Consider the following 72,089-nt stretch of genomic DNA (forward strand, 5'->3'; position numbering starts at 1 on the left):
ATAAGCCTAAGTTGCTGAATAAGCCTATTTAATAAGCCTAAGTTGCTGAATAAACCTATTTAATAAGTCTAAGTTGCTGAAATAAACCTATTTAAAAATGCTACTTAATAAGCTTAAGTTGCTGAAATAAACCTGTTTAATAAGGCTATTTAATAAGAATAAGTTGCTGAAATAAGCTTATTTAATAAGCCTAAGTTGCTGAAATAAGCCTATTTAATAAGGCTTTTAATAAGTCTAAGTTGCTGAAATAAACTTATTTAATAAGCCTAAGTTGTAAAAATAAGCCTATTTAATGAGGCTATTTAATAAGTCTATTTAATAAGCCTATTTAATAAGCCTATTTAATAAGCCTATTTAATAAGCCTATTTCATAAGTCTATTTAATAAGTCTATTTAATAAGTATTTAATGAGCCTATTTAATATGCCTATTTATTGAGCCTATTTAAAAAGCCTATTTATTGAGCCTATTTAATAAGCCTATTTATTGAGCCTATTTAATAAGCCTATTTAATAAGTCTATTTAATAAGCCTATTTAGTAAGCCTAATTAATAAGCCTATTTATTGAGCCTATTTAATAAGTCTATTTAATAAGCCTATTTAATAAGTATTTAATGTGCCTATTTAATAAGTCTATTTAATAAGCCTATTTAATAGGCCTATTTAATAAGTCTAAGTTGCTGAAATAAACCTATTTATTAAGCCTATTTAACAGGCCTATTTAATAAGTCTAAGTTGCTGAAATAAGCCTATGTAATAAGCCTAAGTTGCTGAATAAGCCTATTTAATAAGCCTAAGTTGCTGAAATAAGCCTATTTAATAAGTCTAAGTTGCTGAAATAAGGCTATTTAATAAGCCTAAGTTGCTAAAATAAGCCTATTTAATGAGGCTATTTAATAAGTCTATTTAATAAGCCTATTTAATAAGCCTATTTAATAAGCCTATTTAATAAGCCTATTTAATAAGCCTATTTAATAAGTCTATTTAATAAGTCTATTTAATAAGTATTTAATGAGCCTATTTAATATGCCTATTTATTGAGCCTATTTAAAAAGCCTATTTATTGAGCCTATTTAATAAGCCTATTTATTGAGCCTATTTAATAAGCCTATTTAATAAGTCTATTTAATAAGCCTATTTAGTAAGCCTATTTAATAAGCCTATTTATTGAGCCTATTTAATAAGTCTATTTAATAAGCCTATTTAATAAGCTTATTTAATAAGCCTATTTAATAAGTATTTAATGTGCCTATTTAATAAGCCTATTTAATAGGCCTATTTAATAAGTCTAAGTTGCTGAAATAAGCCTATTTAATAAGCCTATTTAATAGGCCTATTTAATAAGTCTAAGTTGCTGAAATAAGCCTATTTATAAGCCTAAGTTGCTGAATGAGCCTATTTAATAAGCCTAAGTTGCTGAAATAAGCCTATTTAATAAGCCTAAGTTGCTGAATAAGCCTATTTAATAAGCCTAAGTTGCTGAATAAACCTATTTAATAAGTCTAAGTTGCTGAAATAAGCCTATTTAATAAAGCTATTTAATAAGCCTAAGTTGCTGAATAAGCCTATTTAATAAGTCTAAATTGCTGAAATAAGGCTATTTAATACGCCTAAGTTGCTGAAATAAGGCTATTTAATAAGTTTAAGTTGCTGAAATAAGCCTATTTAATAAGCCTAAGTTGCTGAAATAAGCATATTTAATAAGGCTATTTAATGAGCCTAAGTTGCTGAAATAAGCCTATTTAAAAAGCCTAAGTTTCTGAACTAAGCCTATTTAAAAAAGTATATTTAATAAGTCTAAGTTGCTGAAATAAACCTATTTAAAAATGCTATTTAATAAGCCTAAGTTGCTGAAATAAGGCTATTTAATAAGTTTAAGTTGCTGAAATAAGCCTATTTAATAAGGCTATTTAATGAGCCTAAGTTGCTGAAATAAGCCTATTTAATAAGCCTAAGTTTCTGAACTAAGCCTATTTAAAAAGGTATATTTAATAAGTCTAAGTTGCTGAAATAAACCTATTTAAAAATGCTATTTAATAAGCCTAAGTTGCTGAAATAAACCTGTTTAATAAGGCTATTTAATAAGCATAAGTTGCTGAAATAAGCCTATTTAATAAGCCTAAGTTGCTGAAATAAGCATATTTAATAAGGCTATTTAATGAGCCTAAGTTGCTGAAATAAGCCTATTTAATAAGCCTAAGTTTCTGAACTAAGCCTATTTAAAAAGGTATATTTAATAAGTCTAAGTTGCTGAAATAAGGCTATTTAATAAGTCTAAGTTGCTGAAATAAGCCTTTTTAATCAGCATAAGTTGCTGAAATAAGCCTATTTAATAAGCTCAAGTTGCTGAAATAAGCCTACTTAATTAGGCTATTTAATAAGCCTAAGTTGCTGAAATAAGCCTATTTAATAAGCGTAAGTTGCTGAAATAAGGCTATTTAATAAGTCTAAGTTGCTGAAATAAGCCTATTTAATAAGCCTAAGTTGCTGAAATAAGCCCATTTAATAAGCCTATTTAATAAGCCTAAGTTGCTGAAATAAGCCTATTTAATAAGCCTATTTATTAAGCCTATTTAATAAGTATTTAATGTGCCTATTTAATAAGTCTATTTAATAAGCCTATTTAATAGGCCTATTTAATAAGTCTAAGTTGCTGAAATAAACCTATTTAATAAGCCTATTTAACAGGCCTATTTAATAAGTCTAAGTTGCTGAAATAAGCCTATTTAATAAGCCTAAGTTTCTGAATGAGCCTATTTAATAATCCTAAGTTGCTGAAATAAGCCTATTTAATAAGCCTAAGTTGCTGAATAAGCCTATTTAATAAGCCTAAGTTGCTGAAATAAGCATATTTAATAAGTCTAAGTTGCTGAAATAAGGCTATTTAATAAGCCTAAGTTGCTGAAATAAGCCTATTTAATAAGCCTAAGTTGTTGAAATAAGCCTATTTAATAAGCCTATTTAATAGGCCTATTTAATAAGTCTAAGTTGCTGAAATAAGCCTATTTAATAAGCCTAAGTTGCTGAATGAGCCTATTTAATAAGCCTAAGTTGCTGAAATAAGCCTATTTAATAAGCCTAAGTTGCTGAATAAGCCTATTTAATAAGCCTAAGTTGCTGAATAAACCTATTTAATAAGTCTAAGTTGCTGAAATAAGCCTATTTAATAAGGCTATTTAATAAGCCTAAGTTGCTGAAATAAGGCTATTTAATAAGCGTAAGTTGCTGAAATAAGGCTATTTAATAAGTCTAAGTTGCTGAAATAAGCCTATTTAATAAGCCTAAGTTGCTGAAATAAGCCCATTTAATAAGCCTATTTAATAAGCCTAAGTTGCTGAAATAAGCCTATTTAATAAGCCTATTTAATAAGCCTATTTAATAGGCCTATTTAATAAGTCTAAGTTGCTGAAATAAGCCTATTTAATAAGCCTATTTAATAGGCCTATTTAATAAGTCTAAGTTGCTGAAATAAGCCTATTTATAAGCCTAAGTTGCTGAATGAGCCTATTTAATAAGCCTAAGTTGCTGAAATAAGCCTATTTAATAAGCCTAAGTTGCTGAATAAGCCTATTTAATAAGCCTAAGTTGCTGAATAAACCTATTTAATAAGTCTAAGTTGCTGAAATAAGCCTATTTAATAAAGCTATTTAATAAGCCTAAGTTGCTGAATAAGCCTATTTAATAAGTCTAAATTGCTGAAATAAGGCTATTTAATACGCCTAAGTTGCTGAAATAAGGCTATTTAATAAGTTTAAGTTGCTGAAATAAGCCTATTTAATAAGCCTAAGTTGCTGAAATAAGCATATTTAATAAGGCTATTTAATGAGCCTAAGTTGCTGAAATAAGCCTATTTAATAAGCCTAAGTTTCTGAACTAAGCCTATTTAAAAAGGTATATTTAATAAGTCTAAGTTGCTGAAATAAACCTATTTAAAAATGCTATTTAATAAGCCTAAGTTGCTGAAATAAGGCTATTTAATAAGTTTAAGTTGCTGAAATAAGCCTATTTAATAAGGCTATTTAATGAGCCTAAGTTGCTGAAATAAGCCTATTTAATAAGCCTAAGTTTCTGAACTAAGCCTATTTAAAAATGCTATTTAATAAGCCTAAGTTGCTAAAATAAACCTGTTTAATAAGGCTATTTAATAAGCATAAGTTGCTGAAATAAGCCTATTTAATAAGCCTAAGTTGCTGAAATAAGCATATTTAATAAGGCTATTTAATGAGCCTAAGTTGCTGAAATAAGCCTATTTAATAAGCCTAAGTTTCTGAACTAAGCCTATTTAAAAAGGTATATTTAATAAGTCTAAGTTGCTGAAATAAACCTATTTAAAAATGCTATTTAATAAGCCTAAGTTGCTGAAATAAGGCTATTTAATAAGTTTAAGTTGCTGAAATAAGCCTATTTAATAAGGCTATTTAATGAGCCTAAGTTGCTGAAATAAGCCTATTTAATAAGCCTAAGTTTCTGAACTAAGCCTATTTAAAAAGGTATATTTAATAAGTCTAAGTTGCTGAAATAAACCTATTTAAAAATGCTATTTAATAAGCCTAAGTTGCTGAAATAAACCTGTTTAATAAGGCTATTTAATAAGCATAAGTTGCTGAAATAAGCCTATTTAATAAGCCTAAGTTGCTGAATAAACCTATTTAATAAGTCTAAGTTGCTGAAATAAGCCTATTTAATAAAGCTATTTAATAAGCCTAAGTTGCTGAAATAAACCTGTTTAATAAGGCTATTTAAAAGCATAAGTTGCTGAAATAAGCCTATTAAATAAGCCTAAGTTGCTGAAATAAGCCTATTAAATAAGCCTAAGTTGCTGAATAAGCCTATTTAATAAGCCTAAGTTGCTGAATAAACCTATTTAATAAGTCTAAGTTGCTGAAATAAACCTATTTAAAAATGCTACTTAATAAGCTTAAGTTGCTGAAATAAACCTGTTTAATAAGGCTATTTAATAAGAATAAGTTGCTGAAATAAGCTTATTTAATAAGCCTAAGTTGCTGAAATAAGCCTATTTAATAAGGCTTTTAATAAGTCTAAGTTGCTGAAATAAACTTATTTAATAAGCCTAAGTTGTAAAAATAAGCCTATTTAATGAGGCTATTTAATAAGTCTATTTAATAAGCCTATTTAATAAGCCTATTTAATAAGCCTATTTAATAAGCCTATTTCATAAGTCTATTTAATAAGTCTATTTAATAAGTATTTAATGAGCCTATTTAATATGCCTATTTATTGAGCCTATTTAAAAAGCCTATTTATTGAGCCTATTTAATAAGCCTATTTATTGAGCCTATTTAATAAGCCTATTTAATAAGTCTATTTAATAAGCCTATTTAGTAAGCCTAATTAATAAGCCTATTTATTGAGCCTATTTAATAAGTCTATTTAATAAGCCTATTTAATAAGTATTTAATGTGCCTATTTAATAAGTCTATTTAATAAGCCTATTTAATAGGCCTATTTAATAAGTCTAAGTTGCTGAAATAAACCTATTTATTAAGCCTATTTAACAGGCCTATTTAATAAGTCTATTTAATAAGCTTATTTAATAAGCCTATTTAATAAGCCTATTTAATAAGCCTATTTAATAAGCCTATTTAATAAGTCTATTTAATAAGTCTATTTAATAAGTATTTAATGAGCCTATTTAATATGCCTATTTATTGAGCCTATTTAAAAGCCTATTTATTGAGCCTATTTAATAAGCCTATTTATTGAGCCTATTTAATAAGCCTATTTAATAAGTCTATTTAATAAGCCTATTTAGTAAGCCTATTTAATAAGCCTATTTATTGAGCCTATTTAATAAGTCTATTTAATAAGCCTATTTAATAAGCTTATTTAATAAGCCTATTTAATAAGTATTTAATGTGCCTATTTAATAAGTCTATTTAATAAGCCTATTTAATAGGCCTATTTAATAAGTCTAAGTTGCTGAAATAAACCTATTTAATAAGCCTATTTAACAGGCCTATTTAATAAGTCTAAGTTGCTGAAATAAGCCTATGTAATAAGCCTAAGTTGCTGAATAAGCCTATTTAATAAGCCTAAGTTGCTGAAATAAGCCTATTTAATAAGTCTAAGTTGCTGAAATAAACCTATTTAAAAATGCTACTTAATAAGCCTAAGTTGCTGAAATAAACCTGTTTAATAAGGCTATTTAATAAGAATAAGTTGCTGAAATAAGCTTATTTAATAAGCCTAAGTTGCTGAAATAAGCCTATTTAATAAGGCTTTTAATAAGTCTAAGTTGCTGAAATAAACTTATTTAATAAGCCTAAGTTGCTAAAATAAGCCTATTTAATGAGGCTATTTAATAAGTCTATTTAATAAGCCTATTTAATAAGCCTATTTAATAAGCCTATTTAATAAGCCTATTTCATAAGTCTATTTAATACGTCTATTTAATAAGTATTTAATGAGCCTATTTAATATGCCTATTTATTGAGCCTATTTAAAAAGCCTATTTATTGAGCCTATTTAATAAGCCTATTTATTGAGCCTATTTAATAAGCCTATTTAATAAGTCTATTTAATAAGCCTATTTAGTAAGCCTAATTAATAAGCCTATTTATTGAGCCTATTTAATAAGTCTATTTAATAAGCCTATTTAATAAGTATTTAATGTGCCTATTTAATAAGTCTATTTAATAAGCCTATTTAATAGGCCTATTTAATAAGTCTAAGTTGCTGAAATAAACCTATTTATTAAGCCTATTTAACAGGCCTATTTAATAAGTCTAAGTTGCTGAAATAAGCCTATGTAATAAGCCTAAGTTGCTGAATAAGCCTATTTAATAAGCCTAAGTTGCTGAAATAAGCCTATTTAATAAGTCTAAGTTGCTGAAATAAGGCTATTTAATAAGCCTAAGTTGCTAAAATAAGCCTATTTAATGAGGCTATTTAATAAGTCTATTTAATAAGCCTATTTAATAAGCCTATTTAATAAGCCTATTTAATAAGCCTATTTAATAAGCCTATTTAATAAGTCTATTTAATAAGTCTATTTAATAAGTATTTAATGAGCCTATTTAATATGCCTATTTATTGAGCCTATTTAAAAAGCCTATTTATTGAGCCTATTTAATAAGCCTATTTATTGAGCCTATTTAATAAGCCTATTTAATAAGTCTATTTAATAAGCCTATTTAGTAAGCCTATTTAATAAGCCTATTTATTGAGCCTATTTAATAAGTCTATTTAATAAGCCTATTTAATAAGCTTATTTAATAAGCCTATTTAATAAGTATTTAATGTGCCTATTTAATAAGTCTATTTAATAAGCCTATTTAATAGGCCTATTTAATAAGTCTAAGTTGCTGAAATAAACCTATTTAATAAGCCTATTTAATAGGCCTATTTAATAAGTCTAAGTTGCTGAAATAAGCCTATGTAATAAGCCTAAGTTGCTGAATAAGCCTATTTAATAAGCCTAAGTTGCTGAAATAAGCCTATTTAATAAGTCTAAGTTGCTGAAATAAGGCTATTTAATAAGCCTAAGTTGCTGAAATAAGCCTATTTAATAAGCCTAAGTTGCTGAAATAAGGCTATTTAATAAGTCTAAGTTGCTGAAATAAGCCTATTTAATAAGCCTAAGTTGCTGAAATAAGTATTTTTAATAAGCATAAGTTGCTGAAATAAGCCTATTTAATGAGTCTAAGTTGCTGAAATAAGGCTATTTAATAAGTCTAAGTTGCTGAAATAAGCCTTTTTAATCAGCATAAGTTGCTGAAATAAGCCTATTTAATAAGCTCAAGTTGCTGAAATAAGCCTACTTAATTAGGCTATTTAATAAGCCTAAGTTGCTGAAATAAGCCTATTTAATAAGCGTAAGTTGCTGAAATAAGGCTATTTAATAAGTCTAAGTTGCTGAAATAAGCCTATTTAATAAGCCTAAGTTGCTGAAATAAGCCCATTTAATAAGCCTATTTAATAAGCCTAAGTTGCTGAAATAAGCCTATTTAATAAGCCTAAGTTGCTGAAATAAGCCCATTTAATAAGCCTATTTAATAAGCCTAAGTTGCTGAAATAAGCCTATTTAATAAGCCTATTTATTAAGCCTATTTAATAAGTATTTAATGTGCCTATTTAATAAGTCTATTTAATAAGCCTATTTAATAGGCCTATTTAATAAGCCTAAGTTGCTGAAATAAGCCTATTTAATAAGGCTTTTAATAAGTCTAAGTTGCTGAAATAAACTTATTTAATAAGCCTAAGTTGTAAAAATAAGCCTATTTAATGAGGCTATTTAATAAGTCTATTTAATAAGCCTATTTAATAAGCCTATTTAATAAGCCTATTTAATATGCCTATTTCATAAGTCTATTTAATAAGTCTATTTAATAAGTATTTAATGAGCCTATTTAATATGCCTATTTATTGAGCCTATTTAAAAAGCCTATTTATTGAGCCTATTTAATAAGCCTATTTATTGAGCCTATTTAATAAGCCTATTTAATAAGTCTATTTAATAAGCCTATTTAGTAAGCCTAATTAATAAGCCTATTTATTGAGCCTATTTAATAAGTCTATTTAATAAGCCTATTTAATAAGTATTTAATGTGCCTATTTAATAAGTCTATTTAATAAGCCTATTTAATAGGCCTATTTAATAAGTCTAAGTTGCTGAAATAAACCTATTTATTAAGCCTATTTAACAGGCCTATTTAATAAGTCTAAGTTGCTGAAATAAGCCTATGTAATAAGCCTAAGTTGCTGAATAAGCCTATTTAATAAGCCTAAGTTGCTGAAATAAGCCTATTTAATAAGTCTAAGTTGCTGAAATAAGGCTATTTAATAAGCCTAAGTTGCTAAAATAAGCCTATTTAATGAGGCTATTTAATAAGTCTATTTAATAAGTCTATTTAATAAGTCTATTTAATAAGTATTTAATGAGCCTATTTAATATGCCTATTTATTGAGCCTATTTAAAAAGCCTATTTATTGAGCCTATTTAATAAGCCTATTTATTGAGCCTATTTAATAAGCCTATTTAATAAGTCTATTTAATAAGCCTATTTAGTAAGCCTATTTAATAAGCCTATTTATTGAGCCTATTTAATAAGTCTATTTAATAAGCCTATTTAATAAGCTTATTTAATAAGCCTATTTAATAAGTATTTAATGTGCCTATTTAATAAGTCTATTTAATAAGCCTATTTAATAGGCCTATTTAATAAGTCTAAGTTGCTGAAATAAACCTATTTAATAAGCCTATTTAATAGGCCTATTTAATAAGTCTAAGTTGCTGAAATAAGCCTATGTAATAAGCCTAAGTTGCTGAATAAGCCTATTTAATAAGCCTAAGTTGCTGAAATAAGCCTATTTAATAAGTCTAAGTTGCTGAAATAAGGCTATTTAATAAGCCTAAGTTGCTGAAATAAGCCTATTTAATAAGCCTAAGTTGCTGAAATAAGGCTATTTAATAAGTCTAAGTTGCTGAAATAAGCCTATTTAATAAGCCTAAGTTGCTGAAATAAGTATTTTTAATAAGCATAAGTTGCTGAAATAAGCCTATTTAATGAGTCTAAGTTGCTGAAATAAGGCTATTTAATAAGTCTAAGTTGCTGAAATAAGCCTTTTTAATCAGCATAAGTTGCTGAAATAAGCCTATTTAATAAGCTCAAGTTGCTGAAATAAGCCTACTTAATTAGGCTATTTAATAAGCCTAAGTTGCTGAAATAAGCCTATTTAATAAGCGTAAGTTGCTGAAATAAGGCTATTTAATAAGTCTAAGTTGCTGAAATAAGCCTATTTAATAAGCCTAAGTTGCTGAAATAAGCCCATTTAATAAGCCTATTTAATAAGCCTAAGTTGCTGAAATAAGCCTATTTAATAAGCCTAAGTTGCTGAAATAAGCCCATTTAATAAGCCTATTTAATAAGCCTAAGTTGCTGAAATAAGCCTATTTAATAAGCCTATTTATTAAGCCTATTTAATAAGTATTTAATGTGCCTATTTAATAAGTCTATTTAATAAGCCTATTTAATAGGCCTATTTAATAAGCCTAAGTTGCTGAAATAAGCCTATTTAATAAGGCTTTTAATAAGTCTAAGTTGCTGAAATAAACTTATTTAATAAGCCTAAGTTGTAAAAATAAGCCTATTTAATGAGGCTATTTAATAAGTCTATTTAATAAGCCTATTTAATAAGCCTATTTAATAAGCCTATTTAATATGCCTATTTCATAAGTCTATTTAATAAGTCTATTTAATAAGGATTTAATGAGCCTATTTAATATGCCTATTTATTGAGCCTATTTAAAAAGCCTATTTATTGAGCCTATTTAATAAGCCTATTTATTGAGCCTATTTAATAAGCTTATTTAATAAGTCTATTTAATAAGCCTATTTAGTAAGCCTAATTAATAAGCCTATTTATTGAGCCTATTTAATAAGTCTATTTAATAAGCCTATTTAATAAGTATTTAATGTGCCTATTTAATAAGTCTATTTAATAAGCCTATTTAATAGGCCTATTTAATAAGTCTAAGTTGCTGAAATAAACCTATTTATTAAGCCTATTTAACAGGCCTATTTAATAAGTCTAAGTTGCTGAAATAAGCCTATGTAATAAGCCTAAGTTGCTGAATAAGCCTATTTAATAAGCCTAAGTTGCTGAAATAAGCCTATTTAATAAGTCTAAGTTGCTGAAATAAGGCTATTTAATAAGCCTAAGTTGCTAAAATAAGCCTATTTAATGAGGCTATTTAATAAGTCTATTTAATAAGCCTATTTAATAAGCCTATTTAATAAGCCTATTTAATAAGCCTATTTAATAAGCCTATTTAATAAGTCTATTTAATAAGTCTATTTAATAAGTATTTAATGAGCCTATTTAATATGCCTATTTATTGAGCCTATTTAAAAAGCCTATTTATTGAGCCTATTTAATAAGCCTATTTATTGAGCCTATTTAATAAGCCTATTTAATAAGTCTATTTAATAAGCCTATTTAGTAAGCCTATTTAATAAGCCTATTTATTGAGCCTATTTAATAAGTCTATTTAATAAGCCTATTTAATAAGCTTATTTAATAAGCCTATTTAATAAGTATTTAATGTGCCTATTTAATAAGTCTATTTAATAAGCCTATTTAATAGGCCTATTTAATAAGTCTAAGTTGCTGAAATAAACCTATTTAATAAGCCTATTTAACAGGCCTATTTAATAAGTCTAAGTTGCTGAAATAAGCCTATGTAATAAGCCTAAGTTGCTGAAATAAGCCTATTTAATAAGTCTAAGTTGCTGAAATAAACCTATTTAAAAATGCTACTTAATAAGCCTAAGTTGCTGAAATAAACCTGTTTAATAAGGCTATTTAATAAGAATAAGTTGCTGAAATAAGGTTATTTAATAAGCCTAAGTTGCTGAAATAAGCCTATTTAATAAGGCTTTTAATAAGTCTAAGTTGCTGAAATAAACTTATTTAATAAGCCTAAGTTGCTAAAATAAGCCTATTTAATGAGGCTATTTAATAAGTCTATTTAATAAGCCTATTTAATAAGCCTATTTAATAAGCCTATTTAATAAGCCTATTTCATAAGTCTATTTAATACGTCTATTTAATAAGTATTTAATGAGCCTATTTAATATGCCTATTTATTGAGCCTATTTAAAAAGCCTATTTATTGAGCCTATTTAATAAGCCTATTTATTGAGCCTATTTAATAAGCCTATTTAATAAGTCTATTTAATAAGCCTATTTAGTAAGCCTAATTAATAAGCCTATTTATTGAGCCTATTTAATAAGTCTATTTAATAAGCCTATTTAATAAGTATTTAATGTGCCTATTTAATAAGTCTATTTAATAAGCCTATTTAATAGGCCTATTTAATAAGTCTAAGTTGCTGAAATAAACCTATTTATTAAGCCTATTTAACAGGCCTATTTAATAAGTCTAAGTTGCTGAAATAAGCCTATGTAATAAGCCTAAGTTGCTGAATAAGCCTATTTAATAAGCCTAAGTTGCTGAAATAAGCCTATTTAATAAGTCTAAGTTGCTGAAATAAGGCTATTTAATAAGCCTAAGTTGCTAAAATAAGCCTATTTAATGAGGCTATTTAATAAGTCTATTTAATAAGCCTATTTAATAAGCCTATTTAATAAGCCTATTTAATAAGCCTATTTAATAAGCCTATTTAATAAGTCTATTTAATAAGTCTATTTAATAAGTATTTAATGAGCCTATTTAATATGCCTATTTATTGAGCCTATTTAAAAAGCCTATTTATTGAGCCTATTTAATAAGCCTATTTATTGAGCCTATTTAATAAGCCTATTTAATAAGTCTATTTAATAAGCCTATTTAGTAAGCCTATTTAATAAGCCTATTTATTGAGCCTATTTAATAAGTCTATTTAATAAGCCTATTTAATAAGCTTATTTAATAAGCCTATTTAATAAGTATTTAATGTGCCTATTTAATAAGTCTATTTAATAAGCCTATTTAATAGGCCTATTTAATAAGTCTAAGTTGCTGAAATAAACCTATTTAATAAGCCTATTTAATAGGCCTATTTAATAAGTCTAAGTTGCTGAAATAAGCCTATGTAATAAGCCTAAGTTGCTGAATAAGCCTATTTAATAAGCCTAAGTTGCTGAAATAAGCCTATTTAATAAGTCTAAGTTGCTGAAATAAGGCTATTTAATAAGCCTAAGTTGCTGAAATAAGCCTATTTAATAAGCCTAAGTTGCTGAAATAAGGCTATTTAATAAGTCTAAGTTGCTGAAATAAGCCTATTTAATAAGCCTAAGTTGCTGAAATAAGTATTTTTAATAAGCATAAGTTGCTGAAATAAGCCTATTTAATGAGTCTAAGTTGCTGAAATAAGGCTATTTAATAAGTCTAAGTTGCTGAAATAAGCCTTTTTAATCAGCATAAGTTGCTGAAATAAGCCTATTTAATAAGCTCAAGTTGCTGAAATAAGCCTACTTAATTAGGCTATTTAATAAGCCTAAGTTGCTGAAATAAGCCTATTTAATAAGCGTAAGTTGCTGAAATAAGGCTATTTAATAAGTCTAAGTTGCTGAAATAAGCCTATTTAATAAGCCTAAGTTGCTGAAATAAGCCCATTTAATAAGCCTATTTAATAAGCCTAAGTTGCTGAAATAAGCCTATTTAATAAGCCTATTTATTAAGCCTATTTAATAAGTATTTAATGTGCCTATTTAATAAGTCTATTTAATAAGCCTATTTAATAGGCCTATTTAATAAGTCTAAGTTGCTGAAATAAACCTATTTAATAAGCCTATTTAACAGGCCTATTTAATAAGTCTAAGTTGCTGAAATAAGCCTATTTAATAAGCCTAAGTTTCTGAATGAGCCTATTTAATAATCCTAAGTTGCTGAAATAAGCCTATTTAATAAGCCTAAGTTGCTGAATAAGCCTATTTAATAAGCCTAAGTTGCTGAAATAAGCATATTTAATAAGTCTAAGTTGCTGAAATAAGGCTATTTAATAAGCCTAAGTTGCTGAAATAAGCCTATTTAATACGCCTAAGTTGTTGAAATAAGCCTATTTAATAAGCCTATTTAATAGGCCTATTTAATAAGTCTAAGTTGCTGAAATAAGCCTATTTAATAAGCCTAAGTTGCTGAATGAGCCTATTTAATAAGCCTAAGTTGCTGAAATAAGCCTATTTAATAAGCCTAAGTTGCTGAATAAGCCTATTTAATAAGCCTAAGTTGCTGAATAAACCTATTTAATAAGTTTAAGTTGCTGAAATAAGCCTATTTAATAAGGCTATTTAATAAGCCTAAGTTGCTGAAATAAGGCTATTTAATAAGCGTAAGTTGCTGAAATAAGGCTATTTAATAAGTCTAAGTTGCTGAAATAAGCCTATTTAATAAGCCTAAGTTGCTGAAATAAGCCCATTTAATAAGCCTATTTAATAAGCCTAAGTTGCTGAAATAAGCCTATTTAATAAGCCTATTTAATAAGCCTATTTAATAGGCCTATTTAATAAGTCTAAGTTGCTGAAATAAGCCTATTTAATAAGCCTATTTAATAGGCCTATTTAATAAGTCTAAGTTGCTGAAATGAGCCTATTTATAAGCCTAAGTTGCTGAATGAGCCTATTTAATAAGCCTAAGTTGCTGAAATAAGCCTATTTAATAAGCCTAAGTTGCTGAATAAGCCTATTTAATAAGCCTAAGTTGCTGAATAAACCTATTTAATAAGTCTAAGTTGCTGAAATAAGCCTATTTAATAAAGCTATTTAATAAGCCTAAGTTGCTGAATAAGCCTATTTAATAAGTCTAAATTGCTGAAATAAGGCTATTTAATACGCCTAAGTTGCTGAAATAAGGCTATTTAATAAGTTTAAGTTGCTGAAATACGCCTATTTAATAAGCCTAAGTTGCTGAAATAAGCATATTTAATAAGGCTATTTAATGAGCCTAAGTTGCTGAAATAAGCCTATTTAATAAGCCTAAGTTTCTGAACTAAGCCTATTTAAAAAGGTATATTTAATAAGTCTAAGTTGCTGAAATAAACCTATTTAAAAATGCTATTTAATAAGCCTAAGTTGCTGAAATAAGGCTATTTAATAAGTTTAAGTTGCTGAAATAAGCCTATTTAATAAGGCTATTTAATGAGCCTAAGTTGCTGAAATAAGCCTATTTTATAAGCCTAAGTTTCTGAACTAAGCCTATTTAAAAAGGTATATTTAATAAGTCTAAGTTGCTGAAATAAACCTATTTAAAAATGCTATTTAATAAGCCTAAGTTGCTGAAATAAGCCTATTTAATAAGCCTAAGTTTCTGAACTAAGCCTATTTAAAAAGGTATATTTAATAAGTCTAAGTTGCTGAAATAAACCTATTTAAAAATGCTATTTAATAAGCCTAAGTTGCTGAAATAAGGCTATTTAATAAGTTTAAGTTGCTGAAATAAGCCTATTTAATAAGGCTATTTAATGAGCCTAAGTTGCTGAAATAAGCCTATTTAATAAGCCTAAGTTTCTGAACTAAGCCTATTTAAAAAGGTATATTTAATAAGTCTAAGTTGCTGAAATAAACCTATTTAAAAATGCTATTTAATAAGCCTAAGTTGCTGAAATAAACCTGTTTAATAAGGCTATTTAATAAGCATAAGTTGCTGAAATAAGCCTATTTAATAAGCCTAAGTTGCTGAATAAACCTATTTAATAAGTCTAAGTTGCTGAAATAAGCCTATTTAATAAAGCTATTTAATAAGCCTAAGTTGCTGAAATAAACCTGTTTAATAAGGCTATTTAAAAGCATAAGTTGCTGAAATAAGCCTATTAAATAAGCCTAAGTTGCTGAAATAAGCCTATTAAATAAGCCTAAGTTGCTGAATAAGCCTATTTAATAAGCCTAAGTTGCTGAATAAACCTATTTAATAAGTCTAAGTTGCTGAAATAAACCTATTTAAAAATGCTACTTAATAAGCTTAAGTTGCTGAAATAAACCTGTTTAATAAGGCTATTTAATAAGAATAAGTTGCTGAAATAAGCTTATTTAATAAGCCTAAGTTGCTGAAATAAGCCTATTTAATAAGGCTTTTAATAAGTCTAAGTTGCTGAAATAAACTTATTTAATAAGCCCAAGTTGCTAAAATAAGCCTATTTAATGAGGCTATTTAATAAGTCTATTTAATAAGCCTATTTAATAAGCCTATTTAATAAGCCTATTTAATAAGCCTATTTCATAAGTCTATTTAATAAGCCTATTTAATAAGTATTTAATGAGCCTATTTAATATGCCTATTTATTGAGCCTATTTAAAAAGCCTATTTAATAAGCCTATTTAATAAGCCTATTTAATAAGTCTATTTAATAAGTCTATTTAATAAGTATTTAATGAGCCTATTTAATATGCCTATTTATTGAGCCTATTTAAAAAGCCTATTTATTGAGCCTATTTAATAAGCCTATTTATTGAGCCTATTTAATAAGCCTATTTAATAAGTCTATTTAATAAGCCTATTTAGTAAGCCTATTTAATAAGCCTATTTATTGAGCCTATTTAATAAGTCTATTTAATAAGCCTATTTAATAAGCTTATTTAATAAGCCTATTTAATAAGTATTTTATGTGCCTATTTAATAAGTCTATTTAATAAGCCTATTTAATAGGCCTATTTAATAAGTCTAAGTTGCTGAAATAAACCTATTTAATAAGCCTATTTAACGGGCCTATTTAATAAGTCTAAGTTGCTGAAATAAGCCTATGTAATAAGCCTAAGTTGCTGAATAAGCCTATTTAATAAGCCTAAGTTGCTGAAATAAGCCTATTTAATAAGTCTAAGTTGCTGAAATAAGGCTATTTAATAAGCCTAAGTTGCTGAAATAAGCCTATTTAATAAGCCTAAGTTGCTGAAATAAGGCTATTTAATAAGTCTAAGTTGCTGAAATAAGCCTATTTAATAAGCCTAAGTTGCTGAAATAAGCCCATTTAATAAGCCTATTTAATAAGCCTAAGTTGCTGAAATAAGCCTATTTAATAAGCCTATTTAATAAGCCTATTTAATAGGCCTATTTAATAAGTCTAAGTTGCTGAAATAAGCCTATTTAATAAGCCTATTTAATAGGCCTATTTAATAAGTCTAAGTTGCTGAAATAAGCCTATTTATAAGCCTAAGTTGCTGAATGAGCCTATTTAATAAGCCTAAGTTGCTGAAATAAGCCTATTTAATAAGCCTAAGTTGCTGAATAAGCCTATTTAATAAGCCTAAGTTGCTGAATAAACCTATTTAATAAGTCTAAGTTGCTGAAATAAGCCTATTTAATAAAGCTATTTAATAAGCCTAAGTTGCTGAATAAGCCTATTTAATAAGTCTAAATTGCTGAAATAAGGCTATTTAATACGCCTAAGTTGCTGAAATAAGGCTATTTAATAAGTTTAAGTTGCTGAAATACGCCTATTTAATAAGCCTAAGTTGCTGAAATAAGCATATTTAATAAGGCTATTTAATGAGCCTAAGTTGCTGAAATAAGCCTATTTAATAAGCCTAAGTTTCTGAACTAAGCCTATTTAAAAAGGTATATTTAATAAGTCTAAGTTGCTGAAATAAACCTATTTAAAAATGCTATTTAATAAGCCTAAGTTGCTGAAATAAGGCTATTTAATAAGTTTAAGTTGCTGAAATAAGCCTATTTAATAAGGCTATTTAATGAGCCTAAGTTGCTGAAATAAGCCTATTTAATAAGCCTAAGTTTCTGAACTAAGCCTATTTAAAAAGGTATATTTAATAAGTCTAAGTTGCTGAAATAAACCTATTTAAAAATGCTATTTAATAAGCCTAAGTTGCTGAAATAAGCCTATTTAATAAGCCTAAGTTTCTGAACTAAGCCTATTTAAAAAGGTATATTTAATAAGTCTAAGTTGCTGAAATAAACCTATTTAAAAATGCTATTTAATAAGCCTAAGTTGCTGAAATAAGGCTATTTAATAAGTTTAAGTTGCTGAAATAAGCCTATTTAATAAGGCTATTTAATGAGCCTAAGTTGCTGAAATAAGCCTATTTAATAAGCCTAAGTTTCTGAACTAAGCCTATTTAAAAAGGTATATTTAATAAGTCTAAGTTGCTGAAATAAACCTATTTAAAAATGCTATTTAATAAGCCTAAGTTGCTGAAATAAACCTGTTTAATAAGGCTATTTAATAAGCATAAGTTGCTGAAATAAGCCTATTTAATAAGCCTAAGTTGCTGAATAAACCTATTTAATAAGTCTAAGTTGCTGAAATAAGCCTATTTAATAAAGCTATTTAATAAGCCTAAGTTGCTGAAATAAACCTGTTTAATAAGGCTATTTAAAAGCATAAGTTGCTGAAATAAGCCTATTAAATAAGCCTAAGTTGCTGAAATAAGCCTATTAAATAAGCCTAAGTTGCTGAATAAGCCTATTTAATAAGCCTAAGTTGCTGAATAAACCTATTTAATAAGTCTAAGTTGCTGAAATAAACCTATTTAAAAATGCTACTTAATAAGCTTAAGTTGCTGAAATAAACCTGTTTAATAAGGCTATTTAATAAGAATAAGTTGCTGAAATAAGCTTATTTAATAAGCCTAAGTTGCTGAAATAAGCCTATTTAATAAGGCTTTTAATAAGTCTAAGTTGCTGAAATAAACTTATTTAATAAGCCCAAGTTGCTAAAATAAGCCTATTTAATGAGGCTATTTAATAAGTCTATTTAATAAGCCTATTTAATAAGCCTATTTAATAAGCCTATTTAATAAGCCTATTTCATAAGTCTATTTAATAAGCCTATTTAATAAGTATTTAATGAGCCTATTTAATATGCCTATTTATTGAGCCTATTTAAAAAGCCTATTTAATAAGCCTATTTAATAAGCCTATTTAATAAGTCTATTTAATAAGTCTATTTAATAAGTATTTAATGAGCCTATTTAATATGCCTATTTATTGAGCCTATTTAAAAAGCCTATTTATTGAGCCTATTTAATAAGCCTATTTATTGAGCCTATTTAATAAGCCTATTTAATAAGTCTATTTAATAAGCCTATTTAGTAAGCCTATTTAATAAGCCTATTTATTGAGCCTATTTAATAAGTCTATTTAATAAGCCTATTTAATAAGCTTATTTAATAAGCCTATTTAATAAGTATTTTATGTGCCTATTTAATAAGTCTATTTAATAAGCCTATTTAATAGGCCTATTTAATAAGTCTAAGTTGCTGAAATAAACCTATTTAATAAGCCTATTTAACGGGCCTATTTAATAAGTCTAAGTTGCTGAAATAAGCCTATGTAATAAGCCTAAGTTGCTGAATAAGCCTATTTAATAAGCCTAAGTTGCTGAAATAAGCCTATTTAATAAGTCTAAGTTGCTGAAATAAGGCTATTTAATAAGCCTAAGTTGCTGAAATAAGCCTATTTAATAAGCCTAAGTTGCTGAAATAAGGCTATTTAATAAGTCTAAGTTGCTGAAATAAGCCTATTTAATAAGCCTAAGTTGCTGAAATAAGTATTTTTAATAAGCATAAGTTGCTGAAATAAGCCTATTTAATGAGTCTAAGTTGCTGAAATAAGGCTATTTAATAAGTCTAAGTTGCTGAAATAAGCCTTTTTAATCAGCATAAGTTGCTGAAATAAGCCTATTTAATAAGCTCAAGTTGCTGAAATAAGCCTACTTAATTAGGCTATTTAATAAGCCTAAGTTGCTGAAATAAGCCTATTTAATAAGCGTAAGTTGCTGAAATAAGGCTATTTAATAAGTCTAAGTTGCTGAAATAAGCCTATTTAATAAGCCTAAGTTGCTGAAATAAGCCCATTTAATAAGCCTATTTAATAAGCCTAAGTTGCTGAAATAAGCCTATTTAATAAGCCTATTTATTAAGCCTATTTAATAAGTATTTAATGTGCCTATTTAATAAGTCTATTTAATAAGCCTATTTAATAGGCCTATTTAATAAGTCTAAGTTGCTGAAATAAACCTATTTAATAAGCCTATTTAACAGGCCTATTTAATAAGTCTAAGTTGCTGAAATAAGCCTATTTAATAAGCCTAAGTTTCTGAATGAGCCTATTTAATAATCCTAAGTTGCTGAAATAAGCCTATTTAATAAGCCTAAGTTGCTGAATAAGCCTATTTAATAAGCCTAAGTTGCTGAAATAAGCATATTTAATAAGTCTAAGTTGCTGAAATAAGGCTATTTAATAAGCCTAAGTTGCTGAAATAAGCCTATTTAATAAGCCTAAGTTGTTGAAATAAGCCTATTTAATAAGCCTATTTAATAGGCCTATTTAATAAGTCTAAGTTGCTGAAATAAGCCTATTTAATAAGCCTAAGTTGCTGAATGAGCCTATTTAATAAGCCTAAGTTGCTGAAATAAGCCTATTTAATAAGCCTAAGTTGCTGAATAAGCCTATTTAATAAGCCTAAGTTGCTGAATAAACCTATTTAATAAGTCTAAGTTGCTGAAATAAGCCTATTTAATAAGGCTATTTAATAAGCCTAAGTTGCTGAAATAAGGCTATTTAATAAGCGTAAGTTGCTGAAATAAGGCTATTTAATAAGTCTAAGTTGCTGAAATAAGCCTATTTAATAAGCCTAAGTTGCTGAAATAAGCCCATTTAATAAGCCTATTTAATAAGCCTAAGTTGCTGAAATAAGCCTATTTAATAAGCCTATTTAATAAGCCTATTTAATAGGCCTATTTAATAAGTCTAAGTTGCTGAAATAAGCCTATTTAATAAGCCTATTTAATAGGCCTATTTAATAAGTCTAAGTTGCTGAAATAAGCCTATTTATAAGCCTAAGTTGCTGAATGAGCCTATTTAATAAGCCTAAGTTGCTGAAATAAGCCTATTTAATAAGCCTAAGTTGCTGAATAAGCCTATTTAATAAGCCTAAGTTGCTGAATAAACCTATTTAATAAGTCTAAGTTGCTGAAATAAGCCTATTTAATAAAGCTATTTAATAAGCCTAAGTTGCTGAATAAGCCTATTTAATAAGTCTAAATTGCTGAAATAAGGCTATTTAATACGCCTAAGTTGCTGAAATAAGGCTATTTAATAAGTTTAAGTTGCTGAAATAAGCCTATTTAATAAGCCTAAGTTGCTGAAATAAGCATATTTAATAAGGCTATTTAATGAGCCTAAGTTGCTGAAATAAGCCTATTTAATAAGCCTAAGTTTCTGAACTAAGCCTATTTAAAAAGGTATATTTAATAAGTCTAAGTTGCTGAAATAAACCTATTTAAAAATGCTATTTAATAAGCCTAAGTTGCTGAAATAAACCTGTTTAATAAGGCTATTTAATAAGCATAAGTTGCTGAAATAAGCTTATTTAATAAGCCTAAGTTGCTGAAATAAGCCTATTTAATAAGTCTAAGTTGCTGAAATAAACCTATTTAATAAGCCTAAGTTGCTAAAATAAGCCTATTCAATGAGGCTATTTAATGAGTCTATTTAATAAGCCTATTTAATAAGCCTATTTTATAAGCCTATTTAATAAGCCTATTTAATACACCTATTTAATAAACATATTTAATAAGTATTTAATGAGCCTATTTAATAAGTCTATTTAATAAGCCTTTTTAATAAGCCTATTTAATAAGTCTATTTAATAAGCCTATTTAATAAGTCTATTTAATAAGTCTATTTAATAAGCCTATTTAATAAGTATATAATGAGCCTATTTAATAAGCCTATTTATTGAGCCTATTTAATAAGCCTATTTATTGAGCCTATTTAATAAGCCTATTTATTGAGCCTATTTAATAAGCCTATTTATTGAGCCTATTTAATAAGACTATTTAATAAGTCTATTTAATAAGCCTATTTAATAAGCCTATTTAATAAGCCTATTTATTGAGCCTATTTAATAAGACTATTTAATAAGCCTATTTATTGAGCCTATTTAATAAGTCTATTTAATAAGCATATTTAATAAGACTAATTAATAAGTATTTAATGAGCCTATTTAATAAGTCTATTTAATAAGCCTATTTAATAGGCCTATTTAATAAGTCTAAGTTGCTGAAATAAGCCTATTTAATAAGCCTATTTAATAGGCCTATTTAATAAGTCTAAGTTGCTGAAATAAGCCTATTTAATAAGCCTAAGTTTCTGAATGAGCCTATTTAATAAGCCTAAGTTGCTGAAATAAGCCTATTTAATAAGCCTAAGTTGCTGAATAAGCCTATTTAATAAGCCTAAGTTGCTGAAATAAGCCTATTTAATAAGTTTAAGTTGCTGAAATAAGGCTATTTAATAAGCCTAAGTTGCTGAAATAAGCCTATTTAATAAGCCTAAGTTGCTGAAATAAAGCTATTTAATAAGTCTAAGTTGCTGAAATAAGCCTATTTAATAAGCCTAAGTTGCTGAAATAAGTATATTTAATAAGCATAAGTTGCTGAAATAAACCTATTTAATGAGTCTAAGTTGCTGAAATAAGGCTATTTAATAAGTCTAAGTTGCTGAAATAAGCCTTTTTAATCAGCGTAAGTTGCTGAAATAAGTCTATTTAATAATCCCAAGTTGCTGAAATAAGCCTACTTAATTAGGCTATTTAATAAGCCTAAGTTGCTGAAATAAGCCTATTTAATAAGCGTAAGTTGCTGAAATAAGGCTATTTAATAAGTCTAAGTTGCTGAAATAAGCCTATTTAATAAGCCTAAGTTGCTGAAATAAGCCCATTTAATAAGCCTATTTAATAAGCCTAAGTTGCTGAAATAAGCCTATTTAATAAGCCTATTTAATAAGCCTATTTAATAGGCCTATTTAATAAGTCTAAGTTGCTGAAATAAGCCTATTTAATAAGCCTATTTAATAGGCCTATTTAATAAGTCTAAGTTGCTGAAATAAGCCTATTTATAAGCCTAAGTTGCTGAATGAGCCTATTTAATAAGCATAAGTTGCTGAAATAAGCCTATTTAATAAGCCTAAGTTGCTGAATAAGCCTATTTAATAAGCCTAAGTTGCTGAATAAACATATTTAATAAGTCTAAGTTGCTGAAATAAGTCTATTTAATAATCCCAAGTTGCTGAAATAAGCCTACTTAATTAGGCTATTTAATAAGCCTAAGTTGCTGAAATAAGCCTATTTAATAAGCGTAAGTTGCTGAAATAAGGCTATTTAATAAGTCTAAGTTGCTGAAATAAGCCTATTTAATAAGCCTAAGTTGCTGAAATAAGTATATTTAATAAGCATAAGTTGCTGAAATAAACCTATTTAATGAGTCTAAGTTGCTGAAATAAGGCTATTTAATAAGTCTAAGTTGCTGAAATAAGCCTTTTTAATCAGCGTAAGTTGCTGAAATAAGTCTATTTAATAATCCCAAGTTGCTGAAATAAGCCTACTTAATTAGGCTATTTAATAAGCCTAAGTTGCTGAAATAAGCCTATTTAATAAGCGTAAGTTGCTGAAATAAGGCTATTTAATAAGTCTAAGTTGCTGAAATAAGCCTATTTAATAAGCCTAAGTTGCTGAAATAAGCCCATTTAATAAGCCTAAGTTGCTGAAATAAGCATATTTAATAAGGCTATTTAATGAGCCTAAGTTGCTGAAATAAGCCTATTTAATAAGCCTAAGTTTCTGAACTAAGCCTATTTAAAAAGGTATATTTAATAAGTCTAAGTTGCTGAAATAAACCTATTTAAAAATGCTATTTAATAAGCCTAAGTTGCTGAAATAAGGCTATTTAATAAGTTTAAGTTGCTGAAATAAGCCTATTTAATAAGGCTATTTAATGAGCCTAAGTTGCTGAAATAAGCCTATTTAATAAGCCTAAGTTTCTGAACTAAGCCTATTTAAAAAGGTATATTTAATAAGTCTAAGTTGCTGAAATAAACCTATTTAAAAATGCTATTTAATAAGCCTAAGTTGCTGAAATAAACCTGTTTAATAAGGCTATTTAATAAGCATAAGTTGCTGAAATAAGCTTATTTAATAAGCCTAAGTTGCTGAAATAAGCCTATTTAATAAGTCTAAGTTGCTGAAATAAACCTATTTAATAAGCCTAAGTTGCTAAAATAAGCCTATTCAATGAGGCTATTTAATGAGTCTATTTAATAAGCCTATTTAATAAGCCTATTTTATAAGCCTATTTAATAAGCCTATTTAATACACCTATTTAATAAACATATTTAATAAGTATTTAATGAGCCTATTTAATAAGTCTATTTAATAAGCCTTTTTAATAAGCCTATTTAATAAGTCTATTTAATAAGCCTATTTAATAAGTCTATTTAATAAGTCTATTTAATAAGCCTATTTAATAAGTATATAATGAGCCTATTTAATAAGCCTATGTATTGAGCCTATTTAATAAGCCTATTTATTGAGCCTATTTAATAAGCCTATTTATTGAGCCTATTTAATAAGCCTATTTATTGAGCCTATTTAATAAGACTATTTAATAAGTCTATTTAATAAGCCTATTTAATAAGCCTATTTAATAAGCCTATTTATTGAGCCTATTTAATAAGACTATTTAATAAGCCTATTTATTGAGCCTATTTAATAAGTCTATTTAATAAGCATATTTAATAAGACTAATTAATAAGTATTTAATGAGCCTATTTAATAAGTCTATTTAATAAGCCTATTTAATAGGCCTATTTAATAAGTCTAAGTTGCTGAAATAAGCCTATTTAATAAGCCTATTTAATAGGCCTATTTAATAAGTCTAAGTTGCTGAAATAAGCCTATTTAATAAGCCTAAGTTTCTGAATGAGCCTATTTAATAAGCCTAAGTTGCTGAAATAAGCCTATTTAATAAGCCTAAGTTGCTGAATAAGCCTATTTAATAAGCCTAAGTTGCTGAAATAAGCCTATTTAATAAGTTTAAGTTGCTGAAATAAGGCTATTTAATAAGCCTAAGTTGCTGAAATAAGCCTATTTAATAAGCCTAAGTTGCTGAAATAAAGCTATTTAATAAGTCTAAGTTGCTGAAATAAGCCTATTTAATAAGCCTAAGTTGCTGAAATAAGTATATTTAATAAGCATAAGTTGCTGAAATAAACCTATTTAATGAGTCTAAGTTGCTGAAATAAGGCTATTTAATAAGTCTAAGTTGCTGAAATAAGCCTTTTTAATCAGCGTAAGTTGCTGAAATAAGTCTATTTAATAATCCCAAGTTGCTGAAATAAGCCTACTTAATTAGGCTATTTAATAAGCCTAAGTTGCTGAAATAAGCCTATTTAATAAGCGTAAGTTGCTGAAATAAGGCTATTTAATAAGTCTAAGTTGCTGAAATAAGCCTATTTAATAAGCCTAAGTTGCTGAAATAAGCCCATTTAATAAGCCTATTTAATAAGACTAAGTTGCTGAAATAAGCCTATTTAATAAGCCTATTTAATAAGCCTATTTAATAGGCCTATTTAATAAGTCTAAGTTGCTGAAATAAGCCTATTTAATAAGCCTATTTAATAGGCCTATTTAATAAGTCTAAGTTGCTGAAATAAGCCTATTTATAAGCCTAAGTTGCTGAATGAGCCTATTTAATAAGCATAAGTTGCTGAAATAAGCCTATTTAATAAGCCTAAGTTGCTGAATAAGCCTATTTAATAAGCCTAAGTTGCTGAATAAACCTATTTAATAAGTCTAAGTTGCTGAAATAAGTCTATTTAATAATCCCAAGTTGCTGAAATAAGCCTACTTAATTAGGCTATTTAATAAGCCTAAGTTGCTGAAATAAGCCTATTTAATAAGCGTAAGTTGCTGAAATAAGGCTATTTAATAAGTCTAAGTTGCTGAAATAAGCCTATTTAATAAGCCTAAGTTGCTGAAATAAGTATATTTAATAAGCATAAGTTGCTGAAATAAACCTATTTAATGAGTCTAAGTTGCTGAAATAAGGCTATTTAATAAGTCTAAGTTGCTGAAATAAGCCTTTTTAATCAGCGTAAGTTGCTGAAATAAGTCTATTTAATAATCCCAAGTTGCTGAAATAAGCCTACTTAATTAGGCTATTTAATAAGCCTAAGTTGCTGAAATAAGCCTATTTAATAAGCGTAAGTTGCTGAAATAAGGCTATTTAATAAGTCTAAGTTGCTGAAATAAGCCTATTTAATAAGCCTAAGTTGCTGAAATAAGCCCATTTAATAAGCCTACTTAATAAGCCTAAGTTGCTGAAATAAGCCTATTTAATAAGCCTATTTAATAAGCCTATTAAATAGGCCTATTTAATAAGTCTAAGTTGCTGAAATTAGCCTATTTAATAAGCCTATTTAATAGGCCTATTTAATAAGTCTAAGTTGCTGAAATAAGCCTATTTATAAGCCTAAGTTGCTGAATGAGCCTATTTAATAAGCATAAGTTGCTGAAATAAGCCTATTTAATAAGCCTAAGTTGCTGAATAAGCCTATTTAATAAGCCTAAGTTGCTGAATAAACCTATTTAATAAGTCTAAGTTGCTGAAATAAGTCTATTTAATAATCCTAAGTTGCTGAAATAAGCCTACTTAATTAGGCTATTTAATAAGCCTAAGTTGCTGAAATAAGCCTATTTAATAAGCGTAAGTTGCTGAAATAAGGCTATTTAATAAGTCTAAGTTGCTGAAATAAGCCTATTTAATAAGCCTATTTAATAAGCCTATTTAATAGGCCTATTTAATAAGTCTAAGTTGCTGAAATAAGCCTATTTAATAAGCCTATTTAATAGGCCTATTTAATAAGTCTAAGTTGCTGAAATAAGCCTATTTATAAGCCTAAGTTGCTGAATGAGCCTATTTAATAAGCCTAAGCTGCTGAAATAAGCCTATTTAATAAGCCTAAGTTGCTGAATAAGCCTATTTAATAAGCCTAAGTTGCTGAATAAACCTATTTAATAAGTCTAAGTTGCTGAAATAAGCCTATTTAATAAAGCTATTTAATAAGCCTAAGTTGCTGAATAAGCCTATTTAATAAGTCTAAATTGCTGAAATAAGGCTATTTAATAAGCCTAAGTTGCTGAAATAAGGCTATTTAATAAGTTTAAGTTGCTGAAATAAGCCTATTTAATAAGCCTAAGTTGCTGAAATAAGCATATTTAATAAGGCTATTTAATGAGCCTAAGTTGCTGAAATAAGCCTATTTAATAAGCCTAAGTTTCTGAACTAAGCCTATTTAAAAAGGTATATTTAATAAGTCTAAGTTGCTGAAATAAGCCTATTTAATAAGCCTAAGTTGCTGAAATAAGGCTATTTAATAAGTCTAAGTTGCTGAAATAAGCGTATTTAATAAGCCTAAGTTGCTGAATGAAGTATTTTTAATAAGCATAAGTTGCTGAAATAAGCCTATTTAATGAGTCTAAGTTGCTGAAATAAGGCTATTTAATAAGTCTAAGTTGCTGAAATAAGCCTTTTTAATCAGCATAAGTTGCTGAAATAAGCCTATTTAATAAGCTCAAGTTGCTGAAATAAGCCTACTTAATTAGGCTATTTAATAAGCCTAAGTTGCTGAAATAAGCCTATTTAATAAGCGTAAGTTGCTGAAATAAGGCTATTTAATAAGTCTAAGTTGCTGAAATAAGCCTATTTAATAAGCCTAAGTTGCTGAATAAGCCTATTTAATAAGCCTAAGTTGCTGAAATAAGCCTATTTAATAAGTTTAAGTTGCTGAAATAAGGCTATTTAATAAGCCTAAGTTGCTGAAATAAGCCTATTTAATAAGCCTAAGTTGCTGAAATAAAGCTATTTAATAAGTCTAAGTTGCTGAAATAAGCCTATTTAATAAGCCTAAGTTGCTGAAATAAGTATATTTAATAAGCATAAGTTGCTGAAATAAACCTATTTAATGAGTCTAAGTTGCTGAAATAAGGCTATTTAATAAGTCTAAGTTGCTGAAATAAGCCTTTTTAATCAGCGTAAGTTGCTGAAATAAGTCTATTTAATAATCCCAAGTTGCTGAAATAAGCCTACTTAATTAGGCTATTTAATAAGCCTAAGTTGCTGAAATAAGCCTATTTAATAAGCGTAAGTTGCTGAAATAAGGCTATTTAATAAGTCTAAGTTGCTGAAATAAGCCTATTTAATAAGCCTAAGTTGCTGAAATAAGCCCATTTAATAAGCCTATTTAATAAGCCTAAGTTGCTGAAATAAGCCTATTTAATAAGCCTATTTAATAAGCCTATTTAATAGGCCTATTTAATAAGTCTAAGTTGCTGAAATAAGCCTATTTAATAAGCCTATTTAATAGGCCTATTTAATAAGTCTAAGTTGCTGAAATAAGCCTATTTATAAGCCTAAGTTGCTGAATGAGCCTATTTAATAAGCATAAGTTGCTGAAATAAGCCTATTTAATAAGCCTAAGTTGCTGAATAAGCCTATTTAATAAGCCTAAGTTGCTGAATAAACCTATTTAATAAGTCTAAGTTGCTGAAATAAGTCTATTTAATAATCCCAAGTTGCTGAAATAAGCCTACTTAATTAGGCTATTTAATAAGCCTAAGTTGCTGAAATAAGCCTATTTAATAAGCGTAAGTTGCTGAAATAAGCCTATTTAATAAGCCTATTTAATAAGCCTATTTAATAGGCCTATTTAATAAGTCTAAGTTGCTGAAATAAGCCTATTTAATAAGCCTATTTAATAGGCCTATTTAATAAGTCTAAGTTGCTGAAATAAGCCTATTTATAAGCCTAAGTTGCTGAATGAGCCTATTTAATAAGCCTAAGTTGCTGAAATAAGCCTATTTAATAAGCCTAAGTTGCTGAATAAGCCTATTTAATAAGCCTAAGTTGCTGAATAAACCTATTTAATAAGTCTAAGTTGCTGAAATAAGCCTATTTAATAAAGCTATTTAATAAGCCTAAGTTGCTGAATAAGCCTATTTAATAAGTCTAAATTGCTGAAATAAGGCTATTTAATAAGCCTAAGTTGCTGAAATAAGGCTATTTAATAAGTTTAAGTTGCTGAAATAAGCCTATTTAATAAGCCTAAGTTGCTGAAATAAGCATATTTAATAAGGCTATTTAATGAGCCTAAGTTGCTGAAATAAGCCTATTTAATAAGCCTAAGTTTCTGAACTAAGCCTATTTAAAAAAGTATATTTAATAAGTCTAAGTTGCTGAAATAAGCCTATTTAATAAGCCTAAGTTGCTGAAATAAGTATTTTTAATAAGCATAAGTTGCTGAAATAAGCCTATTTAATGAGTCTAAGTTGCTGAAATAAGGCTATTTAATAAGTCTAAGTTGCTGAAATAAGCCTTTTTAATCAGCATAAGTTGCTGAAATAAGCCTATTTAATAAGCGTAAGTTGCTGAAATAAGGCTATTTAATAAGTCTAAGTTGCTGAAATAATCCTATTTATAAGCCTAAGTTGCTGAATGAGCCTATTTAATAAGCCTAAGTTGCTGAAATAAGCCTATTTAATAAGCCTAAGTTGCTGAATAAGCCTATTTAATAAGCCTAAGTTGCTGAATAAACCTATTTAATAAGTCTAAGTTGCTGAAATAAGTCTATTTAATAATCCTAAGTTGCTGAAATAAGCCTACTTAATTAGGCTATTTAATAAGCCTAAGTTGCTGAAATAAGCCTATTTAATAAGCGTAAGTTGCTGAAATAAGGCTATTTAATAAGTCTAAGTTGCTGAAATAAGCCTATTTAATAAGCCTATTTAATAAGCCTTTTTAATAGGCCTATTTAATAAGTCTAAGTTGCTGAAATAAGCCTATTTAATAAGCCTATTTAATAGGCCTATTTAATAAGTCTAAGTTGCTGAAATAAGCCTATTTATAAGCCTAAGTTGCTGAATGAGCCTATTTAATAAGCCTAAGCTGCTGAAATAAGCCTATTTAATAAGCCTAAGTTGCTGAATAAGCCTATTTAATAAGCCTAAGTTGCTGAATAAACCTATTTAATAAGTCTAAGTTGCTGAAATAAGCCTATTTAATAAAGCTATTTAATAAGCCTAAGTTGCTGAATAAGCCTATTTAATAAGTCTAAATTGCTGAAATAAGGCTATTTAATAAGCCTAAGTTGCTGAAATAAGGCTATTTAATAAGTTTAAGTTGCTGAAATAAGCCTATTTAATAAGCCTAAGTTGCTGAAATAAGCATATTTAATAAGGCTATTTAATGAGCCTAAGTTGCTGAAATAAGCCTATTTAATAAGCTTAAGTTTCTGAACTAAGCCTATTTAAAAAGGTATATTTAATAAGTCTAAGTTGCTGAAATAAGCCTATTTAATAAGCCTAAGTTGCTGAAATAAGGCTATTTAATAAGTCTAAGTTGCTGAAATAAGCGTATTTAATAAGCCTAAGTTGCTGAATGAAGTATTTTTAATAAGCATAAGTTGCTGAAATAAGCCTATTTAATGAGTCTAAGTTGCTGAAATAAGGCTATTTAATAAGTCTAAGTTGCTGAAATAAGCCTTTTTAATCAGCATAAGTTGCTGAAATAAGCCTATTTAATAAGCTCAAGTTGCTGAAATAAGCCTACTTAATTAGGCTATTTAATAAGCCTAAGTTGCTGAAATAAGCCTATTTAATAAGCGTAAGTTGCTGAAATAAGGCTATTTAATAAGTCTAAGTTGCTGAAATAAGCCTATTTAATAAGCCTAAGTTGCTGAAATAAGGCTATTTAATAAGTTTAAGTTGCTGAAATAAGCCTATTTAATAAGCCTAAGTTGCTGAAATAAGCATATTTAATAAGGCTATTTAATGAGCCTAAGTTGCTGAAATAAGCCTATTTAATAAGCTTAAGTTTCTGAACTAAGCCTATTTAAAAAGGTATATTTAATAAGTCTAAGTTGCTGAAATAAGCCTATTTAATAAGCCTAAGTTGCTGAAATAAGGCTATTTAATAAGTCTAAGTTGCTGAAATAAGCGTATTTAATAAGCCTAAGTTGCTGAATGAAGTATTTTTAATAAGCATAAGTTGCTGAAATAAGCCTATTTAATGAGTCTAAGTTGCTGAAATAAGGCTATTTAATAAGTCTAAGTTGCTGAAATAAGCCTTTTTAATCAGCATAAGTTGCTGAAATAAGCCTATTTAATAAGCTCAAGTTGCTGAAATAAGCCTACTTAATTAGGCTATTTAATAAGCCTAAGTTGCTGAAATAAGCCTATTTAATAAGCGTAAGTTGCTGAAATAAGGCTATTTAATAAGTCTAAGTTGCTGAAATAAGCCTATTTAATAAGCCTAAGTTGCTGAATAAGCCTATTTAATAAGCCTAAGTTGCTGAAATAAGCCTATTTAATAAGTTTAAGTTGCTGAAATAAGGCTATTTAATAAGCCTAAGTTGCTGAAATAAGCCTATTTAATAAGCCTAAGTTGCTGAAATAAAGCTATTTAATAAGTCTAAGTTGCTGAAATAAGCCTATTTAATAAGCCTAAGTTGCTGAAATAAGTATATTTAATAAGCATAAGTTGCTGAAATAAACCTATTTAATGAGTCTAAGTTGCTGAAATAAGGCTATTTAAAAAGTCTAAGTTGCTGAAATAAGCCTTTTTAATCAGCGTAAGTTGCTGAAATAAGTCTATTTAATAATCCCAAGTTGCTGAAATAAGCCTACTTAATTAGGCTATTTAATAAGCCTAAGTTGCTGAAATAAGCCTATTTAATAAGCGTAAGTTGCTGAAATAAGGCTATTTAATAAGTCTAAGTTGCTGAAATAAGCCTATTTAATAAGCCTAAGTTGCTGAAATAAGCCCATTTAATAAGCCTATTTAATAAGCCTATTTAATAGGCCTATTTAATAAGTCTAAGTTGCTGAAATAAGCCTATTTAATAAGCCTATTTAATAGGCCTATTTAATAAGTCTAAGTTGCTGAAATAAGCCTATTTATAAGCCTAAGTTGCTGAATGAGCCTATTTAATAAGCATAAGTTGCTGAAATAAGCCTATTTAATAAGCCTAAGTTGCTGAATAAGCCTATTTAATAAGCCTAAGTTGCTGAATAAACCTATTTAATAAGTCTAAGTTGCTGAAATAAGTCTATTTAATAATCCCAAGTTGCTGAAATAAGCCTACTTAATTAGGCTATTTAATAAGCCTAAGTTGCTGAAATAAGCCTATTTAATAAGCGTAAGTTGCTGAAATAAGCCTATTTAATAAGCCTATTTAATAAGCCTATTTAATAGGCCTATTTAATAAGTCTAAGTTGCTGAAATAAGCCTATTTAATAAGCCTATTTAATAGGCCTATTTAATAAGTCTAAGTTGCTGAAATAAGCCTATTTATAAGCCTAAGTTGCTGAATGAGCCTATTTAATAAGCCTAAGTTGCTGAAATAAGCCTATTTAATAAGCCTAAGTTGCTGAATAAGCCTATTTAATAAGCCTAAGTTGCTGAATAAACCTATTTAATAAGTCTAAGTTGCTGAAATAAGCCTATTTAATAAAGCTATTTAATAAGCCTAAGTTGCTGAATAAGCCTATTTAATAAGTCTAAATTGCTGAAATAAGGCTATTTAATAAGCCTAAGTTGCTGAAATAAGGCTATTTAATAAGTTTAAGTTGCTGAAATAAGCCTATTTAATAAGCCTAAGTTGCTGAAATAAGCATATTTAATAAGGCTATTTAATGAGCCTAAGTTGCTGAAATAAGCCTATTTAATAAGCCTAAGTTTCTGAACTAAGCCTATTTAAAAAAGTATATTTAATAAGTCTAAGTTGCTGAAATAAGCCTATTTAATAAGCCTAAGTTGCTGAAATAAGTATTTTTAATAAGCATAAGTTGCTGAAATAAGCCTATTTAATGAGTCTAAGTTGCTGAAATAAGGCTATTTAATAAGTCTAAGTTGCTGAAATAAGCCTTTTTAATCAGCATAAGTTGCTGAAATAAGCCTATTTAATAAGCGTAAGTTGCTGAAATAAGGCTATTTAATAAGTCTAAGTTGCTGAAATAATCCTATTTATAAGCCTAAGTTGCTGAATGAGCCTATTTAATAAGCCTAAGTTGCTGAAATAAGCCTATTTAATAAGCCTAAGTTGCTGAATAAGCCTATTTAATAAGCCTAAGTTGCTGAATAAACCTATTTAATAAGTCTAAGTTGCTGAAATAAGCCTATTTAATAAAGCTATTTAATAAGCCTAAGTTGCTGAATAAGCCTATTTAATATGTCTAAATTGCTGAAATAAGGCTATTTAATAAGCCTAAGTTGCTGAAATAAGGCTATTTAATAAGCATAAGTTGCTGAAATAAGCTTATTTAATAAGCCTAAGTTGCTGAAATAAGCCTATTTAATAAGGCTATTTAATAAGCATAAGTTGCTGAAATAAGTATATTTAATAAGCATAAGTTGCTGAAATAAACCTATTTAATGAGTCTAAGTTGCTGAAATAAGGCTATTTAATAAGTCTAAGTTGCTGAAATAAGCCTTTTTAATCAGCGTAAGTTGCTGAAATAAGCCTATTTAATAAGCCCAAGTTGCTGAAATAAGCATACTTAATTAGGCTATTTAATAAGCCTAAGTTGCTGAAATAAGCCTATTTAATAAGCGTAAGTTGCTGAAATAAGGCTATTTAATAAGTCTAAGTTGCTGAAATAAGCCTATTTAATAAGCCTAAGTTGCTGAAATAAGCCTATTTAATAAGCGTAAGTTGCTGAAATAAGGCTATTTAATAAGTCTAAGTTGCTGAAATAAGCCTATTTAATAAGCCTATTTAATAAGCCTATTTAATAGGCCTATTTAATAAGTCTAAGTTGCTGAAATAAGCCTATTTAATAAGCCTATTTAATAGGCCTATTTAATAAGTCTAAGTTGCTGAAATAAGCCTATTTATAAGCCTAAGTTGCTGAATGAGCCTATTTAATAAGCCTAAGTTGCTGAAATAAGCCTATTTAATAAGCCTAAGTTGCTGAATAAGCCTATTTAATAAGCCTAAGTTGCTGAATAAACCTATTTAATAAGTCTAAGTTGCTGAAATAAGCCTATTTAATAAAGCTATTTAATAAGCCTAAGTTGCTGAATAAGCCTATTTAATAAGTCTAAATTGCTGAAATAAGGCTATTTAATAAGCCTAAGTTGCTGAAATAAGGCTATTTAATAAGTATAAGTTGCTGAAATAAGCCTATTTAATAAGCCTAAGTTGCTGAAATGAGCATATTTAATAAGGATATTTAATGAGCCTAAGTTGCTGAAATAAGCCTATTTAATAAGCCTAAGTTTCTGAACTAAGCCTATTTAAAAAGGTATATTTAATAAGTCTAAGTTGCTGAAATAAACCTATTTAAAAATGCTATTTAATAAGCCTAAGTTGCTGAAATAAACCTGTTTAATAAGGCTATTTAATAAGCATAAGTTGCTGAAATAAGCCTATTTAATAAGCCTAAGTTTCTGAACTAAGCCTATTTAAAAAGGTATATTTAATAAGTCTAAGTTGCTGAAATAAACCTATTTAATAAGTTTAAGTTGCTGAAATATGGCTATTTAATAAGCCTAAGTTGCTGAAATAAGCCTATTTAATAAGCCTAAGTTGCTGAAATAAAGCTATTTAATAAGTCTAAGTTGCTGAAATAAGCCTATTTAATAAGCCTAAGTTGCTGAAATAAGTATATTTAATAAGCATAAGTTGCTGAAATAAACCTATTTAATGAGTCTAAGTTGCTGAAATAAGGCTATTTAATAAGTCTAAGTTGCTGAAATAAGCCTACTTAATTAGGCTATTTAATAAGCCTAAGTTGCTGAAATAAGCCTATTTAATAAGCGTAAGTTGCTGAAATAAGGCTATTTAATAAGTCTAAGTTGCTGAAATAAGCCTATTTAATAAGCCTAAGTTGCTGAAATAAGCCCATTTAATAAGCCTATTTAATAAGCCTAAGTTGCTGAAATAAGCCTATTTAATAAGCCTATTTAATAAGCCTATTTAATAGGCCTATTTAATAAGTCTAAGTTGCTGAAATAAGCCTATTTAATAAGCCTATTTAATAGGCCTATTTAATAAGTCTAAGTTGCTGAAATAAGCCTATTTATAAGCCTAAGTTGCTGAATGAGCCTATTTAATAAGCATAAGTTGCTGAAATAAGCCTATTTAATAAGCCTAAGTTGCTGAATAAGCCTATTTAATAAGCCTAAGTTGCTGAATAAACCTATTTAATAAGTCTAAGTTGCTGAAATAAGTCTATTTAATAATCCCAAGTTGCTGAAATAAGCCTACTTAATTAGGCTATTTAATAAGCCTAAGTTGCTGAAATAAGCCTATTTAATAAGCGTAAGTTGCTGAAATAAGCCTATTTAATAAGCCTATTTAATAAGCCTATTTAATAGGCCTATTTAATAAGTCTAAGTTGCTGAAATAAGCCTATTTAATAAGCCTATTTAATAGGCCTATTTAATAAGTCTAAGTTGCTGAAATAAGCCTATTTATAAGCCTAAGTTGCTGAATGAGCCTATTTAATAAGCCTAAGTTGCTGAAATAAGCCTATTTAATAAGCCTAAGTTGCTGAATAAGCCTATTTAATAAGCCTAAGTTGCTGAATAAACCTATTTAATAAGTCTAAGTTGCTGAAATAAGCCTATTTAATAAAGCTATTTAATAAGCCTAAGTTGCTGAATAAGCCTATTTAATAAGTCTAAATTGCTGAAATAAGGCTATTTAATAAGCCTAAGTTGCTGAAATAAGGCTATTTAATAAGTTTAAGTTGCTGAAATAAGCCTATTTAATAAGCCTAAGTTGCTGAAATAAGCATATTTAATAAGGCTATTTAATGAGCCTAAGTTGCTGAAATAAGCCTATTTAATAAGCCTAAGTTTCTGAACTAAGCCTATTTAAAAAAGTATATTTAATAAGTCTAAGTTGCTGAAATAAGCCTATTTAATAAGCCTAAGTTGCTGAAATAAGGCTATTTAATAAGTCTAAGTTGCTGAAATAAGCCTATTTAATAAGCCTAAGTTGCTGAAATAAGTATTTTTAATAAGCATAAGTTGCTGAAATAAGCCTATTTAATGAGTCTAAGTTGCTGAAATAAGGCTATTTAATAAGTCTAAGTTGCTGAAATAAGCCTTTTTAATCAGCATAAGTTGCTGAAATAAGCCTATTTAATAAGCGTAAGTTGCTGAAATAAGGCTATTTAATAAGTCTAAGTTGCTGAAATAATCCTATTTATAAGCCTAAGTTGCTGAATGAGCCTATTTAATAAGCCTAAGTTGCTGAAATAAGCCTATTTAATAAGCCTAAGTTGCTGAATAAGCCTATTTAATAAGCCTAAGTTGCTGAATAAACCTATTTAATAAGTCTAAGTTGCTGAAATAAGCCTATTTAATAAAGCTATTTAATAAGCCTAAGTTGCTGAATAAGCCTATTTAATATGTCTAAATTGCTGAAATAAGGCTATTTAATAAGCCTAAGTTGCTGAAATAAGGCTATTTAATAAGCATAAGTTGCTGAAATGAGCTTATTTAATAAGCCTAAGTTGCTGAAATAAGCCTATTTAATAAGGCTATTTAATAAGCATAAGTTGCTGAAATAAGTATATTTAATAAGCATAAGTTGCTGAAATAAACCTATTTAATGAGTCTAAGTTGCTGAAATAAGGCTATTTAATAAGTCTAAGTTGCTGAAATAAGCCTTTTTAATCAGCGTAAGTTGCTGAAATAAGCCTATTTAATAAGCCCAAGTTGCTGAAATAAGCCTACTTAATTAGGCTATTTAATAAGCCTAAGTTGCTGAAATAAGCCTATTTAATAAGCGTAAGTTGCTGAAATAAGGCTATTTAATAAGTCTAAGTTGCTGAAATAAGCCTATTTAATAAGCCTAAGTTGCTGAAATAAGCCTATTTAATAAGCGTAAGTTGCTGAAATAAGGCTATTTAATAAGTCTAAGTTGCTGAAATAAGCCTATTTAATAAGCCTATTTAATAAGCCTATTTAATAGGCCTATTTAATAAGTCTAAGTTGCTGAAATAAGCCTATTTAATAAGCCTATTTAATAGGCCTATTTAATAAGTCTAAGTTGCTGAAATAAGCCTATTTATAAGCCTAAGTTGCTGAATGAGCCTATTTAATAAGCCTAAGTTGCTGAAATAAGCCTATTTAATAAGCCTAAGTTGCTGAATAAGCCTATTTAATAAGCCTAAGTTGCTGAATAAACCTATTTAATAAGTCTAAGTTGCTGAAATAAGCCTATTTAATAAAGCTATTTAATAAGCCTAAGTTGCTGAATAAGCCTATTTAATAAGTCTAAATTGCTGAAATAAGGCTATTTAATAAGCCTAAGTTGCTGAAATAAGGCTATTTAATAAGTATAAGTTGCTGAAATAAGCCTATTTAATAAGCCTAAGTTGCTGAAATAAGCATATTTAATAAGGCTATTTAATGAGCCTAAGTTGCTGAAATAAGCCTATTTAATAAGCCTAAGTTTCTGAACTAAGCCTATTTAAAAAGGTATATTTAATAAGTCTAAGTTGCTGAAATAAACCTATTTAAAAATGCTATTTAATAAGCCTAAGTTGCTGAAATAAACCTGTTTAATAAGGCTATTTAATAAGCATAAGTTGCTGAAATAAGCCTATTTAATAAGCCTAAGTTTCTGAACTAAGCCTATTTAAAAAGGTATATTTAATAAGTCTAAGTTGCTGAAATAAACCTATTTAAAAATGCTATTTAATAAGCCTAAGTTGCTGAAATAAACCTGTTTAATAAGGCTATTTAATAAGCATAAGTTGCTGAAATAAGTATATTTAATAAGCATAAGTTGCTGAAATAAACCTATTTAATGAGTCTAAGTTGCTGAAATAAGGCTATTTAATAAGTCTAAGTTGCTGAAATAAGCCTTTTTAATCAGCGTAAGTTGCTGAAATAAGGCTATTTAATAAGTCTAAGTTGCTGAAATAAGCCTATTTAATAAGCCTAAGTTGCTGAAATAAGCCCATTTAATAAGCCTATTTAATAAGCCTAAGTTGCTGAAATAAGCCTATTTAATAAGCCTTTTTAATAATCCTATTTAATAGGCCTATTTAATAAGTCTAAGTTGCTGAAATAAGCCTATTTAATAAGCCTATTTAATAGGCCTCTTTAATAAGTCTAAGTTGCTGAAATAAGCCTATTTAATAAGCCTAAGTTGCTGAATGAGCCTATTTAATAAGCCTAAGTTGCTGAAATAAGCCTATTTTATAAGCCTAAGTTGCTGAAATAAGCCTATTTAATAAGGCTATTTAATGAGCCTAAGTTGCTGAAATAAGCCTATTTAATAAGCCTAAGTTTCTGAACTAAGCCTATTTAAAAAGGTATATTTAATAAGTCTAAGATGCTGAAATAAACCTATTTAAAAATGCTATTTAATAAGCCTAAGTTGGTGAAATAAACCTGTTTAATAAGGCTATTTAAAAGCATAAGTTGCTGAAATAAGCTTATTTAATAAGCCTAAGTTGCTGAAATAAGCGTATTAAATAAGCCTAAGTTGCTGAATAAGCCTATTTAATAAGCCTAAGTTGCTGAATAAACCTATTTAATAAGTCTAGGTTGCTGAAATAAACCTATTTAAAAATGCTACTTAATAAGCCTAAGTTGCTGAAATAAACCTGTTTAATAAGGCTATTTAATAAGAATAAGTTGCTGAAATAAGCTTATTTAATAAGCCTAAGTTGCTGAAATAAGCCTATTTAATAAGGCTTTTTAATAAGTCTAAGTTGCTGAAATAAACTTATTTAATAAGCCTAAGTTGCTAAAATAAGCCTATTTAATGAGGCTATTTAATAAGTCTATTTAATAAGCCTATTTAATAAGCCTATTTAATAAGTCTATTTAATAAGTCTATTTAATAAGTATTTAATGAGCCTATTTAATATGCCTATTTATTGAGCCTATTTAAAAAGCCTATTTATTGAGCCTATTTAATAAGCCTATTTATTGAGCCTATTTAATAAGCCTATTTAATAAGTCTATTTAATAAGCCTATTTAGTAAGCCTATTTAATAAGCCTATTTATTGAGCCTATTTAATAAGTCTATTTAATATGCCTATTTAAAAAGCCTTTTTAATAAGCCTATTTAATAAGTATTTAATGTGCCTATTTAATAAGTCTATTTAATAAGCCTATTTAATAGGCCTATTTAATAAGTCTAAGTTGCTGAAATAAACCTATTTAATAAGCCTATTTAACAGGCCTATTTAATAAGTCTAAGTTGCTGAAATAAGCCTATTTAATAAGCCTAAGTTTCTGAATGAGCCTATTTAATAATCCTAAGTTGCTGAAATAAGCCTATTTAATAAGCCTAAGTTGCTGAATAAGCCTATTTAATAAGCCTAAGTTGCTGAAATAAGCATATTTAATAAGTCTAAGTTGCTGAAATAAGGCTATTTAATAAGCCTAAGTTGCTGAAATAAGCCTATTTAATAAGCCTAAGTTGTTGAAATAAGCCTATTTAATAAGCCTATTTAATAGGCCTATTTAATAAGTCTAAGTTGCTGAAATAAGCCTATTTAATAAGCCTAAGTTGCTGAATGAGCCTATTTAATAAGCCTAAGTTGCTGAAATAAGCCTATTTAATAAGCCTAAGTTGCTGAATAAACCTATTTAATAAGTCTAAGTTGCTGAAATAAGCCTATTTAATAAGGCTATTTAATAAGCCTAAGTTGCTGAAATAAGGCAAATTAATAAGCGTAAGTTGCTGAAATAAGGCTATTTAATAAGTCTAAGTTGCTGAAATAAGCCTATTTAATAAGCCTAAGTTGCTGAAATAAGCCCATTTAATAAGCCTATTTAATAAGCCTAAGTTGCTGAAATAAGCCTATTTAATAAGCCTATTTAATAAGCCTATTTAATAGGCCTATTTAATAAGTCTAAGTTGCTGAAATAAGCCTATTTAATAAGCCTATTTAATAGGCCTATTTAATAAGTCTAAGTTGCTGAAATAAGCCTATTTAATAAGCCTATTTAATAGGCCTATTTAATAAGTCTAAGTTGCTGAAATAAGCCTATTTATAAGCCTAAGTTGCTGAATGAGCCTATTTAATAAGCCTAAGTTGCTGAAATAAGCCTATTTAATAAGCCTAAGTTGCTGAATAAGCCTATTTAATAAGCCTAAGTTGCTGAATAAACCTATTTAATAAGTCTAAGTTGCTGAAATAAGCCTATTTAATAAAGCTATTTAATAAGCCTAAGTTGCTGAATAAGCCTATTTAATAAGTCTAAATTGCTGAAATAAGGCTATTTAATAAGCCTAAGTTGCTGAAATAAGGCTATTTAATAAGTATAAGTTGCTGAAATAAGCCTATTTAATAAGCCTAAGTTGCTGAAATAAGCATATTTAATAAGGCTATTTAATGAGCCTAAGTTGCTGAAATAAGCCTATTTAATAAGCCTAAGTTTCTGAACTAAGCCTATTTAAAAAGGTATATTTAATAAGTCTAAGTTGCTGAAATAAACCTATTTAAAAATGCTATTTAATAAGCCTAAGTTGCTGAAATAAACCTGTTTAATAAGGCTATTTAATAAGCATAAGTTGCTGAAATAAGCCTATTTAATAAGCCTAAGTTTCTGAACTAAGCCTATTTAAAAAGGTATATTTAATAAGTCTAAGTTGCTGAAATAAACCTATTTAAAAATGCTATTTAATAAGCCTAAGTTGCTGAAATAAACCTGTTTAATAAGGCTATTTAATAAGCATAAGTTGCTGAAATAAGTATATTTAATAAGCATAAGTTGCTGAAATAAACCTATTTAATGAGTCTAAGTTGCTGAAATAAGGCTATTTAATAAGTCTAAGTTGCTGAAATAAGCCTTTTTAATCAGCGTAAGTTGCTGAAATAAGGCTATTTAATAAGTCTAAGTTGCTGAAATAAGCCTATTTAATAAGCCTAAGTTGCTGAAATAAGCCCATTTAATAAGCCTATTTAATAAGCCTAAGTTGCTGAAATAAGCCTATTTAATAAGCCTTTTTAATAATCCTATTTAATAGGCCTATTTAATAAGTCTAAGTTGCTGAAATAAGCCTATTTAATAAGCCTATTTAATAGGCCTCTTTAATAAGTCTAAGTTGCTGAAATAAGCCTATTTAATAAGCCTAAGTTGCTGAATGAGCCTATTTAATAAGCCTAAGTTGCTGAAATAAGCCTATTTTATAAGCCTAAGTTGCTGAAATAAGCCTATTTAATAAGGCTATTTAATGAGCCTAAGTTGCTGAAATAAGCCTATTTAATAAGCCTAAGTTTCTGAACTAAGCCTATTTAAAAAGGTATATTTAATAAGTCTAAGATGCTGAAATAAACCTATTTAAAAATGCTATTTAATAAGCCTAAGTTGGTGAAATAAACCTGTTTAATAAGGCTATTTAAAAGCATAAGTTGCTGAAATAAGCTTATTTAATAAGCCTAAGTTGCTGAAATAAGCCTATTAAATAAGCCTAAGTTGCTGAATAAGCCTATTTAATAAGCCTAAGTTGCTGAATAAACCTATTTAATAAGTCTAGGTTGCTGAAATAAACCTATTTAAAAATGCTACTTAATAAGCCTAAGTTGCTGAAATAAACCTGTTTAATAAGGCTATTTAATAAGAATAAGTTGCTGAAATAAGCTTATTTAATAAGCCTAAGTTGCTGAAATAAGCCTATTTAATAAGGCTTTTTAATAAGTCTAAGTTGCTGAAATAAACTTATTTAATAAGCCTAAGTTGCTAAAATAAGCCTATTTAATGAGGCTATTTAATAAGTCTATTTAATAAGCCTATTTAATAAGCCTATTTAATAAGTCTATTTAATAAGTCTATTTAATAAGTATTTAATGAGCCTATTTAATATGCCTATTTATTGAGCCTATTTAAAAAGCCTATTTATTGAGCCTATTATATAAGCCTATTTATTGAGCCTATTTAATAAGCCTATTTAATAAGTCTATTTAATAAGCCTATTTAGTAAGCCTATTTAATAAGCCTATTTATTGAGCCTATTTAATAAGTCTATTTAATATGCCTATTTAAAAAGCTTATTTAATAAGCCTATTTAATAAGTATTTAATGTGCCTATTTAATAAGTCTATTTAATAAGCCTATTTAATAGGCCTATTTAATAAGTCTAAGTTGCTGAAATAAACCTATTTAATAAGCCTATTTAACAGGCCTATTTAATAAGTCTAAGTTGCTGAAATAAGCCTATTTAATAAGCCTAAGTTTCTGAATGAGCCTATTTAATAATCCTAAGTTGCTGAAATAAGCCTATTTAATAAGCCTAAGTTGCTGAATAAGCCTATTTAATAAGCCTAAGTTGCTGAAATAAGCATATTTAATAAGTCTAAGTTGCTGAAATAAGGCTATTTAATAAGCCTAAGTTGCTGAAATAAGCCTATTTAATAAGCCTAAGTTGTTGAAATAAGCCTATTTAATAAGCCTATTTAATAGGCCTATTTAATAAGTCTAAGTTGCTGAAATAAGCCTATTTAATAAGCCTAAGTTGCTGAATGAGCCTATTTAATAAGCCTAAGTTGCTGAAATAAGCCTATTTAATAAGCCTAAGTTGCTGAATAAACCTATTTAATAAGTCTAAGTTGCTGAAATAAGCCTATTTAATAAGGCTATTTAATAAGCCTAAGTTGCTGAAATAAGGCAAATTAATAAGCGTAAGTTGCTGAAATAAGGCTATTTAATAAGTCTAAGTTGCTGAAATAAGCCTATTTAATAAGCCTAAGTTGCTGAAATAAGCCCATTTAATAAGCCTGTTTAATAAGCCTAAGTTGCTGAAATAAGCCTATTTAATAAGCCTATTTAATAAGCCTATTTAATAGGCCTATTTAATAAGTCTAAGTTGCTGAAATAAGCCTATTTAATAAGCCTATTTAATAGGCCTATTTAATAAGTCTAAGTTGCTGAAATAAGCCTATTTATAAGCCTAAGTTGCTGAATGAGCCTATTTAATAAGCCTAAGTTGCTGAAATAAGCCTATTTAATAAGCCTAAGTTGCTGAATAAGCCTATTTAATAAGACTAAGTTGCTGAATAAACCTATTTAATAAGTCTAAGTTGCTGAAATAAGCCTATTTAATAAAGCTATTTAATAAGCCTAAGTTGCTGAAATAAACCTGTATAATAAGGCTATTTAAAAGCATAAGTTGCTGAAATAAGCCTATTAAATAAGCCTAAGTTGCTGAAATAAGCCTATTAAATAAGCCTAAGTTGCTGAATAAGCCTATTTAATAAGCCTAAGTTGCTGAATAAACCTATTTAATAAGTCTAAGTTGCTGAAATAAACCTATTTAAAAATGCTACTTAATAAGCCTAAGTTGCTGAAATAAACCTGTTTAATAAGGCTATTTAATAAGAATAAGTTGCTGAAATAAGCTTATTTAATAAGCCTAAGTTGCTGAAATAAGCCTATTTAATAAGGATTTTTAATAAGTCTAAGTTGCTGAAATAAACTTATTTAATAAGCCTAAGTTGCTAAAATAAGCCTATTTAATGAGGCTACTTAATATGCCTATTTATTGAGCCTATTTAAAAAGCCTATTTATTGAGCCTATTTAATAAGCCTATTTATTGAGCCTATTTAATAAGCCTATTTAGTAAGTCTATTTAATAAGCCTATTTAGTAAGCCTATTTAATAAGCCTATTTATTGAGCCTATTTAATAAGTCTATTTAATAAGCCTATTTAATAAGCTTATTTAATAGCCTATTTAATAAGTATTTAATGTGCCTATTTAATAAGTCTATTTAATAAGCCTATTTAATAGGCCTATTTAATAAGTCTAAGTTGCTGAAATAAACCTATTTAATAAGCCTATTTAACAGGCCTATTTAATAAGTCTAAGTTGCTGAAATAAGCCTATGTAATAAGCCTAAGTTGCTGAATAAGCCTATTTAATAAGCCTAAGTTGCTGAAATAAGCCTATTTAATAAGTCTAAGTTGCTGAAATAAGGCTATTTAATAAGCCTAAGTTGCTGAAATAAGCATATTTAATAAGCCTAAGTTGCTGAAATAAGGCTATTTAATAAGTCTAAGTTGCTGAAATAAGCCTATTTAATAAGCCTAAGTTGCTGAAATAAGTATTTTTAATAAGCATAAGTTGCTGAAATAAGCCTATTTAATGAGTCTAAGTTTCTGAAATAAGCCTATTTAATAAGCTCAAGTTGCTGAAATAAGCCTACTTAATTAGGCTATTTAATAAGCCTAAGTTGCTGAAATAAGCCTATTTAATAAGCGTAAGTTGCTGAAATAAGGCTATTTAATAAGTCTAAGTTGCTGAAATAAGCCTATTTAATAAGCCTAAGTTGCTGAAATAAGCCCATTTAATAAGCCTATTTAATAAGCCTAAGTTGCTGAAATAAGCCTATTTAATAAGCCTATTTATTAAGCCTATTTAATAAGTATTTAATGTGCCTATTTAATAAGTCTATTTAATAAGCCTATTTAATAGGCCTATTTAATAAGTCTAAGTTGCTGAAATAAACCTATTTAATAAGCCTATTTAACAGGCCTATTTAATAAGTCTAAGTTGCTGAAATAAGCCTATTTAATAAGCCTAAGTTTCTGAATGAGCCTATTTAATAATCCTAAGTTGCTGAAATAAGCCTATTTAATAAGCCTAAGTTGCTGAATAAGCCTATTTAATAAGCCTAAGTTGCTGAAATAAGCATATTTAATAAGTCTAAGTTGCTGAAATAAGGCTATTTAATAAGCCTAAGTTGCTGAAATAAGCCTATTTAATAAGCCTAAGTTGTTGAAATAAGCCTATTTAATAAGCCTATTTAATAGGCCTATTTAATAAGTCTAAGTTGCTGAAATAAGCCTATTTAATAAGCCTAAGTTGCTGAATGAGCCTATTTAATAAGCCTAAGTTGCTGAAATAAGCCTATTTAATAAACATAAGTTGCTGAATAAGCCTATTTAATAAGCCTAAGTTGCTGAATAAACCTATTTAATAAGTCTAAGTTGCTGAAATAAGCCTATTTAATAAGGCTATTTAATAAGCCTAAGTTGCTGAAATAAGGCTATTTAATAAGCGTAAGTTGCTGAAATAAGGCTATTTAATAAGTCTAAGTTGCTGAAATAAGCCTATTTAATAAGCCTAAGTTGCTGAAATAAGCCCATTTAATAAGCCTATTTAATAAGCCTAAGTTGCTGAAATAAGCCTATTTAATAAGCCTATTTAATAAGCCTATTTAATAGGCCTATTTAATAAGTCTAAGTTGCTGAAATAAGCCTATTTAATAAGCGTATTTAATAGGCCTATTTAATAAGTCTAAGTTGCTGAAATAAGCCTATTTATAAGCCTAAGTTGCTGAATGAGCCTATTTAATAAGCCTAAGTTGCTGAAATAAGCCTATTTAATAAGCCTAAGTTGCTGAATAAGCCTATTTAATAAGCCTAAGTTGCTGAATAAGCCTATTTAATAAGTCTAAATTGCTGAAATAAGGCTATTTAATAAGCCTAAGTTGCTGAAATAAGGCTATTTAATAAGTTTAAGTTGCTGAAATAAGCCTATTTAATAAGCCTAAGTTGCTGAAATAAGCATATTTAATAAGGCTATTTAATGAGCCTAAGTTGCTGAAATAAGCCTATTTAATAATCCTAAGTTTCTGAACTAAGCCTATTTAAAAAGGTATATTTAATAAGTCTAAGTTGCTGAAATAAACCTATTTAAAAATGCTATTTAATAAGCCTAAGTTGCTGAAATAAGGCTATTTAATAAGTTTAAGTTGCTGAAATAAGCCTATTTAATAAGGCTATTTAATGAGCCTAAGTTGCTGAAATAAGCCTATTTAATAAGCCTAAGTTTCTGAACTAAGCCTATTTAAAAAGGTATATTTAATAAGTCTAAGTTGCTGAAATAAACCTATTTAAAAATGCTATTTAATAAGCCTAAGTTGCTGAAATAAACCTGTTTAATTAGGCTATTTAATAAGCATAAGTTGCTGAAATAAGCTTATTTAATAAGCCTAAGTTGCTGAAATAAGCCTATTTAATAAGTCTAAGTTGCTGAAATAAACCTATTTAATAAGCCTAAGTTGCTAAAATAAGCCTATTCAATGAGGCTATTTAATAAGTCTATTTAATAAGCCTATTTAATAAGCCTATTTTATAAGCCTATTTAATAAGCCTATTTAATACACCTATTTAATAAACATATTTAATACGTATTTAATGAGCCTATTTAATAAGTCTATTTAATAAGCCTTTTTAATAAGCCTATTTAATAAGTCTATTTAATAAGCCTATTTAATAAGTCTATTTAATAAGTCTATTTAATAAGCCTATTTAATAAGTATATAATGAGCCTATTTAATAAGCCTATTTATTGAGCCTATTTAATAAGCCTATTTATTGAGCCTATTTAATAAGCCTATTTATTGAGCCTATTTAATAAGCCTATTTATTGAGCCTATTTAATAAGACTATTTAATAAGTCTATTTAATAAGCCTATTTAATAAGCCTATTTAATAAGCCTATTTATTGAGCCTATTTAATAAGACTATTTAATAAGCCTATTTATTGAGCCTATTTAATAAGTCTATTTAATAAGCATATTTAATAAGACAAATTAATAAGTATTTAATGAGCCTATTTAATAAGTCTATTTAATAAGCCTATTTAATAGGCCTATTTAATAAGTCTAAGTTGCTGAAATAAGCCTATTTAATAAGCCTATTTAATAGGCCTATTTAATAAGTCTAAGTTGCTGAAATAAGCCTATTTAATAAGCCTAAGTTTCTGAATGAGCCTATTTAATAAGCCTAAGTTGCTGAAATAAGCCTATTTAATAAGCCTAAGTTGCTGAATAAGCCTATTTAATAAGCCTAAGTTGCTGAAATAAGCCTATTTAGTAAGTTTAAGTTGCTGAAATAAGGCTATTTAATAAGCCTAAGTTGCTGAAATAAGCCTATTTAATAAGCCTAAGTTGCTGAAATAAGTATATTTAATAAGCATAAGTTCCTGAAATAAACCTATTTAATGAGTCTAAGTTGCTGAAATAAGGCTATTTAATAAGTCTAAGTTGCTGAAATAAGCCTTTTTAATCAGCGTAAGTTGCTGAAATAAGTCTATTTAATTATCCCAAGTTGCTGAAATAAGCCTACTTAATTAGGCTATTTAATAAGCCTAAGTTGCTGAAATAAGCCTATTTAATAAGCGTAAGTTGCTGAAATAAGGCTATTTAATAAGTCTAAGTTGCTGAAATAAGCCTATTTAATAAGCCTAAGTTGCTGAAATAAGCCTATTTAATAAGCCTATTTAATAGGCCTATTTAATAAGTCTAAGTTGCTGAAATAAGCCTATTTAATAAGTCTATTTAATAGGCCTATTTAATAAGTCTAAGTTGCTGAAATAAGCCTATTTATAAACCTAAGTTGCTGAATGAGCCTATTTAATAAGCATAAGTTGCTGAAATAAGCCTATTTAATAAGCCTAAGTTGCTGAATAAGCCTATTTAATAAGCCTAAGTTGCTGAATAAACCTATTTAATAAGTCTAAGTTGCTGAAATAAGTCTATTTAATAATCCTAAGTTGCTGAAATAAGCCTACTTAATTAGGCTATTTAATAAGCCTAAGTTGCTGAAATAAGCCTATTTAATAAGCCTATTTAATAGGCCTATTTAATAAGTCTAAGTTGCTGAAATAAGCCTATTTAATAAGCCTAAGTTTCTGAATGAGCCTATTTAATAAGCCTAAGTTGCTGAAATAAGCCTATTTAATAAGCCTAAGTTGCTGAATAAGCCTATTTAATAAGCCTAAGTTGCTGAAATAAGCCTATTTAATAAGTTTAAGTTGCTGAAATAAGGCTATTTAATAAGCCTAAGTTGCTGAAATAAGCCTATTTAATAAGCCTAAGTTGCTGAAATAAGTATATTTAATAAGCATAAGTTCCTGAAATAAACCTATTTAATGAGTCTAAGTTGCTGAAATAAGGCTATTTAATAAGTCTAAGTTGCTGAAATAAGCCTTTTTAATCAGCGTAAGTTGCTGAAATAAGTCTATTTAATTATCCCAAGTTGCTGAAATAAGCCTACTTAATTAGGCTATTTAATAAGCCTAAGTTGCTGAAATAAGCCTATTTAATAAGCGTAAGTTGCTGAAATAAGGCTATTTAATAAGTCTAAGTTGCTGAAATAAGCCTATTTAATAAGCCTAAGTTGCTGAAATAAGCCTATTTAATAAGCCTATTTAATAGGCCTATTTAATAAGTCTAAGTTGCTGAAATAAGCCTATTTAATAAGCCTATTTAATAGGCCTATTTAATAAGTCTAAGTTGCTGAAATAAGCCTATTTATAAGCCTAAGTTGCTGAATGAGCCTATTTAATAAGCATAAGTTGCTGAAATAAGCCTATTTAATAAGCCTAAGTTGCTGAATAAGCCTATTTAATAAGCCTAAGTTGCTGAATAAACCTATTTAATAAGTCTAAGTTGCTGAAATAAGTCTATTTAATAATCCTAAGTTGCTGAAATAAGCCTACTTAATTAGGCTATTTAATAAGCCTAAGTTGCTGAAATAAGCCTATTTAATAAGCGTAAGTTGCTGAAATAAGGCTATTTAATAAGTCTAAGTTGCTGAAATAAGCCTATTTAATAAGCCTATTTAATAGGCCTATTTAATAAGTCTAAGTTGCTGAAATAAGCCTATTTAATAAGCCTAAGTTGCTGAATAAGCCTATTTAATAAGCCTAAGTTGCTGAATAAACCTATTTAATAAGTCTAAGTTGCTGAAATAAGCCTATTTAATAAAGCTATTTAATAAGCCTAAGTTGCTGAATAAGCCTATTTAATAAGTCTAAATTGCTGAAATAAGGCTATTTAATAAGCCTAAGTTGCTGAAATAAGGCTATTTAATAAGTTTAAGTTGCTGAAATAAGCCTATTTAATAAGCCTAAGTTGCTGAAATAAGCATATTTAATAAGGCTATTTAATGAGCCTAAGTTGCTGAAATAAGCCTATTTAATAAGCCTAAGTTTCTGAACTAAGCCTATTTAAAAAGGTATATTTAATAAGTCTAAGTTGCTGAAATAAGCCTATTTAATAAGCCTAAGTTGCTGAAATAAGGCTATTTAATAAGTCTAAGTTGCTGAAATAAGCCTATTTAATAAGCCTAAGTTGCTGAAATAAGTATTTTTAATAAGCATAAGTTGCTGAAATAAGCCTATTTAATGAGTCTAAGTTGCTAAAATAAGGCTATTTAATAAGTCTAAGTTGCTGAAATAAGCCTTTTTAATCAGCATAAGTTGCTGAAATAAGCCTATTTAATAAGCTCAAGTTGCTGAAATAAGCCTACTTAATTAGGCAATTTAATACGCCTAAGTTGCTGAAATAAGCCTATTTAATAAGCGTAAGTTGCTGAAATAAGGCTATTTAATAAGTCTAAGTTGCTGAAATAAGCCTAATTAATAAGCCTAAGTTGCTGAATAAGCCTATTTAATAAGCCTAAGTTGCTGAAATAAGCCTATTTAATAAGTTTAAGTTGCTGAAATAAGGCTATTTAATAAGCCTAAGTTGCTGAAATAAGCCTATTTAATAAGCCTAAGTTGCTGAAATAAAGCTATTTAATAAGTCTAAGTTGCTGAAATAAGCCTATTTAATAAGCCTAAGTTGCTGAAATAAGTATATTTAATAAGCATAAGTTGCTGAAATAAACCTATTTAATGAGTCTAAGTTGCTGAAATAAGGCTATTTAATAAGTCTAAGTTGCTGAAATAAGCCTTTTTAATCAGCGTAAGTTGCTGAAATAAGGCTATTTAATAAGTCTAAGTTGCTGAAATAAGCCTATTTAATAAGCCTAAGTTGCTGAAATAAGTATTTTTAATAAGCATAAGTTGCTGAAATAAGCCTATTTAATGAGTCTAAGTTGCTGAAATAAGGCTATTTAATAAGTTTAAGTTGCTGAAATAAGCCTATTTAATAAGCCTAAGTTGCTGAAATAAGCATATTTAATAAGGCTATTTAATGAGCCTAAGTTGCTGAAATAAGCCTATTTAATAAGCCTAAGTTTCTGAACTAAGCCTATTTAAAAAGGTATATTTAATAAGTCTAAGTTGCTGAAATAAGCCTATTTAATAAGCCTAAGTTGCTGAAATAAGGCTATTTAATAAGTCTAAGTTGCTGAAATAAGCCTATTTAATAAGCCTAAGTTGCTGAAATAAGTATTTTTAATAAGCATAAGTTGCTGAAATAAGCCTATTTAATGAGTCTAAGTTGCTGAAATAAGGCTATTTAATAAGTCTAAGTTGCTGAAATAAGCCTTTTTAATCAGCATAAGTTGCTGAAATAAGCCTATTTAATAAGCTCAAGTTGCTGAAATAAGCCTACTTAATTAGGCTATTTAATAAGCCTAAGTTGCTGAAATAAGCCTATTTAATAAGCGTAAGTTGCTGAAATAAGGCTATTTAATAAGTCTAAGTTGCTGAAATAAGCCTATTTAATAAGCCTAAGTTGCTGAATAAGCCTATTTAATAAGCCTAAGTTGCTGAAATAAGCCTATTTAATAAGTTTAAGTTGCTGAAATAAGGCTATTTAATAAGCCTAAGTTGCTGAAATAAGCCTATTTAATAAGCCTAAGTTGCTGAAATAAAGCTATTTAATAAGTCTAAGTTGCTGAAATAAGCCTATTTAATAAGCCTAAGTTGCTGAAATAAGTATATTTAATAAGCATAAGTTGCTGAAATAAACCTATTTAATGAGTCTAAGTTGCTGAAATAAGGCTATTTAATAAGTCTAAGTTGCTGAAATAAGCCTTTTTAATCAGCGTAAGTTGCTGAAATAAGTCTATTTAATAATCCCAAGTTGCTGAAATAAGCCTACTTAATTAGGCTATTTAATAAGCCTAAGTTGCTGAAATAAGCCTATTTAATAAGCGTAAGTTGCTGAAATAAGGCTATTTAATAAGTCTAAGTTGCTGAAATAAGCCTATTTAATAAGCCTAAGTTGCTGAAATAAGCCCTTTTAATAAGCCTATTTAATAAGCCTAAGTTGCTGAAATAAGCCTATTTAATAAGCCTATTTAATAAGCCTATTTAATAGGCCTATTTAATAAGTCTAAGTTGCTGAAATAAGCCTATTTAATAAGCCTATTTAATAGGCCTATTTAATAAGTCTAAGTTGCTGAAATAAGCCTATTTATAAGCCTAAGTTGCTGAATGAGCCTATTTAATAAGCATAAGTTGCTGAAATAAGCCTATTTAATAAGCCTAAGTTGCTGAATAAGCCTATTTAATAAGCCTAAGTTGCTGAAATAAGCCTATTTAATAAGTTTAAGTTGCTGAAATAAGGCTATTTAATAAGCCTAAGTTGCTGAAATAAGCCTATTTAATAAGCCTAAGTTGCTGAAATAAAGCTATTTAATAAGTCTAAGTTGCTGAAATAAGCCTATTTAATAAGCCTAAGTTGCTGAAATAAGTATATTTAATAAGCATAAGTTGCTGAAATAAACCTATTTAATGAGTCTAAGTTGCTGAAATAAGGCTATTTAATAAGTCTAAGTTGCTGAAATAAGCCTTTTTAATCAGCGTAAGTTGCTGAAATAAGGCTATTTAATAAGTCTAAGTTGCTGAAATAAGCCTATTTAATAAGCCTAAGTTGCTGAAATAAGTATTTTTAATAAGCATAAGTTGCTGAAATAAGCCTATTTAATGAGTCTAAGTTGCTGAAATAAGGCTATTTAATAAGTTTAAGTTGCTGAAATAAGCCTATTTAATAAGCCTAAGTTGCTGAAATAAGCATATTTAATAAGGCTATTTAATGAGCCTAAGTTGCTGAAATAAGCCTATTTAATAAGCCTAAGTTTCTGAACTAAGCCTATTTAAAAAGGTATATTTAATAAGTCTAAGTTGCTGAAATAAGCCTATTTAATAAGCCTAAGTTGCTGAAATAAGGCTATTTAATAAGTCTAAGTTGCTGAAATAAGCCTATTTAATAAGCCTAAGTTGCTGAAATAAGTATTTTTAATAAGCATAAGTTGCTGAAATAAGCCTATTTAATGAGTCTAAGTTGCTGAAATAAGGCTATTTAATAAGTCTAAGTTGCTGAAATAAGCCTTTTTAATCAGCATAAGTTGCTGAAATAAGCCTATTTAATAAGCTCAAGTTGCTGAAATAAGCCTACTTAATTAGGCTATTTAATAAGCCTAAGTTGCTGAAATAAGCCTATTTAATAAGCGTAAGTTGCTGAAATAAGGCTATTTAATAAGTCTAAGTTGCTGAAATAAGCCTATTTAATAAGCCTAAGTTGCTGAATAAGCCTATTTAATAAGCCTAAGTTGCTGAAATAAGCCTATTTAATAAGTTTAAGTTGCTGAAATAAGGCTATTTAATAAGCCTAAGTTGCTGAAATAAGCCTATTTAATAAGCCTAAGTTGCTGAAATAAAGCTATTTAATAAGTCTAAGTTGCTGAAATAAGCCTATTTAATAAGCCTAAGTTGCTGAAATAAGTATATTTAATAAGCATAAGTTGCTGAAATAAACCTATTTAATGAGTCTAAGTTGCTGAAATAAGGCTATTTAATAAGTCTAAGTTGCTGAAATAAGCCTTTTTAATCAGCGTAAGTTGCTGAAATAAGTCTATTTAATAATCCCAAGTTGCTGAAATAAGCCTACTTAATTAGGCTATTTAATAAGCCTAAGTTGCTGAAATAAGCCTATTTAATAAGCGTAAGTTGCTGAAATAAGGCTATTTAATAAGTCTAAGTTGCTGAAATAAGCCTATTTAATAAGCCTAAGTTGCTGAAATAAGCCCTTTTAATAAGCCTATTTAATAAGCCTAAGTTGCTGAAATAAGCCTATTTAATAAGCCTATTTAATAAGCCTATTTAATAGGCCTATTTAATAAGTCTAAGTTGCTGAAATAAGCCTATTTAATAAGCCTATTTAATAGGCCTATTTAATAAGTCTAAGTTGCTGAAATAAGCCTATTTATAAGCCTAAGTTGCTGAATGAGCCTATTTAATAAGCATAAGTTGCTGAAATAAGCCTATTTAATAAGCCTAAGTTGCTGAATAAGCCTATTTAATAAGCCTAAGTTGCTGAATAAACCTATTTAATAAGTCTAAGTTGCTGAAATAAGTCTATTTAATAATCCCAAGTTGCTGAAATAAGCCTACTTAATTAGGCTATTTAATAAGCCTAAGTTGCTGAAATAAGCCTATTTAATAAGCGTAAGTTGCTGAAATAAGGCTATTTAATAAGTATAAGTTGCTTAAATAAGCCTATTTAATAAGCCTATTTAATAAGCCTATTTAATAGGCCTATTTAATAAGTCTAAGTTGCTGAAATAAGCCTATTTAATAAGCCTATTTAATAGGCCTATTTAATAAGTCTAAGTTGCTGAAATAAGCCTATTTATAAGCCTAAGTTGCTGAATGAGCCTATTTAATAAGCCTAAGTTGCTGAAATAAGCCTATTTAATAAGCCTAAGTTGCTGAATAAGCCTATTTAATAAGCCTAAGTTGCTGAATAAACCTATTTAATAAGTCTAAGTTGCTGAAATAAGCCTATTTAATAAAGCTATTTAATAAGCCTAAGTTGCTGAATAAGCCTATTTAATAAGTCTAAATTGCTGAAATAAGGCTATTTAATAAGCCTAAGTTGCTGAAATAAGGCTATTTAATAAGTTAAAGTTGCTGAATAAGCCTATTTAATAAGCCTAAGTTGCTGAAATAAGCCTATTTAATAAGTTTAAGTTGCTGAAATAAGGCTATTTAATAAGCCTAAGTTGCTGAAATAAGCCTATTTAATAAGCCTAAGTTGCTGAAATAAGTATATTTAATAAGCATAAGTTCCTGAAATAAACCTATTTAATGAGTCTAAGTTGCTGAAATAAGGCTATTTATTAAGTCTAAGTTGCTGAAATAAGCCTTTTTAATCAGCGTAAGTTGCTGAAATAAGTCTATTTAATTATCCCAAGTTGCTGAAATAAGCCTACTTAATTAGGCTATTTAATAAGCCTAAGTTGCTGAAATAAGCCTATTTAATAAGCGTAAGTTGCTGAAATAAGGCTATTTAATAAGTCTAAGTTGCTGAAATAAGCCTATTTAATAAGCCTAAGTTGCTGAAATAAGCCTATTTAATAAGCCTATTTAATAGGCCTATTTAATAAGTCTAAGTTGCTGAAATAAGCCTATTTAATAAGCCTATTTAATAGGCCTATTTAATAAGTCTAAGTTGCTGAAATAAGCCTATTTATAAACCTAAGTTGCTGAATGAGCCTATTTAATAAGCATAAGTTGCTGAAATAAGCCTATTTAATAAGCCTAAGTTGCTGAATAAGCCTATTTAATAAGCCTAAGTTGCTGAATAAACCTATTTAATAAGTCTAAGTTGCTGAAATAAGTCTATTTAATAATCCTAAGTTGCTGAAATAAGCCTACTTAATTAGGCTATTTAATAAGCCTAAGTTGCTGAAATAAGCCTATTTAATAAGCCTATTTAATAGGCCTATTTAATAAGTCTAAGTTGCTGAAATAAGCCTATTTAATAAGCCTAAGTTTCTGAATGAGCCTATTTAATAAGCCTAAGTTGCTGAAATAAGCCTATTTAATAAGCCTAAGTTGCTGAATAAGCCTATTTAATAAGCCTAAGTTGCTGAAATAAGCCTATTTAATAAGTTTAAGTTGCTGAAATAAGGCTATTTAATAAGCCTAAGTTGCTGAAATAAGCCTATTTAATAAGCCTAAGTTGCTGAAATAAGTATATTTAATAAGCATAAGTTCCTGAAATAAACCTATTTAATGAGTCTAAGTTGCTGAAATAAGGCTATTTAATAAGTCTAAGTTGCTGAAATAAGCCTTTTTAATCAGCGTAAGTTGCTGAAATAAGTCTATTTAATTATCCCAAGTTGCTGAAATAAGCCTACTTAATTAGGCTATTTAATAAGCCTAAGTTGCTGAAATAAGCCTATTTAATAAGCGTAAGTTGCTGAAATAAGGCTATTTAATAAGTCTAAGTTGCTGAAATAAGCCTATTTAATAAGCCTAAGTTGCTGAAATAAGCCTATTTAATAAGCCTATTTAATAGGCCTATTTAATAAGTCTAAGTTGCTGAAATAAGCCTATTTAATAAGCCTATTTAATAGGCCTATTTAATAAGTCTAAGTTGCTGAAATAAGCCTATTTATAAGCCTAAGTTGCTGAATGAGCCTATTTAATAAGCATAAGTTGCTGAAATAAGCCTATTTAATAAGCCTAAGTTGCTGAATAAGCCTATTTAATAAGCCTAAGTTGCTGAATAAACCTATTTAATAAGTCTAAGTTGCTGAAATAAGTCTATTTAATAATCCTAAGTTGCTGAAATAAGCCTACTTAATTAGGCTATTTAATAAGCCTAAGTTGCTGAAATAAGCCTATTTAATAAGCGTAAGTTGCTGAAATAAGGCTATTTAATAAGTCTAAGTTGCTGAAATAAGCCTATTTAATAAGCCTATTTAATAGGCCTATTTAATAAGTCTAAGTTGCTGAAATAAGCCTATTTAATAAGCCTAAGTTGCTGAATAAGCCTATTTAATAAGCCTAAGTTGCTGAATAAACCTATTTAATAAGTCTAAGTTGCTGAAATAAGCCTATTTAATAAAGCTATTTAATAAGCCTAAGTTGCTGAATAAGCCTATTTAATAAGTCTAAATTGCTGAAATAAGGCTATTTAATAAGCCTAAGTTGCTGAAATAAGGCTATTTAATAAGTTTAAGTTGCTGAAATAAGCCTATTTAATAAGCCTAAGTTGCTGAAATAAGCATATTTAATAAGGCTATTTAATGAGCCTAAGTTGCTGAAATAAGCCTATTTAATAAGCCTAAGTTTCTGAACTAAGCCTATTTAAAAAGGTATATTTAATAAGTCTAAGTTGCTGAAATAAGCCTATTTAATAAGCCTAAGTTGCTGAAATAAGGCTATTTAATAAGTCTAAGTTGCTGAAATAAGCCTATTTAATAAGCCTAAGTTGCTGAAATAAGTATTTTTAATAAGCATAAGTTGCTGAAATAAGCCTATTTAATGAGTCTAAGTTGCTAAAATAAGGCTATTTAATAAGTCTAAGTTGCTGAAATAAGCCTTTTTAATCAGCATAAGTTGCTGAAATAAGCCTATTTAATAAGCTCAAGTTGCTGAAATAAGCCTACTTAATTAGGCAATTTAATAAGCCTAAGTTGCTGAAATAAGCCTATTTAATAAGCGTAAGTTGCTGAAATAAGGCTATTTAATAAGTCTAAGTTGCTGAAATAAGCCTAATTAATAAGCCTAAGTTGCTGAATAAGCCTATTTAATAAGCCTAAGTTGCTGAAATAAGCCTATTTAATAAGTTTAAGTTGCTGAAATAAGGCTATTTAATAAGCCTAAGTTGCTGAAATAAGCCTATTTAATAAGCCTAAGTTGCTGAAATAAAGCTATTTAATAAGTCTAAGTTGCTGAAATAAGCCTATTTAATAAGCCTAAGTTGCTGAAATAAGTATATTTAATAAGCATAAGTTGCTGAAATAAACCTATTTAATGAGTCTAAGTTGCTGAAATAAGGCTATTTAATAAGTCTAAGTTGCTGAAATAAGCCTTTTTAATCAGCGTAAGTTGCTGAAATAAGGCTATTTAATAAGTCTAAGTTGCTGAAATAAGCCTATTTAATAAGCCTAAGTTGCTGAAATAAGTATTTTTAATAAGCATAAGTTGCTGAAATAAGCCTATTTAATGAGTCTAAGTTGCTGAAATAAGGCTATTTAATAAGTTTAAGTTGCTGAAATAAGCCTATTTAATAAGCCTAAGTTGCTGAAATAAGCATATTTAATAAGGCTATTTAATGAGCCTAAGTTGCTGAAATAAGCCTATTTAATAAGCCTAAGTTTCTGAACTAAGCCTATTTAAAAAGGTATATTTAATAAGTCTAAGTTGCTGAAATAAGCCTATTTAATAAGCCTAAGTTGCTGAAATAAGGCTATTTAATAAGTCTAAGTTGCTGAAATAAGCCTATTTAATAAGCCTAAGTTGCTGAAATAAGTATTTTTAATAAGCATAAGTTGCTGAAATAAGCCTATTTAATGAGTCTAAGTTGCTGAAATAAGGCTATTTAATAAGTCTAAGTTGCTGAAATAAGCCTTTTTAATCAGCATAAGTTGCTGAAATAAGCCTATTTAATAAGCTCAAGTTGCTGAAATAAGCCTACTTAATTAGGCTATTTAATAAGCCTAAGTTGCTGAAATAAGCCTATTTAATAAGCGTAAGTTGCTGAAATAAGGCTATTTAATAAGTCTAAGTTGCTGAAATAAGCCTATTTAATAAGCCTAAGTTGCTGAATAAGCCTATTTAATAAGCCTAAGTTGCTGAAATAAGCCTATTTAATAAGTTTAAGTTGCTGAAATAAGGCTATTTAATAAGCCTAAGTTGCTGAAATAAGCCTATTTAATAAGCCTAAGTTGCTGAAATAAAGCTATTTAATAAGTCTAAGTTGCTGAAATAAGCCTATTTAATAAGCCTAAGTTGCTGAAATAAGTATATTTAATAAGCATAAGTTGCTGAAATAAACCTATTTAATGAGTCTAAGTTGCTGAAATAAGGCTATTTAATAAGTCTAAGTTGCTGAAATAAGCCTTTTTAATCAGCGTAAGTTGCTGAAATAAGTCTATTTAATAATCCCAAGTTGCTGAAATAAGCCTACTTAATTAGGCTATTTAATAAGCCTAAGTTGCTGAAATAAGCCTATTTAATAAGCGTAAGTTGCTGAAATAAGGCTATTTAATAAGTCTAAGTTGCTGAAATAAGCCTATTTAATAAGCCTAAGTTGCTGAAATAAGCCCTTTTAATAAGCCTATTTAATAAGCCTAAGTTGCTGAAATAAGCCTATTTAATAAGCCTATTTAATAAGCCTATTTAATAGGCCTATTTAATAAGTCTAAGTTGCTGAAATAAGCCTATTTAATAAGCCTATTTAATAGGCCTATTTAATAAGTCTAAGTTGCTGAAATAAGCCTATTTATAAGCCTAAGTTGCTGAATGAGCCTATTTAATAAGCATAAGTTGCTGAAATAAGCCTATTTAATAAGCCTAAGTTGCTGAATAAGCCTATTTAATAAGCCTAAGTTGCTGAAATAAGCCTATTTAATAAGTTTAAGTTGCTGAAATAAGGCTATTTAATAAGCCTAAGTTGCTGAAATAAGCCTATTTAATAAGCCTAAGTTGCTGAAATAAAGCTATTTAATAAGTCTAAGTTGCTGAAATAAGCCTATTTAATAAGCCTAAGTTGCTGAAATAAGTATATTTAATAAGCATAAGTTGCTGAAATAAACCTATTTAATGAGTCTAAGTTGCTGAAATAAGGCTATTTAATAAGTCTAAGTTGCTGAAATAAGCCTTTTTAATCAGCGTAAGTTGCTGAAATAAGGCTATTTAATAAGTCTAAGTTGCTGAAATAAGCCTATTTAATAAGCCTAAGTTGCTGAAATAAGTATTTTTAATAAGCATAAGTTGCTGAAATAAGCCTATTTAATGAGTCTAAGTTGCTGAAATAAGGCTATTTAATAAGTTTAAGTTGCTGAAATAAGCGTATTTAATAAGCCTAAGTTGCTGAAATAAGCATATTTAATAAGGCTATTTAATGAGCCTAAGTTGCTGAAATAAGCCTATTTAATAAGCCTAAGTTTCTGAACTAAGCCTATTTAAAAAGGTATATTTAATAAGTCTAAGTTGCTGAAATAAGCCTATTTAATAAGCCTAAGTTGCTGAAATAAGGCTATTTAATAAGTCTAAGTTGCTGAAATAAGCCTATTTAATAAGCCTAAGTTGCTGAAATAAGTATTTTTAATAAGCATAAGTTGCTGAAATAAGCCTATTTAATGAGTCTAAGTTGCTGAAATAAGGCTATTTAATAAGTCTAAGTTGCTGAAATAAGCCTTTTTAATCAGCATAAGTTGCTGAAATAAGCCTATTTAATAAGCTCAAGTTGCTGAAATAAGCCTACTTAATTAGGCTATTTAATAAGCCTAAGTTGCTGAAATAAGCCTATTTAATAAGCGTAAGTTGCTGAAATAAGGCTATTTAATAAGTCTAAGTTGCTGAAATAAGCCTATTTAATAAGCCTAAGTTGCTGAATAAGCCTATTTAATAAGCCTAAGTTGCTGAAATAAGCCTATTTAATAAGTTTAAGTTGCTGAAATAAGGCTATTTAATAAGCCTAAGTTGCTGAAATAAGCCTATTTAATAAGCCTAAGTTGCTGAAATAAAGCTATTTAATAAGTCTAAGTTGCTGAAATAAGCCTATTTAATAAGCCTAAGTTGCTGAAATAAGTATATTTAATAAGCATAAGTTGCTGAAATAAACCTATTTAATGAGTCTAAGTTGCTGAAATAAGGCTATTTAATAAGTCTAAGTTGCTGAAATAAGCCTTTTTAATCAGCGTAAGTTGCTGAAATAAGTCTATTTAATAATCCCAAGTTGCTGAAATAAGCCTACTTAATTAGGCTATTTAATAAGCCTAATTTGCTGAAATAAGCCTATTTAATAAGCGTAAGTTGCTGAAATAAGGCTATTTAATAAGTCTAAGTTGCTGAAATAAGCCTATTTAATAAGCCTAAGTTGCTGAAATAAGCCCTTTTAATAAGCCTATTTAATAAGCCTAAGTTGCTGAAATAAGCCTATTTAATAAGCCTATTTAATAAGCCTATTTAATAGGCCTATTTAATAAGTCTAAGTTGCTGAAATAAGCCTATTTAATACGCCTATTTAATAGGCCTATTTAATAAGTCTAAGTTGCTGAAATAAGCCTATTTATAAGCCTAAGTTGCTGAATGAGCCTATTTAATAAGCATAAGTTGCTGAAATAAGCCTATTTAATAAGCCTAAGTTGCTGAATAAGCCTATTTAATAAGCCTAAGTTGCTGAATAAACCTATTTAATAAGTCTAAGTTGCTGAAATAAGTCTATTTAATAATCCCAAGTTGCTGAAATAAGCCTACTTAATTAGGCTATTTAATAAGCCTAAGTTGCTGAAATAAGCCTATTTAATAAGCGTAAGTTGCTGAAATAAGGCTATTTAATAAGTATAAGTTGCTTAAATAAGCCTATTTAATAAGCCTATTTAATAAGCCTATTTAATAGGCCTATTTAATAAGTCTAAGTTGCTGAAATAAGCCTATTTAATAAGCCTATTTAATAGGCCTATTTAATAAGTCTAAGTTGCTGAAATAAGCCTATTTATAAGCCTAAGTTGCTGAATGAGCCTATTTAATAAGCCTAAGTTGCTGAAATAAGCCTATTTAATAAGCCTAAGTTGCTGAATAAGCCTATTTAATAAGCCTAAGTTGCTGAATAAACCTATTTAATAAGTCTAAGTTGCTGAAATAAGCCTATTTAATAAAGCTATTTAATAAGCCTAAGTTGCTGAATAAGCCTATTTAATAAGTCTAAATTGCTGAAATAAGGCTATTTAATAAGCCTAAGTTGCTGAAATAAGGCTATTTAATAAGTTTAAGTTGCTGAAATAAGCCTATTTAATAAGCCTAAGTTGCTGAAATAAGCATATTTAATAAGGCTATTTAATGAGCCTAAGTTGCTGAAATAAGCCTATTTAATAAGCCTAAGTTTCTGAACTAAGCCTATTTAAAAAAGTATATTTAATAAGTCTAAGTTGCTGAAATAAGCCTATTTAATAAGCCTAAGTTGCTGAAATAAGGCTATTTAATAAGTCTAAGTTGCTGAAATAAGCCTATTTAATAAGCCTAAGTTGCTGAAATAAGTTTTTTTAATAAGCATAAGCTGCTGAAATAAGCCTATTTAATGAGTCTAAGTTGCTGAAATAAGGCTATTTAATAAGTCTAAGTTGCTGAAATAAGCCTTTTTAATCAGCATAAGTTGCTGAAATAAGCCTATTTAATAAGCTCAAGTTGCTGAAATAAGCCTACTTAATTAGGCTATTTAATAAGCCTAAGTTGCTGAAATAAGCCTATTTAATAAGCGTAAGTTGCTGAAATAAGGCTATTTAATAAGTCTAAGTTGCTGAAATAAGCCTATTTATAAGCCTAAGTTGCTGAATGAGCCTATTTAATAAGCCTAAGTTGCTGAAATAAGCCTATTTAATAAGCCTAAGTTGCTGAATAAGCCTATTTAATAAGCCTAAGTTGCTGAATAAACCTATTTAATAAGTCTAAGTTGCTGAAATAAGCCTATTTAATAAAGCTATTTAATAAGCCTAAGTTGCTGAATAAGCCTATTTAATATGTCTAAATTGCTGAAATAAGGCTATTTAATAAGCCTAAGTTGCTGAAATAAGGCTATTTAATAAGTTTAAGTTGCTGAAATAAGCCTATTTAATAAGCCTAAGTTGCTGAAATAAGCATATTTAATAAGGCTATTTAATGAGCCTAAGTTGCTGAAATAAGCCTATTTAATAAGCCTAAGTTTCTGAACTAAGCCTATTTAAAAAGGTATATTTAATAAGTCTAAGTTGCTGAAATAAACCTATTTAAAAATGCTATTTAATAAGCCTAAGTTGCTGAAATAAACCTGTTTAATAAGGCTATTTAATAAGCATAAGTTGCTGAAATAAGCCTATTTAATAAGCCTAAGTTGCTGAATAAGCCTATTTAATAAGCCTAAGTTGCTGAATAAACCTATTTAATAAGTCTAAGTTGCTGAAATAAGTCTATTTAATAATCCCAAGTTGCTGAAATAAGCCTACTTAATTAGGCTATTTAATAAGCCTAAGTTGCTGAAATAAGCCTATTTAATAAGCGTAAGTTGCTGAAATAAGGCTATTTAATAAGTCTAAGTTGCTGAAATAAGCCTATTTAAAAAGACTATTTAATAAGCCTATTTAATAGGCCTATTTAATAAGTCTAAGTTGCTGAAATAAGCCTATTTAATAAGCCTATTTAATAGGCCTATTTAATAAGTCTAAGTTGCTGAAATGAGCCTATTTATAAGCCTAAGTTGCTGAATGAGCCTATTTAATAAGCCTAAGTTGCTGAAATAAGCCTACTTAATTAGGCTATTTAATAAGCCTAAGTTGCTGAAATAAGCCTATTTAATAAGCGTAAGTTGCTGAAATAAGGCTATTTAATAAGTCTAAGTTGCTGAAATAAGCCTATTTAATAAGCCTAAGTTGCTGAATAAGCCTATTTAATAAGCCTAAGTTGCTGAAATAAGCCTATTTAATAAGTTTAAGTTGCTGAAATAAGGCTATTTAATAAGCCTAAGTTGCTGAAATAAGCCTATTTAATAAGCCTAAGTTGCAGAAATAAAGCTATTTAATAAGTCTAAGTTGCTGAAATAAGCCTATTTAATAAGCCTAAGTTGCTGAAATAAGTATATTTAATAAGCATAAGTTGCTGAAATAAACCTATTTAATGAGTCTAAGTTGCTGAAATAAGGCTATTTAATAAGTCTAAGTTGCTGAAATAAGCCTTTTTAATCAGCGTAAGTTGCTGAAATAAGTCTATTTAATAATCCCAAGTTGCTGAAATAAGCCTACTTAATTAGGCTATTTAATAAGCCTAAGTTGCTGAAATACGCCTATTTAATAAGCGTAAGTTGCTGAAATAAGGCTATTTAATAAGTCTAAGTTGCTGAAATAAGCCTATTTAATAAGCCTAAGTTGCTGAAATAAGCCCATTTAATAAGCCTATTTAATAAGCCTAAGTTGCTGAAATAAGCCTATTTAATAAGCCTATTTAATAAGCCTATTTAATAGGCCTATTTAATAAGTCTAAGTTGCTGAAATAAGCCTATTTAATAAGCCTATTTAATAGGCCTATTTAATAAGTCTAAGTTGCTGAAATAAGCCTATTTATAAGCCTAAGTTGCTGAATGAGCCTATTTAATAAGCATAAGTTGCTGAAATAAGCCTATTTAATAAGCCTAAGTTGCTGAATAAGCCTATTTAATAAGCCTAAGTTGCTGAATAAACCTATTTAATAAGTCTAAGTTGCTGAAATAAGGTTTTTTAATAAGCCTAAGTTGCTGAAATAAGGCTATTTAATAAGTTTAAGTTGCTGAAATAAGCCTATTTAATAAGCCTAAGTTGCTGAAATAAGCATATTTAATAAGGCTATTTAATGAGCCTAAGTTGCTGAAATAAGCCTATTTAATAAGCCTAAGTTTCTGAACTAAGCCTATTTAAAAAAGTATATTTAATAAGTCTAAGTTGCTGAAATAAGCCTATTTAATAAGCCTAAGTTGCTGAAATAAGGCTATTTAATAAGTCTAAGTTGCTGAAATAAGCCTATTTAATAAGCCTAAGTTGCTGAAATAAGTTTTTTTAATAAGCATAAGTTGCTGAAATAAGCCTATTTAATGAGTCTAAGTTGCTGAAATAAGGCTATTTAATAAGTCTAAGTTGCTGAAATAAGCCTTTTTAATCAGCATAAGTTGCTGAAATAAGCCTATTTAATAAGCTCAAGTTGCTGAAATAAGCCTACTTAATTAGGCTATTTAATAAGCCTAAGTTGCTGAAATAAGCCTATTTAATAAGCGTAAGTTGCTGAAATAAGGCTATTTAATAAGTATAAGTTGCTGAAATAAGCCTATTTATAAGCCTAAGTTGCTGAATGAGCCTATTTAATAAGCCTAAGTTGCTGAAATAAGCCTATTTAATAAGCCTAAGTTGCTGAATAAGCCTATTTAATAAGCCTAAGTTGCTGAATAAACCTATTTAATAAGTCTAAGTTGCTGAAATAAGCCTATTTAATAAAGCTATTTAATAAGCCTAAGTTGCTGAATAAGCCTATTTAATAAGTCTAAATTGCTGAAATAAGGCTATTTAATAAGCCTAGGTTGCTGAAATAAGGCTATTTAATAAGTTTAAGTTGCTGAAATAAGCCTATTTAATAAGCCTAAGTTGCTGAAATAAGCATATTTAATAAGGCTATTTAATGAGCCTAAGTTGCTGAAATAAGCCTATTTAATAAGCCTAAGTTTCTGAACTAAGCCTATTTAAAAAGGTATATTTAATAAGTCTAAGTTGCTGAAATAAACCTATTTAAAAATGCTATTTAATAAGCCTAAGTTGCTGAAATAAGGCTATTTAATAAGTTTAAGTTGCTGAAATAAGCCTATTTAATAAGGCTATTTAATGAGCCTAAGTTGCTGAAATAAGCCTATTTAATAAGCCTAAGTTTCTGAACTAAGCCTATTTAAAAAGGTATATTTAATAAGTCTAAGTTGCTGAAATAAACCTATTTAAAAATGCTATTTAATAAGCCTAAGTTGCTGAAATAAACCTGTTTAATAAGGCTATTTAATAAGCATAAGTTGCTGAAATAAGCTTATTTAATAAGCCTAAGTTGCTGAAATAAGCCTATTTAATAAGTCTAAGTTGCTGAAATAAACCTATTTAATAAGCCTAAGTTGCTAAAATAAGCCTATTCAATGAGGCTATTTAATAAGTCTATTTAATAAGCCTATTTAATAAGCCTATTTTATAAGCCTATTTAATAAGCCTATTTAATACGCCTATTTAATAAACATATTTAATAAGTATTTAATGAGCCTATTTAATAAGTCTATTTAATAAGCCTTTTTAATAAGCCTATTTAATAAGTCTATTTAATAAGCCAATTTATTAAGTCTATTTAATAAGTCTATTTAATAAGCCTATTTAATAAGTATATAATGAGCCTATTTAATAAGCCTATTTATTGAGCCTATTTAATAAGCCTATTTATTGAGCCTATTTAATAAGCCTATTTATTGAGCCTATTTAATAAGCCTATTTATTGAGCCTATTTAATAAGACTATTTAATAAGTCTATTTAATAAGCCTATTTAATAAGCCTATTTAATAAGCCTATTTATTGAGCCTATTTAATAAGACTATTTAATAAGCCTATTTATTGAGCCTATTTAATAAGTCTATTTAATAAGCATATTTAATAAGACTAATTAATAAGTATTTAATGAGCCTATTTAATAAGTCTATTTAATAAGCCTATTTAATAGGCCTATTTAATAAGTCTAAGTTGCTGAAATAAGCCTATTTAATAAGCCTATTTAATAGGCCTATTTAATAAGTCTAAGTTGCTGAAATAAGCCTATTTAATAAGCCTAAGTTTCTGAATGAGCCTATTTAATAAGCCTAAGTTGCTGAAATAAGCCTATTTAATAAGCCTAAGTTGCTGAATAAGCCTATTTAATAAGCCTAAGTTGCTGAAATAAGCCTATTTAATAAGTTTAAGTTGCTGAAATAAGGCTATTTAATAAGCCTAAGTTGCTGAAATAAGCCTATTTAATAAGCCATAGTTGCTGAAATAAAGCTATTTAATAAGTCTAAGTTGCTGAAATAAGCCTATTTAATAAGCCTAAGTTGCTGAAATAAGTATATTTAATAAGCATAAGTTGCTGAAATAAACCTATTTAATGAGTCTAAGTTGCTGAAATAAGGCTATTTAATAAGTCTAAGTTGCTGAAATAAGCCTTTTTAATCAGCATAAGTTGCTGAAATAAGTCTATTTAATAATCCCAAGTTGCTGAAATAAGCCTACTTAATTAGGCTATTTAATAAGCCTAAGTTGCTGAAATAAGCCTATTTAATAAGCCTAAGTTGTTGAAATAAGCCTATTTAATAAGCCTATTTAATAGGCCTATTTAATAAGTCTAAGTTGCTGAAATAAGCCTATTTAATAAGCCTAAGTTGCTGAATGAGCCTATTTAATAAGCCTAAGTTGCTGAAATAAGCCTATTTAATAAGCCTAAGTTGCTGAAATAAGCCTTTTTAATCAGCATAAGTTGCTGAAATAAGCCTATTTAATAAGCTCAAGTTGCTGAAATAAGCCTACTTAATTAGGCTATTTAATAAGCCTAAGTTGCTGAAATAAGCCTATTTAATAAGCGTAAGTTGCTGAAATAAGGCTATTTAATAAGTCTAAGTTGCTGAAATAAGCCTATTTATAAGCCTAAGTTGCTGAATGAGCCTATTTAATAAGCCTAAGTTGCTGAAATAAGCCTATTTAATAAGCCTAAGTTGCTGAATAAGCCTATTTAATAAGCCTAAGTTGCTGAATAAACCTATTTAATAAGTCTAAGTTGCTGAAATAAGCCTATTTAATAAAGCTATTTAATAAGCCTAAGTTGCTGAATAAGCCTATTTAATAAGTCTAAATTGCTGAAATAAGGCTATTTAATAAGCCTAGGTTGCTGAAATAAGGCTATTTAATAAGTTTAAGTTGCTGAAATAAGCCTATTTAATAAGCCTAAGTTGCTGAAATAAGCATATTTAATAAGGCTATTTAATGAGCCTAAGTTGCTGAAATAAGCCTATTTAATAAGCCTAAGTTTCTGAACTAAGCCTATTTAAAAAGGTATATTTAATAAGTCTAAGTTGCTGAAATAAACCTATTTAAAAATGCTATTTAATAAGCCTAAGTTGCTGAAATAAGGCTATTTAATAAGTTTAAGTTGCTGAAATAAGCCTATTTAATAAGGCTATTTAATGAGCCTAAGTTGCTGAAATAAGCCTATTTAATAAGCCTAAGTTTCTGAACTAAGCCTATTTAAAAAGGTATATTTAATAAGTCTAAGTTGCTGAAATAAACCTATTTAAAAATGCTATTTAATAAGCCTAAGTTGCTGAAATAAACCTGTTTAATAAGGCTATTTAATAAGCATAAGTTGCTGAAATAAGCTTATTTAATAAGCCTAAGTTGCTGAAATAAGCCTATTTAATAAGTCTAAGTTGCTGAAATAAACCTATTTAATAAGCCTAAGTTGCTAAAATAAGCCTATTCAATGAGGCTATTTAATAAGTCTATTTAATAAGCCTATTTAATAAGCCTATTTTATAAGCCTATTTAATAAGCCTATTTAATACGCCTATTTAATAAACATATTTAATAAGTATTTAATGAGCCTATTTAATAAGTCTATTTAATAAGCCTTTTTAATAAGCCTATTTAATAAGTCTATTTAATAAGCCAATTTATTAAGTCTATTTAATAAGTCTATTTAATAAGCCTATTTAATAAGTATATAATGAGCCTATTTAATAAGCCTATTTATTGAGCCTATTTAATAAGCCTATTTATTGAGCCTATTTAATAAGCCTATTTATTGAGCCTATTTAATAAGCCTATTTATTGAGCCTATTTAATAAGACTATTTAATAAGTCTATTTAATAAGCCTATTTAATAAGCCTATTTAATAAGCCTATTTATTGAGCCTATTTAATAAGACTATTTAATAAGCCTATTTATTGAGCCTATTTAATAAGTCTATTTAATAAGCATATTTAATAAGACTAATTAATAAGTATTTAATGAGCCTATTTAATAAGTCTATTTAATAAGCCTATTTAATAGGCCTATTTAATAAGTCTAAGTTGCTGAAATAAGCCTATTTAATAAGCCTATTTAATAGGCCTATTTAATAAGTCTAAGTTGCTGAAATAAGCCTATTTAATAAGCCTAAGTTTCTGAATGAGCCTATTTAATAAGCCTAAGTTGCTGAAATAAGCCTATTTAATAAGCCTAAGTTGCTGAATAAGCCTATTTAATAAGCCTAAGTTGCTGAAATAAGCCTATTTAATAAGTTTAAGTTGCTGAAATAAGGCTATTTAATAAGCCTAAGTTGCTGAAATAAGCCTATTTAATAAGCCATAGTTGCTGAAATAAAGCTATTTAATAAGTCTAAGTTGCTGAAATAAGCCTATTTAATAAGCCTAAGTTGCTGAAATAAGTATATTTAATAAGCATAAGTTGCTGAAATAAACCTATTTAATGAGTCTAAGTTGCTGAAATAAGGCTATTTAATAAGTCTAAGTTGCTGAAATAAGCCTTTTTAATCAGCATAAGTTGCTGAAATAAGTCTATTTAATAATCCCAAGTTGCTGAAATAAGCCTACTTAATTAGGCTATTTAATAAGCCTAAGTTGCTGAAATAAGCCTATTTAATAAGCCTAAGTTGTTGAAATAAGCCTATTTAATAAGCCTATTTAATAGGCCTATTTAATAAGTCTAAGTTGCTGAAATAAGCCTATTTAATAAGCCTAAGTTGCTGAATTAGCCTATTTAATAAGCCTAAGTTGCTGAAATAAGCCTATTTAATAAGCCTAAGTTGCTGAATAAGCCTATTTAATAAGCCTAAGTTGCTGAATAAACCTATTTAATAAGTCTAAGTTGCTGAAATAAGCCTATTTAATAAGGCTATTTAATAAGCCTAAGTTGCTGAAATAAGGCTATTTAATAAGCGTAAGTTGCTGAAATAAGGCTATTTAATAAGTCTAAGTTGCTGAAATAAGCCTATTTAATAAGCCTAAGTTGCTGAAATAAGCCCATTTAATAAGCCTATTTAATAAGCCTAAGTTGCTGAAATAAGCCTATTTAATAAGCCTATTTAATAAGCCTATTTAATAGGCCTATTTAATAAGTCTAAGTTGCTGAAATACGCCTATTTAATAAGCCTATTTAATAGGCCTATTTAATAAGTCTAAGTTGCTGAAATAAGCCTATTTATAAGCCTAAGTTGCTGAATGAGCCTATTTAATAAGCCTAAGTTGCTGAAATAAGCCTATTTAATAAGCCTAAGTTGCTGAATAAGCCTATTTAATAAGCCTAAGTTGCTGAATAAACCTATTTAATAAGTCTAAGTTGCTGAAATAAGCCTATTTAATAAAGCTATTTAATAAGCCTAAGTTGCTGAATAAGCCTATTTAATAAGTCTAAATTGCTGAAATAAGGCTATTTAATAAGCCTAGGTTGCTGAAATAAGGCTATTTAATAAGTTTAAGTTGCTGAAATAAGCCTATTTAATAAGCCTAAGTTGCTGAAATAAGCATATTTAATAAGGCTATTTAATGAGCCTAAGTTGCTGAAATAAGCCTATTTAATAAGCCTAAGTTTCTGAACTAAGCCTATTTAAAAAGGTATATTTAATAAGTCTAAGTTGCTGAAATAAACCTATTTAAAAATGCTATTTAATAAGCCTAAGTTGCTGAAATAAGGCTATTTAATAAGTTTAAGTTGCTGAAATAAGCCTATTTAATAAGGCTATTTAATGAGCCTAAGTTGCTGAAATAAGCCTATTTAATAAGCCTAAGTTTCTGAACTAAGCCTATTTAAAAAGGTATATTTAATAAGTCTAAGTTGCTGAAATAAACCTATTTAAAAATGCTATTTAATAAGCCTAAGTTGCTGAAATAAACCCGTTTAATAAGGCTATTTAATAAGCATAAGTTGCTGAAATAAGCTTATTTAATAAGCCTAAGTTGCTGAAATAAGCCTATTTAATAAGTCTAAGTTGCTGAAATAAACCTATTTAATAAGCCTAAGTTGCTAAAATAAGCCTATTCAATGAGGCTATTTAATAAGTCTATTTAATAAGCCTATTTAATGAGCCTATTTTATAAGCCTATTTAATAAGCCTATTTAATACGCCTATTTAATAAACATATTTAATAAGTATTTAATGAGCCTATTTAATAAGTCTATTTAATAAGCCTTTTTAATAAGCCTATTTAATAAGTCTATTTAATAAGCCTATTTAATAAGTCTATTTAATAAGTCTATTTAATAAGCCTATTTAATAAGTATATAATGAGCCTATTTAATAAGCCTATTTATTGAGCCTATTTAATAAGCCTATTTATTGAGCCTATTTAATAAGCCTATTTATTGAGCCTATTTAATAAGCCTATTTATTGAGCCTATTTAATAAGACTATTTAATAAGTCTATTTAATAAGCCTATTTAATAAGCTTATTTAATAAGCCTATTTATTGAGCCTATTTAATAAGACTATTTAATAAGCCTATTTATTGAGCCTATTAATAAGTCTATTTAATAAGCATATTTAATAAGACTAATTAATAAGTATTTAATGAGCCTATTTAATAAGTCTATTTAATAAGCCTATTTAATAGGCCTATTTAATAAGTCTAAGTTGCTGAAATAAGCCTATTTAATAAGCCTATTTAATAGGCCTATTTAATAAGTCTAAGTTGCTGAAATAAGCCTATTTAATAAGCCTAAGTTTCTGAATGAGCCTATTTAATAAGCCTAAGTTGCTGAAATAAGCATATTTAATAAGCCTAAGTTGCTGAATAAGCCTATTTAATAAGCCTAAGTTGCTGAAATAAGCCTATTTAATAAGTTTAAGTTGCTGAAATAAGGCTATTTAATATGCCTAAGTTGCTGAAATAAGCCTATTTAATAAGCCTAAGTTGCTGAAATAAAGCTATTTAATAAGTCTAAGTTGCTGAAATAAGCCTATTTAATAAGCCTAAGTTGCTGAAATAAGTATATTTAATAAGCGTAAGTTGCTGAAATAAGCCTTTTTAATCAGCGTAAGTTGCTGAAATAAGTCTATTTAATAATCCCAAGTTGCTGAAATAAGCCTACTTAATTAGGCTATTTAATAAGCCTAAGTTGCTGAAATAAGCCTATTTAATAAGCGTAAGTTGCTGAAATAAGGCTATTTAATAAGTCTAAGTTGCTGAAATAAGCCTATTTAATAAGCCTAAGTTGCTGAAATAAGCCCATTTAATAAGCCTATTTAATAAGCCTAAGTTGCTGAAATAAGCCTATTTAATAAGCCTATTTAATAAGCCTATTTAATAGGCCTATTTAATAAGTCTAAGTTGCTGAAATAAGCCTATTTAATAAGCCTATTTAATAGGCCTATTTAATAAGTCTAAGTTGCTGAAATAAGCCTATTTATAAGCCTAAGTTGCTGAATGAGCCTATTTAATAAGCATAAGTTGCTGAAATAAGCCTATTTAATAAGCCTAAGTTGCTGAATAAGCCTATTTAATAAGCCTAAGTTGCTGAATAAACCTATTTAATAAGTCTAAGTTGCTGAAATAAGTCTATTTAATAATCCTAAGTTGCTGAAATAAGCCTACTTAATTAGGCTATTTAATAAGCCTAAGTTGCTGAAATAAGCCTATTTAATAAGCGTAAGTTGCTGAAATAAGGCTATTTAATAAGTCTAAGTTGCTGAAATAAGCCTATTTAATAAGCCTATTTAATAAGCCTATTTAATAGGCCTATTTAATAAGTCTAAGTTGCTGAAATAAGCCTATTTAATAAGCCTATTTAATAGGCCTATTTAATAAGTCTAAGTTGCTGAAATAAGCCTATTTATAAGCCTAAGTTGCTGAATGAGCCTATTTAATAAGCCTAAGTTGCTGAAATAAGCCTATTTAATAAGCCTAAGTTGCTGAATAAGCCTATTTAATAAGCCTAAGTTGCTGAATAAACCTATTTAATAAGTCTAAGTTGCTGAAATAAGCCTATTTAATAAAGCTATTTAATAAGCCTAAGTTGCTGAATAAGCCTATTTAATAAGTCTAAATTGCTGAAATAAGGCTATTTAATAAGCCTAGGTTGCTGAAATAAGGCTATTTAATAAGTTTAAGTTGCTGAAATAAGCCTATTTAATAAGCCTAAGTTGCTGAAATAAGCATATTTAATAAGGCTATTTAATGAGCCTAAGTTGCTGAAATAAGCCTATTTAATAAGCCTAAGTTTCTGAACTAAGCCTATTTAAAAAGGTATATTTAATAAGTCTAAGTTGCTGAAATAAACCTATTTAAAAATGCTATTTAATAAGCCTAAGTTGCTGAAATAAGGCTATTTAATAAGTTTAAGTTGCTGAAATAAGCCTATTTAATAAGGCTATTTAATGAGCCTAAGTTGCTGAAATAAGCCTATTTAATAAGCCTAAGTTTCTGAACTAAGCCTATTTAAAAAGGTATATTTAATAAGTCTAAGTTGCTGAAATAAACCTATTTAAAAATGCTATTTAATAAGCCTAAGTTGCTGAAATAAACCTGTTTAATAAGGCTATTTAATAAGCATAAGTTGCTGAAATAAGCTTATTTAATAAGCCTAAGTTGCTGAAATAAGCCTATTTAATAAGTCTAAGTTGCTGAAATAAACCTATTTAATAAGCCTAAGTTGCTAAAATAAGCCTATTCAATGAGGCTATTTAATAAGTCTATTTAATAAGCCTATTTAATAAGCCTATTTTATAAGCCTATTTAATAAGCCTATTTAATACGCCTATTTAATAAACATATTTAATAAGTATTTAATGAGCCTATTTAATAAGTCTATTTAATAAGCCTTTTTAATAAGCCTATTTAATAAGTCTATTTAATAAGCCTATTTAATAAGTCTATTTAATACGTCTATTTAATAAGCCTATTTAATAAGTATATAATGAGCCTATTTAATAAGCCTATTTATTGAGCCTATTTAATAAGCCTATTTATTGAGCCTATTTAATAAGCCTATTTATTGAGCCTATTTAATAAGCCTATTTATTGAGCCTATTTAATAAGACTATTTAATAAGTCTATTTAATAAGCCTATTTAATAAGCTTATTTAATAAGCCTATTTATTGAGCCTATTTAATAAGACTATTTAATAAGCCTATTTATTGAGCCTATTTAATAAGTCTATTTAATAAGCATATTTAATAAGACTAATTAATAAGTATTTAATGAGCCTATTTAATAAGTCTATTTAATAAGCCTATTTAATAGGCCTATTTAATAAGTCTAAGTTGCTGAAATAAGCCTATTTAATAAGCCTATTTAATAGGCCTATTTAATAAGTCTAAGTTGCTGAAATAAGCCTATTTAATAAGCCTAAGTTTCTGAATGAGCCTATTTAATAAGCCTAAGTTGCTGAAATAAGCATATTTAATAAGCCTAAGTTGCTGAATAAGCCTATTTAATAAGCCTAAGTTGCTGAAATAAGCCTATTTAATAAGTTTAAGTTGCTTTAATAAGGCTATTTAATATGCCTAAGTTGCTGAAATAAGCCTATTTAATAAGCCTAAGTTGCTGAAATAAGGCTATTTAATAAGTCTAAGTTGCTGAAATAAGCCTATTTAATAAGCCTAAGTTGCTGAAATAAGTATAT

The sequence above is a fragment of the Petromyzon marinus genome, unplaced genomic scaffold (genome assembly GCF_048934315.1).
Source record: "Petromyzon marinus isolate PM22_M1 ecotype Great Lakes invasive population unplaced genomic scaffold, UKy_Petmar_22M1.pri1.0 PM_G_Scaffold_1, whole genome shotgun sequence".
Lineage (NCBI taxonomy): Eukaryota > Metazoa > Chordata > Hyperoartia > Petromyzontiformes > Petromyzontidae > Petromyzon > Petromyzon marinus.